The 52,485-nt window shown below is 51.4% G+C and overlaps 1 protein-coding gene, 1 long non-coding RNA gene and 1 pseudogene across 2 annotated transcripts; 2 read left to right on the top strand and 1 right to left on the bottom strand.

The window, feature by feature from the left end:
* Positions 1 to 12,300: 12,300 nt before the first annotated feature.
* LOC128801723 (hydroperoxide isomerase ALOXE3-like) lies at positions 12,301 to 16,826 on the top strand. The gene is made up of 13 exons (XM_053967781.1): positions 12,301 to 12,438; positions 12,808 to 13,006; positions 13,079 to 13,160; positions 13,255 to 13,377; positions 13,476 to 13,579; positions 13,690 to 14,012; positions 14,089 to 14,292; positions 14,423 to 14,509; positions 15,059 to 15,228; positions 15,305 to 15,426; positions 15,518 to 15,618; positions 16,043 to 16,213; positions 16,430 to 16,826. Exons 1-13 carry the CDS (start codon positions 12,301 to 12,303, stop codon positions 16,607 to 16,609), a joined length of 2,004 nt encoding a protein of 667 aa, XP_053823756.1. The 3' UTR covers positions 16,610 to 16,826.
* An 18,535-nt stretch (positions 16,827 to 35,361) lies between these two features.
* On the top strand, positions 35,362 to 51,881 carry LOC128801702 (zinc finger protein 436-like; annotated as a pseudogene).
* LOC128801804 (uncharacterized) lies at positions 42,765 to 46,318 on the bottom strand. Its single transcript, XR_008435250.1, has 2 exons — positions 46,009 to 46,318; positions 42,765 to 45,647 (listed from the first exon to the last, which is right to left on the bottom strand). It is a non-coding gene; the product is annotated as an uncharacterized LOC128801804 (long non-coding RNA).
* Positions 51,882 to 52,485: the final 604 nt, after the last annotated feature.

Below are 52,485 nucleotides of genomic sequence, written 5' to 3'. Positions count from 1 at the left end.
TCTATTAGAGGAGGGGCAGTTGTCTTCTGTTAATTGGGCAGTTTTTCCTCATCTCTTCCACAACCAATCCCCCCTCTGGCGAGATATCTTCTGTTAATGGGCCATTGAGTCTCACTGCATGACTGATAAAAATGACATCATCTCATTGTGAGAAGCTCCACCCAGAGGGAGGAGCCAAGCATTCCTACCTGGATATAATCTGAGATTTTGGAACACCAGATCAGCCTTTTCCCACTGGATTCCCAGAGGAGCAGATGTCTTCTACACTGGATTCCCAAGGAAGTCCAGGCCCATCTACACCACCACTGGACCTTCAGAGGAAGACTACACCCTTCTACAGGATCACTGCTTCAACAGAACCACACCTGTCACTGCAGGAGCACTGCAGCCACCATTTAATGGGACTGCTGCCACCACCCTGACCCACAGGCTGTCAGGTCATATTCTGACTCTGTCAGAGGGTTTTTTTTGTTTGTTTGTACTATTGCATTTATACTTTTAATTTTCCTAGTAAAGAACTGTTATTCCTATTCCCATATCTTTGCCCGAGAGGATCTTAATTTCAAAATTATAATAATTCAGAGGGAGGAGATTTACATTTTCCATTTCAAGGGAGGCTCCTGCCTTCCTTAGCAGAAACCTGTCTTTTCAAACCAGGACGGTGGACATACTGTACTTGTTGTTCTTTGCAAAGCAAATATAAGGAGCCTGTCACATCCTGCTGTTTAAAATAAATTGTCTGATTCCATTTAATGGATTTTGGTGGCTTGGAAACAGTTTAGTGACATTTTGTGAGCATTTTCTTTCTTGTGCACTTCAGTTCTATGTTTGACGAACTATCTCATGTGTTTTCCTGCAGAGAGCGGGCGTTCTTTATTTGGCTGGATGTGCGGGGTGTAACTCCACCAAGTACACACCGATTATAGAAAATGCTTCTGTTTCTATACTCTATTTTATGTACATATTCATTGATTTTCCTGGAGTAAACATACATATGATAATAATTTTCCCCCAAATCATTAACATATTTTCTCTTCCCTTTATGCACACATTCTTCTGTCCTGGGGGTCTCTTTGGTGGTCTCTGGTGGTTGGCAACCCCAAAGTTATACCTGAACTGGTAAAACGTGCCACAACTGGGCTGGTTGTTTTCCAGTTCTTTTTCCTACAGAGTAAGTATTGTGCGGTTCCATAGACCAATGGGTTTTTAAAAATTAGCAATGTATTTACCTGATGCCTTTTTCAGGGCTACCTAAAAATAGAGGCCAGACAAAAATTAGGGAATAAAAAGCGGTTGGATTTATTGAAGGGCCTTCAGGTACATTTTGGACAGATGAAGCACCCCGAGGGGCTACACCCAAAAAGGGGCAGTGGGTCACAGGTTTTCACACTTCTATAAGTTTGGTCCATTTGCATATTGGGGGTTAATCTTCCAATTACAGCTTCAGGTCATTTACCCCAAGTCATTTACCCCCAGTCAGGTCATTTACTGGAAGTCAGGTCATTTACCCCAGGTTTGCTCCCCCCCAGCTCACTTTTGTTTACATTTCTTGGGGCCTGAGACAGTGAGCTGTCCTTGATTCCCAGGCCTAGAGAGGAATTGTTTTGTCTGACCAAAATGGGAAGACAGCAGCTAACACTGTAGATGGAGTTCAGAGTTATACACTAAAGAATTGCAAGTTCACAAATACATGAAAAATATAAAAGCTAAAATCCTAAGGCATCAAACCCACAAGGTGCTAATGATTCTTCATCTGGTAACCTTCTGGGTGTTACTGGGAACACCGGTGTGAAGTCTAATGATTCTGATAAGAACTTACTCCTCCGCCTGAACTTGTTGCTGTTCCAGCCCCAGAATGACATTGGCTGTGATGTTTAACACATCAGAGCAGGAGGTGCTGCCTGGTGAAGGCTGAGTGTCCCCTTGTCCCTGGCACAAATTCGGGGCATGGAGACTTGAACCTTGCAGCAGATGCTGGGACTTTGCTCTCTCTGAGAGAGAGTAAAAAGATATTTTGTTGTGAATCCTGGGACTACATAGACCTGTGGGCGAGCAGCTGAATCTGTGGCCACCATGACCCATCACAAGCCACCACAGCACTGGGCTGTCCAGAATGGGAGCCTGGGACCCACCACACACAGATTCACTGCCAGCTGAGCTGTGGTCACCTGCTATGAGCACAGGGACTCTGGGTGCTGTCCTAAACCTCTGCTGACACAGTGAGGGAATGACTGGGGACACATTTGGGATCTTGTGTTGAGTTCCTCCTGCAGGGATATTTTGTGTCCTGAAATGAGTGGGTTTGCTCCTTTTGGAAGGCTATCATGGAGCCACAGGAAAGAACTGTCTGTCGGAATTGCTAAAGTTTTAAACATCACTCAGGCTGCTGCTTCTGAGAAAATGTGGCTCTTCAGGGACCTCAGGCTGCAGTCCCAGGGCTGCTCTTGGGACAGTGGAAGTCACCACTTCAGCACCACTGGCACAGCCTCGGCTGGGCACTTTGTCCCTTCCTTGGGACATTTCTGGGGATTTAGGTGACTCTAATGACCTGCTTCAGGGCTAAGCCAGCTGAAAATGAAAGCTGAGAACTTCCTGTTAGTTTTGAGCCTCATGAAATGGACTGCAGGCACTTCAGTCCATCAGAGTGGGACTGGCAGTGCTGAATTAGAACAGCCTAAACTGGGCTGGGACAGGGGGCTTCAGGCAGAGGGCAGGAATTGGTCTGGATTAGTGGAGTGGGATGAATGTGGCCTATTGGTGTGCTCTGGAGATTAAAATTTTTACATCTTCAGATGATAAATGCAACTCAGTGTCTAAAAAAGTGTCTAAACATCCAAATACCAACAGCCTTTTAGACAAAATATGGAACACACAGGCTGGAAATACTTGCTGTCTTCAGCACTCCGAACTTTTGCCATGTTGAACTTTCTCATTTAAAGCTGCAGCCCTTGAAAACAGCAAGATTTTCTGACAGTGGCTGATACTGATGGTATAGGAGACTGGAGAAATGGTTAATCGGTCAAAACAACTGAAGCGTGTGTTTGGGATGGGCAGAGCAAGTTCTGCAAAGGTGGGAGGATCTCCGCTCCACACCCACCCACCTCAGCTTCTGCTCCACCCCAAAGTGGCTGCACAGCCCTTGGCACAGTCACCAAAGTCCTCCCTGTGGGGACGGAGCAGAGCAGGGAAAAGGTGACATCTTTTTCCTATTTGAAAGACGGGGATGTTATTTGTGACACATCTGGATGAATTCTTAAGTCATAACACAGGGGTGGGAGAAAGGTGGGTTATTAATCACCCTGGAGAAATCTTTCCTGGAAACAAAGGAAAACTAGGAAAAGCCCAATCAATAAACACTGGTCAAGAAAATTCAGGGGGAGTCATGTGGACGTTTGAATTTGGGGGCATCCCATCAGAGTTGAGGGGCCACTGCAGGCACCTCTTCATCACCTCCAGGCCTGGAGGGTCTTGGTGTCTGTGCTCCCCACCTCCCCCTAGAGAGTCTGAAGGTCTTGGGGTGTCCTTGTGCCCCATCTCTGCGCTCCAGGTAATCTTGGGTTGTCTCCAGGTTGGGAATGGCCAAAGCAGCCATAGGATTTGGAGGTTGGGCTCTGCAGGAAGTTTTGTGTCTCCACTTTGGTGCCATGTCCAGGATTTTGGGTCCTTGGCACACATGATTTCCCAGAGTTGGTGGTAGGAAAAGTTGGGTTTAGGTGGGAAGAGCCGGGATTAGGTGTTGCCTGGGGACAGTGGGTGAAACATTGAGAATTTCGGTGCTGATAGGGGTTCTGCATCTTCCACAGAAATTCCCCTTTGCTCTGGCCTCAATGAATCCGAAAGAGCTGGAGTCAGTTTGGGGTGAGCCAAAGACACAAGAGAGATTGAAAAGATGTGGAGGGAGCCAGGGGATGACCCTGGAAGCACTGGAAGAGAACTGGGAGAGCTGAGGACAGTTTGGGAGTGACGTGGGGATGGCACTGGAAGCAGTAGGGTGAGACAAGGGGTGAGACTGGGATGGCGCTGCAGGGAGCAACACTGAGTCCACCAGGAGTGAACTGAGAGTCAGCTGGGAGCACTGGTTGGGACTGGGGGCAGGAAGGGGAACCAGGGAGTCCTACTGGGAGCTCTGAAGAGAGACAACTGGGACCACTGAGGCGAGGCACTGGGAGCACCAGGAGGGGCCATTGGAAGCAGTGGACACCTCATCACGTGTCCCAGTTGCTCGAGTCCAGCTCCCCCCTGTGTAGCATAAAGGCTTGCAAAAAGCTGGTGGCTGCTACTTTCTTGCCTGCTGAATTCATGTTACAGACTCAAGCAAGAATCTTAAGGACAGCTCTTCTTGCTGCTATCGATTTTTCTTTCAGCCCTCTGTGGAAACAATTGCACTTTCATCTAGGCTCCGAGATCCAGACAACACAATGGTAGTTGCAGTGGAGAAGGGAAGGACCCAGTGCACCAGTGAGTTTGATATGACTTACGTGTGGCAAGCAGATGGTGCAGCCCTGCACTTGTTTTTACTTACAGAGCTTTCTTCTGTAAGAGCATCTGCTGAAAGTTGGCAATGGAGCTGCGAGAGTGGAAAATGTGATGGCATATCTATCTGAGAAAGAAAGTACAGAGATGTAGTGTGTGGTGCGCAGTTTCAGGGCTGCTCGGAGAAGGGGTATGTAAAGAATGCCTTCTGTTTTGACATGTGCTTCTAGGTGGTCTATGGACTCAGTTATCATAGACTCTGAAACACTGAGAATGTAAAAAAGAGCTAATCTCCATGTTTTGTGATGAAGTCTAATGGCTTCATGTTGCTTTTCAAGCAATAAGAGCATTCTCAGTGGACTCAAATTGAGAATGAGCTCCTGCTGGACATTTGCAATTCCTTTCACTGTGCAAACAAGCCCGGTGCTCTGCCACTTCATTCTTTGCCTTATGTGATCTGGACAGGACTGAAGCCCTACCGATGGCATTGAGCTTTGCCGCTTTTCCCCATGTCTACTTCATGCATCCACAGTGTGCTATGCACGGTTTCTCCTCAGCTTTAGGTACACTCATATCCTTTTTGTTTCACCGAGGCCAAACTCTCCATGGATCTTTCATTCCGTGAAATGTGCTGGGAGAGAAGGACTCACTAGATTAGTTGTTCTATGTCCAAGACGTTTGACACAGCACCACAATCTGAGTGATAAGAAGGGGACATGAAGAATATGGTTGTGTCCCAGCACATTTTTCTGTGCGAGTTGTCTTTCTGGAGCTTTAGTCCTTGTCAGGCTGTAATGTGTGTGGTAGTCTTTCGAGGAAGGAAGGAAGGAAGGAAGGAAGGAAGGAAGGAAGGAAGGAAGGAAGGAAGGAAGGAAGGAAGGAAGGAAGGAAGGAAGGAAGGAAGGAAGGAAGGAAGGAAGGAAGGAAGGAAGGAAGGAAGGAAGGAAGGAAGGAAGGAAGGAAGGAAGGAAGGAAGGAAGGAAGGAAGGAAGGAAGGAAGGAAGGAAGGAAGGAAGGAAGGAAGGAAGGAAGGAAGGAAGGAAGGAAGGAAGGAAGGAAGGAAGGAAGGAAGGAAGGAAGGAAGGAAGGAAGGAAGGAAGGAAGGAAGGAAGGAAGGAAGGAAGGAAGGAAGGAAGGAAGGAAGGAAGGAAGGAAGGAAGGAAGGAAGGAAGGAAGGAAGGAAGGAAGGAAGGAAGGAAGGAAGGAAGGAAGGAAGGAAGGAAGGAAGGAAGGAAGGAAGGAAGGAAGGAAGGAAGGAAGGAAGGAAGGAAGGAAGGAAGGAAGGAAGGAAGGAAGGAAGGAAGGAAGGAAGGAAGGAAGGAAGGAAGGAAGGAAGGAAGGAAGGAAGGAAGGAAGGAAGGAAGGAAGGAAGGAAGGAAGGAAGGAAGGAAGGAAGGAAGGAAGGAAGGAAGGAAGGAAGGAAGGAAGGAAGGAAGGAAGGAAGGAAGGAAGGAAGGAAGGAAGGAAGGAAGGAAGGAAGGAAGGAAGGAAGGAAGGAAGGAAGGAAGGAAGGAAGGAAGGAAGGAAGGAAGGAAGGAAGGAAGGAAGGAAGGAAGGAAGGAAGGAAGGAAGGAAGGAAGGAAGGAAGGAAGGAAGGAAGGAAACTTATTTGTGAAGATTTCAACATCGCCTATACATATTCATAGCCTAACCCCACCTACCCCCTCTTCGTATGGTAATCAGCTTCTTATCGTTCTGTGCTTGCATACTATCTTCTGGTGGTCTTGGGCAGGGGTCGTCAGATGAAATTGATTTACTAAAATATGAACATCGATCTAATATCAATATCTGAGACGGACAAAAACTCTCTAACAGTTTAAAGTTAGAAAGTGTATGTTTATTGCAACAGCCGGGCTGCACGTGGGATAATTCCCTACTGTGCACTGCAAAAATCACAGGTATTATAAAGCCTTTTTATTTACAGAAGTCTTGAATACATAAAATATGAATGCATATTCATATCCCTGTCACTTCCTCTGCTCTGCTTCATGTGCTAATTGGCAAAAAGGCTATTAATCATGTGAAGTTTTGTTCCCTGAAATGAATCGGGGGTCCATTTTGGGGAGGGGTCTCCAAAATGAAGTAAAATAAGTCTTCTTCGTTCTGACTTTTCTACTTTTCTAATGCAAACGTGACAAATGAATCCTTGTAGTTTTCCTGTGGTCAATGGATTATTCAAATATGGGAAGTCTGTAACTGGTTTTGTGTCCTTGAAATTAAATGAACAGGGCTAATGCCTTTATTAAATGTTCAGCTCTTTATTAAAAAGATCACCTGGGCAGGGGGCTCGACACAGAGCTCGCCCCCGCAGTTGTAGCTTTCCCGTGCAGAGTTCTGTCAGTGAAGTCCAGAGTAGCAGCTGTCCCTTCTTTCCTTGTGGCACACTGGTGGCCAGAGGGTGAGGAGGCGTGGCGTGCAGAGTCTCTTGCTGAAATCCAGAAAAACAGCTGTCCCTGCTCCTTCCGTGGTGGCAGCACCAGGGCCCTCTCTCCTGTGTCTTCCTGCTTCTCACAGCCTAACATAGTCTATTCTTTCTTAGGTGATGGTGACAGGGAAAAGTCAATCAGGGGATGTGTTTCCCTCTTCCTCAGCTAGGGCATTTGTCTAGACTCCTCTACTGTGTTCAGTTTTTGATTTATAGTCCTTTTTATCTCCTAAAAATACTCCCATGATCCTAAGGGGTTTTTATTTGCATGTTAGTCCCAGAATGGCAGCGTGGAGGGGTGGGAGGCCAGTTATCTCCAGGTAATTTAGAGAAAACAAACAGAGCAATTAGCTAATTAGCATTTCAATATCGGTACTTAGCTAGAGTTAGTAGTTTTTTTAGTGTTGCCATGGGAACTAAGAAGGCCCTGCCCGCGTCTCTGGGGAACACGTGGAAACTGCTCATTACAGAAATCTGTTTATCAACTGTTTTTCATGATAAGCACATCTACCCAAACATAAAGCTGACAAGCAATGAGTTACTAGATCCTGGATATCTTCTTATCTAAGATACGGCTACTGTTAACTATGAGCAAAGCCTATTTATCTACTTCCGCTAACTCAGCAACATCTAATTTAACTATCATCTTAACTTTCCTAAAATTCTTAATTCTTCAAAATTAATGTCTCAAAGTAAAAGGGGTAAAAGCAGATTTCCTCGGGGTGAGCTTTGGATTAACCTGGTCTTTGCACATGCTCTCTGGGTAGCTGGCTGTTTTCCAAGGCTTCTGGCCATAGTCCAAAATACAGATCAATTTTTTTCCTGCTTATCAATTTTAAACAAATACACAAAGTCTTGTTTATGGTAGCAAAGAAGCAAAGTCCTCTTGTGGTGAAGCAAGAACTATCTGTTTTTAACATACTTGACTGTACAGCAAATTATAAATTTAATTATAAGTTCCTTATATCACTATGGTGCTAGGGTCTGTTCGAGTCTGGCAGCTTTTAGCCCTGGGGTTGTGATCTCCACCCTGAAGGTGTTAAGCTTGTGCTCTGTGAATGTCTCCAGCTCTGAGTTGTTACCTTAGCTTATCTTCATGAGTGAACTGCCACAGGGCTTAAGTCAGGAGGCCTATTCAGGGTGTGGTGGTCGTTTCTGCAGCTTTTGTAATAGTTTTGCTACAATAGGCAAAAGTCCTTCATGAAAATGTTTAAGTCATAAAAGTAATTTAAGTCATATTTCAGTCTCTGACAGGGGTCTGTGGGAATGGGATGGGATCTGTTGGGCTGTGATGAGGATCCATGGGGCAGGGATGGGATCTGTGGGGCTGAGCTGGCAATTCATGGGGCTTGAACAAGGATAGAAAACCTGAAGTGGGACCAGCATCTAAGGTGAGAGATCCTCAGAATGCTGCTGGTGCTGCCTTTCCAACCCAACTCGGGGTGTTACCAGGACACCAAATCCGATTAGGATGATGATGCTGGCAGTGATGACAGACACAGTGACTCAACACCACCTTGAAATTCCAGCCAGATTCTGGCTCTGGGAAGTACAGGATGGTGAGGAGGGGAAGGAGAAACCCCATCCTGGTGCTCTGCAGTTGTGATAAGTTGGAAAGGACTCTTTGTTCATCATTAAGGAAACTGCAAGACAGAAAGGAGAAGACTTGTGTAGATAACAGAAAACCTCAAGACAGAAAGGAAAAGACTTGTGTAGATAACAGAAAACCGCAAGACAGAAACTAGATAGTATGTTGATTATTTAAGCTGACTGTGCAACTAGAACTTAGGCGCATATAACATATAACCTTATATGGAAAAGATCATTACAGGGCCATGAACTTTCACCAAGGAGGAAGAGAGGAGGCTTCCTCAAACGACCATCAGAGAGTAAAAGAAGACCCCCTAGCAACAGAGGGCGCAAGCGCAGAGTACACCCAGAAATACCACGGACACGGGAGAAGAAAGAGTATAAAAAGACTGTGGGAAGGGGGAAACGGGGTGAGCCGTTGGCAGAGCGCTGACTCCCCGGCTGCACCCAGCGCTGTTTGCTTGCCATTGTTTGCTGTAACCAATAAATTTCTGATTGACTCTCGAAAGGTTGAACAAATTATTCACCTCAATTTATAACACAGTTCTGAATTCCTCTCCCAGATTCCCACTTCCCACATTCCACATTCCCAGCCTCACCCCAGGAAGTGCAGGGAGTGGGGAACTGGGGGAACACAGGGACTTAGGAGGTCTGGGGGCCCCAGAGCCAAGGAAAAGGGGGGCAGGGGATGGGAAACTGAGGGAACACAGGGACTTAGGAGGAGCCAAGGAAAGGGGGGGCTTGGGGTGGGGAGAGTTTGGATGGTCGGTGTCCTGGTTTTGGACAAATTAGGGGGAAACACCTCCAAAGGAGCCCCCTATAGGAAACCAAACCCTCCGCAACCTCCCCCCACCACCGGGTTCGGGAGGAATTCCTTCAGAGGGGAAAGTGGAAAAAACTTGTTTATTAAGGCACAACAAAAAAACATTCCCCAGCACAAGAGAAATAGCCCAAGATGACCACAGATGTTTTCACCAGTCCAAGAGGGTTGAGCTGTATCTCTCTTCGCCGCAGAGGGTACGCAGCTTCTTTCGCAGACCCCGGGGGAGCTCCTGCCCGGAGTAGGTCCGATGTCTTGGGGGGGGGGGGGGGGGAAGGGAACAACGGAAACCGGGAGAAAGGAAAAAAAAAAAAAAAAAGGCAAAAAAGCAAGCCAGCGAAAAGCAGAGAAAAAAGAGAGGAAAGCAGAGCCAGCAAAGCATGCAGCCAGCAGCAAGCCAAAGCAGCAAGCAAGCTAAGCGGCAAGCCAGCAGCCAGCCGGGGGGGGGGGGGGGGGAAGGAAGACAAAACAAACTGAGGACAGGGAACAAAAACCACGATTGGGATAATGAGCATGAAAATGTCCTGTCCCCACGACAGTCGGGAAAGAGGGTGCCGGGGGGGATTGGTGCAGGATAAGGGGGTGCACAGTGTACGCATTGCTGGGAAGACGGTTTCAAGGGTGTTATAGATGAGTAACACAATAGTTGGCTCTTGCAATTAAGAGATTAATATTATGTATATGTTATCAATGTATAATTATGTTATTGTGATTTGATATCTAGACCTCCTCTGTTCCCCCCATAGTCCCCTTCCCTGTTGTGAAAGACTTCACAACAGGTGAAGTCGGTTGTGAAAGACTTGTGGAGGGAGGGCATGTCGGTGCGCCCCTCGCATGGGCCAGTTGGGAATAGGGAAGGCTGTTGTTGGGGGGGCGTGCCATGACAACACCAGACCCTCCAATCAAGCTGCAAGAAAGCAGTCTCCACCAATGGGCGGCAAAGAACAGTTGACTGACAGACTGTGGGAGGGGCCAGGGTTGGCTGATGCAAACACACACACCACCCCTCCCCCCTGGGGGTATAAAACAGGGAGCAGCTACTTTATAAAGGAGCGCATGGGAGATAGTCATGTGCTCTTAGTGCTGTCCTTTTTCCTTATTCAGTCCTTTGTTCTGTTTTGTTAATATTTTAAATGTTAATAAACATTTAAAATTGTAAAAGTTAGCATTATTTTTCACAAGGGGGTGCAGGGTCTTGTACAGGGGATTCCAGGGTGTTCTTGTGCCCAGGAAAGGTTGTCCAGTGTTCCCTAGGAAAGGGGAGTCACAGGGTGAAGAGACCCAGGTTAGCCAGGAATGGATGACCTGGAGGTCCTCAGCGTGAAAGAACAGGGGGTCTGGAGGCTGGGAGAGGCAGGAACGAGGATCCAGGTCCCAGAGTCAAGGAAAAGGGGAAGGCTGGGGACTAGTGATGATGTGATGGCCAGGAAAGGGAGTGTAGGGGGGTATTAGTAGAGGATAAGGGTGCAGGATAGGCATCCTGATGCCATATAGAAGGGTTCAGGGGGACATGGTGTGGAGAAGTTGGTGCAGGAATTGTCAGTACCGGGGTTGGGGGTGCAGGGGGATGGGTCCAGTGCACAGGAATGAGGATTCAGAGCAGTCCCAAGGTCAAGGAAATAGGGTGTACAGGGACTGGGAGAAGTAGGATAGGAGGTTCAGGGGGTGTTGAGCAAAGGTGAGTCATGGGTTAGGGAGAGCTAGGACAGCTGGGAAGGGCGGCTAAGGGAGTCCCCAGTGTTAAGGAAAGGAGAAAGGCAGGAATGGGGTTGCAGGGGGTCCCAGAACAAAGAAAAAGGAGGGTCTGGAGGCTGGAGAGATGGGGTGGCCAGGAAAGGGGGTTCAGGGTTGTTCTGTGCATGGAGCGGTGTATCAGGCAATCTTGGTGCTCTTGAATTCTGGTTCAGGGTTCCTGGTGCTGGGAATTGCAATTCGGGGGGGGTCCCAGGGTAAGGAAAGGTGGGGATAAGGGTGGGGAGAGATGAGATCTTTGGGAAGGAGGGTTCAGGGCATTACTGGTGTTGAGGAAAGGAGGGTTTGGGGACAGGGTCACAGGGTGCCAGATTCAAGGGAAAGTGAGAGGCTGGGGGCTGGGAGAGGTGGGATGGCTGGGAAAGAGGATGGAGAGTGGTGCCAGGGCCAGGCAATGGGGTGCAGGAATGTTGGGCTCAGGGAGGTCACAGTTTTGGGCAATAGCTGTTCCGAGGTTCTGGTTCCCAGGAACGCTGGTTCAGGGGTGTTCTGGTGCCAGGGGTCCCACTCACCCCTCACCACCCCCCAGAAGTGCCCCCAGACACAGTGCTGGAACCACCAATGGTGCTGCTCCCCTGCGGCCTGGCCCCCAAAGCCACCTCCAGACCCATGATTGGCGCCGCTGTTTCCTGCCTGTCAATGACAGTTGGAGATGTTCGTGATGGAGGAGACCTGGGGTGGGGGCACATGAAGCTCCTGGCCCACAGTGAATACCCCTCCTTTGGCTCAGACCACCCCTGGGGCCATCGCTTGGGTCATGTTCCCATAGCCAGGAACATGGGACGGTTTCTTGGGTAATGTGCCCACGGTCACCCCTGGGGCCATCACTTGGGTAATGTCCCCACAGCCACCCACAGGGCCATCACTTGGGTAATGTCCTTGCAGCCATCCCCAGAGCCATTTCTTGGGTAATGTCCCCACAGCCACCCACAGGGCCATCACTTGGGTAATGTCCTTGCAGCCATCCCCAGAGCCATTTCTTGGGTAATGTCCCCACAGCCACCCACAGGGCCATCGCTTGGGTAATGTCCCCATGGCCACATAAGCTGAGATCAGATATACTCAACGCTGGCCAGTATCAGTGATCTGATAACACCTCCCTGAGAAGGAAGGACCCGTCACCCGCTCACACAACGGCCATGAGGATTGCAACACCCAAATCATCCAAAACAGCAGGCTTGCACCCCACAGCCCCTCACTCTTCTCTGAAGGCATCTCCAGGACATCACTGCAGCTTGTCATGGCCATCTACAAGGTGACAGTGGCAACAGGTGACATGGTGGAAGCTGGGACCAACAACTCTATTTCCATCACCTTGGTGGGCAGCAATGGTGAAAGCCGTCAGACCACCGTCTCCTTCTTGTTCCTGCCAGGGAAGGTGGGGATGGGGATAGGGACAAAAGGCACAAGGGGTAGTAGAGCTGTCCTGGGGACATGAGGGGCTGCATGGACTGTCCTGGGGATACAAGGGGATGGTGAGAAGGGATTTGAGGGAGATGGAGGAAAGGGGTTCCAGGGTCTAGAGGAAAAAAATCTGGGGAGGATGGTGGGTAGTAGTCCTAGGGGGATTGGAGGAATGGTGTTCTGGGAGGATGGAGGAAACGGACTTTGAGGGGATGATGGAGGATAAGGATCCTGAAGGCAATGGAAGCAAGTGTGGATGCTTTGAGCCCCTTCTCTGCTGATGTCCCCAGTGCCACCACAGGGCATCTGCCCATTCCCCCAGAAGCCATTTCCTCCTCTCCAGGAGAAGAGCCTGTCTGTGCACTGTGGGCAGGACTTGGGCCCCATTGTCCTCATCCGCCTGCATAAGTGGCGGCTCTTCCTGGAGGATGCCTGGTTCTGCAAGGATGTCCGGGTGACAGCTCCCAATGGCACCCTGTATCGCTTCCCCTGCTACCAGTGGCTGGAGGGGGTCACCACGGTGGAAGTGCGAGAGGGCTCAGGTAGGACCCATCCTGCCCCCATCCTCCTCTGATGGCCAGAGGTCCGACTTTTGACACCTCTCTTCTTTCTAGGGAAGAAGCTGGTGGACGACAAGCTGCAAATCCTCAAGGAACATCGTCATCGGGAGCTGGCAGCACGGCAGGAAGCTTACCGGTGACAGCAGGGACATGGGGACAAGATCTGCTTTGTTCAGGTGGGCTGGTCAGCAGTGATGCTGATGTCTGCTCCCATTTTCCCTCCCACTCAGGTGGAAGAACTTCGCCCAGGGCTGGCCACGTTGCCTCAACGTGGACTCCATCTTTGAGCTGGACTCCAACATCCAGTTCTCCCGCATCAGGGCCAACAACTTCACTGGTTTCCTCATCTTCCAGTAAGCAGTGCCCTGAGGCCATGGAGGACCTGGACGATGGCAGGGAAAGGGGCCAGACAAGGCAAGAAGTGTGCTGAGGTCCCCCCTCTGCCCTGTAGAGGGGCCTCCCACTTTCTGTCAGGGTTCCTACTGAGACGCAGCTCCTGGAACAGCCTGGATGAGATGCGCACCATCTTCTCCCGGACACAGGGCAGGGACATCGGTGGGTGCCTTGTGTGTTGTCCCCTGCCCTTCCCCTTGCATCACTCAAGGCTTCACAAGATGTGCCTGGAGGGTGGGTAAGTGGGTGCTGATGTCTGACCATCCCCTTAGTCCCTGAGTATGTGGCCAAGCACTGGCAAGAAGATGACTTCTTCGGTTCCCAGTTCCTCAATGGCAACAACCCTATCATCATCCGTTGCTGCACCACGCTGCCGCTCAAATTCCCAGTGACACCAGAGATGGTCGCTGGCTCACTGGGAGGTGGCACTGATCTGGGCAAGGAGCTGCAAGAAGGTCGGATTTTCATTGTGGACTACAAGGTGCTGGAGGACATCCCAACCGACACCATTTATGGGCGCCAGCAGTACATAGCAGCCCCGCTCTGCCTGCTTCACCAAGGCACCGATGGGCTCCTGCGCCCCATCGCCATCCAGGTAGGGGTGTCCCACCCTAAATTCTGCTATCAGGAGGGTGGCAAATGGTCCTAGACCACTATGTGGTGTCCAACAGCTCAGCCAAACACCAGGACCCTGCAGCCCCATCTTCCTGCCAAGTGATGATGAGTGGGACTGGCTGTTGGCCAAGACCTGGGTGCGCAACGCTGACTTCTACAGCCACCAGCTCCTCACCCACCTGCTGAGGACTCACCTGTTTGGGGAGGTCTTTGCCATCGCCACCCTGCGCCACCTGCCCACCTGTCACCCCTTCTTCAAGGTAAAGTCCCCTCTCAGGGCCACCTGCTGCTCTCCGCCCCCAGATCTGAGGGCAGTTACACCCCACCTGACAGCCCCCCAGCTCCATGAAGGGGTCCCTGGTCACTGCCAGGTGTTTGTTCCTCCCTCAGCTCCTCATGCCCCACTTCCACTTCACACTGCACATCAACACCTTGGCCCGCAGTGTCCTCATAAACCAGGGTGGCCTCATTGACAAGGTGAGCCCTGGGGACTGAGACCACTGGGCTCTGCTGGGGCACTGAATGCTCTGAGGTATTGGGAGGCACAGGGGTGTACTGGGGACACTGGGGGTCTACTGGAGTCCAGTGGGACACTGGAGGGCACTAGAGTCTTGGTGGTGCTGGGGTCTCCTGGTGGCACTGGAAGTACTGGATTCTACTGGGGGCACTGGGGTCTCCTGGGAGCCTTGGAAACACTGGGGGGTACTGGGGTGCTACTGGGACCAATGTGGAGTACAGGCGTGTACTGGCAACACTGGGTGTACAGGAAGTGCTGGGGAGCACTGTAGTGTACTGGGGGCACTAGGGGGCACTGGGAAGCATGAGAGACCTGGGAGACATTAGAGAACATGGTGTGGAGGACACTGGAGAGCACTGGGATATATGGGAGTACTGGGGGCACTGGGTGTGTACTTGGAGTACTTGTACCCTGGGAGCAGTATAGGGTACTGGGGTACTGGGAACACTGGGGAACACTGAAGCCTGGCACCTCCTGCCCTCCCAAACCATGGGTGGCCCTCCTCCCAGGGTTCTGGGGTGACCTATGAGGGGCTGCTGCTGGTGGTGCAGCGAGGCCTGGAGCAGGTGACCTACACGTCCCTGTGCCTCCCTGATGACATCCGCCACCGTGGCATGTCCCATGTCCCCAACTACCACTACCGAGATGATGGGATGAGTCTCTGGGAAGCCATTGAGAGGTGAGACCGGTTTTGGGGGGTAGAGGGTGGTCCTGGCATGCCCCAGGATCTCACAATCACCTCGTCCCTATGGCAGCTTTGTCACCGGCATTGTGACATTCTACTATGGTGGGGATGCAGCGGTGAGCGGGGACACCGAACTGCAGGCCTGGGTGATGGACATCTTCACCAATGGCTTCCTGGGCAGGACCTCCTCAGGTAGCACACCTGTGGCTGCCACAGGATGTCCCCAGGGGAGGCAAAGAACAGGCAGGTCCCTGAGACTCTTGGTTGTCCCATCCCCACCCAGGTATTCCCTCATCACTGCAGACAGTGCCGGAGCTCATCAAGTTCCTCACCATGGTGATGTTCACCTGCTCAGCGCAGCATGCAGCTGTAAACAATGGGCAGGTGGGACATGGGCCAGGGACCCAAAGGATATCCCCAGGTGTCCGTGAGCCATGCTGGGGACATGTCCCCCTCCCACTCCTCTGTGCGCAGGAAGGATGTCCCCATCCTGAACCAATGTCTATGTCACACCTCTCTACATAACAGAAGGATGTCCCCATCCATCCTATCTCCATGTTGGAAGGATGTCCTCACCCTATGTCCCCATCCAATGGGTCACCATGCCAGAATGATGTCTCTATCCATCCCCTCTTCATACTGGAGATGTCCCCATCCATCTTCTTGCCATGCTGAGATGTTCCCATCCACCCCCTCTCTGTGCCAAAGAATGTTCCCACCTGTCCCCTCACTATTTTGGGAGGATGTCCCTATCCAACCCATTGCTCTTTTGGGGGGATGCTCTCGGCAGTGATCTTTCCCCCTGCAGTATGATCTGGGGGCCTTCGTCCCCAACGCCCCGTCCTCCATGCGCCATCCACCACCCTGCGAGAAGGGCCGGGCCTTCCTCCAGCACTTCCTCGACACCATTCCTGAGGTGGCCACCACTGCTAACATCCTGGTGGCCCTCATTCTCCTCAGCTCCCAACTCAAGGACAGGGTGAGTCTGGTCCCACAGTCCCCATGTGCCTCCCCAAACAGCTGTGTGGGCCTGGAGAACTGAAAGAGGTGCCCACAAGGGTGGATGTCATCACCTTTGGTGTCACCAAGCTTGGGGGACAGCCACCATTGCTCCACACCTACCAGGGTGCCAGAGAACCCCTGAACAGCACCAAGGGGTTGAAGCTGAAGGGTCCATGTTGCTGTCTCCCTCCAGAGGCTCCTGGGACAGTATCCGGAGGAGTGGTTCACAGAGGCGGAACCCCGGCGGCTCATCCGGGCCTTCCAAGGGCGGCTGCAGGAGATCCGGGACCGGATTGAGGAGAGGAACCAACTGGCTGAGTTGAGATACAACTACCTGAACCCACTGGAGACAGAGAACAGCATCTCCATCTGAGCACAGGAGCTGCACCTGCTCAGCACCACCAGCACTCCCAGCACCCTGCACCTGGGCACCCCCATCAGACAGAACCACCAGCATCTGGATATCCAGTACACCCAGCACTCCCAGCACCCCTTACAGGGCCATCCCCAAAACCCTTGTCACCCAGCATCCTGCACTTGGACAACCCCAGCAACCCCACACCTGGAGATCTCCACCATCTACCCCCCCTCAGCACCCTCCACTCCATTTTCCTCTCTCAATAAATGCCAGCTGTCAATCAAACCCTTGCTGCTTGTAGGCATACCCTAAAACCACAGGGATCCACACAGCCCCTGCTCAAAGTGGGAAGCTGAACTGAGGCAACTGGGAGACATGACAGAGTTCCCAGTGCTCCCAGTGCTTCCTCCCAATGCCTCCTCCCATGCTCACAGTGTTCATCACTGGTCCCCAGTGACACGGTGCCCCCCTGCAGTGCTCCCCTCATTGTGGGCAGAGTGGGAGCTTCAAGCAAAGTTTATTAAAGAATCTTCTTTTGAGATACAAAGTGCAGAAAGGATCCCCAACACCTCCAAAACCTACCCAGGACCCCCTGGCTTTCTAAACTTCTCAGAAGGGAATGTGGGTGTGGCTGGATCTAATCCAAGTCCAGCTTCTGCAGCCTCCTCACAGGCAAGGTGCTCCAGCCCCACCTTGGAAGCCCTTCATTAAACCTGCTCAGGCTTACAGACATCTTTCCTGTGTTGAGAAACCAATACCAAGGGACAGTAACCTGGATAATCCACATCCTTAATCTCCTGGTCACACAGCCCAGGGTGCTCCTGGCCTTCCTTGCTGCCAGGGCATACGGCTGCCTCCAGCACCCTGTCCACCAAGTCCTTTCCCACAGGGATACTCCCAGCCAGGCAGCTCCAGCTGGTGCCACTGCAGAGGCTGACACTGGCATTTGTCCTTCTTTCATTAATTTCATGAGTGTGTGAACTGAATATGTGCAAGTAACCAAGACATCCAAAATACACAGCTGAAGTGTAAAGATTAGATTTATTCTATTGCCACACTAACAAAATGGGGACACATACAGTCCTAAGCTTATTCCATCTTAACAGGGGCAAAAAGCATGCCAAGCCTGTTCCCCTGCCATAACATACCACAGGGCCCATCAAAGGCACATTCCTTCACAAGGCTGTGCTTTTGCCATCTCCGAGCTTCTTATCTCTCTTCCCTCTCACCAGGAGGCCTAGGTCTGTGAAAAATGCATTTTAGGACTTTTTGACAACATCTTGTTATCTTCTTTAGAAATTCCACTTCTCAAAGCAGACAGAAAACAACCCAAAGCAATCACAATATGTGAAATTTCTCCCACTGAATATTAGCTTCTTTCAGCTGCAAGGTCATCTTTGAGTGAAAATATTACTTTTTCTTATTTTTTTCTTCCTTGACAAATCTTCTGCCTTTAACTTCTTCCCCCGCCCAGCGAGGTTCCTACCAATAAATGCTTTCCTCCTCCTTGAAGCCCTTCACTGAATGCAGAGACCTGAGAGACCTTTCCAGCAAAGACTCAGGCAAAGAAGCCATTTTATCCCTCAACATCAGTATCAGTGTTTGCTGGTATTAAATCCCCCTCCCTGTTCTGAAACAGCCCTGAACAGCACAAACAATGCACAGAAATTCCCTGTCTGTTGCTGGCCTTGCAGTTACCCAGTGTCTTCACGGCTCCGGTTTGTAACCTGTCCTGTGACACCGCCGCCCTGCTCCCTTCACATGTCCCCACAGCCCCTGTGCCAGCCCAGCCCAGGACAGAAGCATTGCGGCTGGGAACGGCCCCTGTGCTGTGGTGCCCACAGCAGCCTTGGGGCTCTGTGCCCCATGGCCTCCCTGCTGGGCAACCTCTGCCAGCTCCTGCCGAGCCCGTGGCACCTGTGGGACTGCACAAGACAGCCCTGCCCCGGGCTCTGCCGGCTTCTGGGCCAGCAGAGAGGCCGGCCAGGGCTGGCCATGGCTGGGAACAGGCCCTAAGCCCCGCAGGAGGATGGAGCTGGGCCACAGCCAAACTCAGCCCAGGGCAAACCTGGGCTCAGCAGCCAAGGTTGGCAAGGGCTGGAGATAGAGGCTGGTGGTGACAAATGTCCTGGGCCCCCTCCCTGCTCTGTCCATGCCCCCAAGGGCACAGAGCAGCCTCCTCTCTCGGGCACTTGCCTGTTTTCAATGCCTTGCACAGGCGCTGGCCCTGCCCCACAAGGCCTGGGCTGAGTCCTGCCCCTGCACGCTCAGCCAGGCTGAGATGGACACTGCTGGTGTCTGTGCCAGGCTCTCTGAGCCCAGCCCAGCTCCCTGCAAGCTCTGCCAGCTGCCCTGAGCTCTGTGCAGCACCAAGGGCCTCTCCCCAGCACAGCCCAGCCAGCTCTGGCCCCACAGCTCTGCTCAGGCCAGGCTGCTCTGGCCACTGGCCCCACGGCCTCAGCCCCTGCCAAGGGCACAGCAGCAGCTGCAGCTCAGCCAGGACTCAGCCCCAGCCATGGGGGAAGGGGCTTGGCCAAGGCAAAAGGAGGCTCTATGGCTGCCCTGCTCCCCTCTGGCTGAGGTGCTGAGAGCTCTGCAGCCCCTGCTGCCATCCCATCTGCCCAGGCCAGCACAAGAGCCCTGGCATTGGGGCCCTCAAGAGCTGCTCCTGCTCCAGGGCAAGGGCACGTTCCAAGGCTGGTGCAGCCAGAAAATTGTTCTCATTTCCCATTCATTCCTGCTCTGCTGAGGATGGATCTCAAGACCAAAAACAACAAATGCTGCAGGTTAATTTATTTCATTTAAATACAATGTGAGTATCCCTATTTACACAAAGTCTCTGGGTCACACAAGCTTGGTGTATGTTGAAGGAGAGGATGAGTAATGACATTTCTTCTTAAAGACAACAACATCACAAGTGGAGAAGAAAAATATGTAATATGTAATACTGAAATAAGGAAAGACAGACTTATCTGTCATGACATGCACTGGGAGTCACTGACAGTACAACAGGCAGGCTGTGGCTGCTCAAATGCATCCACTGCTAAGTTTCTTCAGGGCATCGTTGAGCTCCTGGTTCCTCAGGCTGTAGATGAGGGGGTTCAGTGCTGGAGGCACCACTGAGTACAGAACTGACACCACCAGATGTAACAATGGGGAGAAGGTGAAGGGGGGCTTCAGGTAAACAAACATGGAAGTGCTGATAAAGGGAGACCAGCCAGGTGAGGGAAGCACATGGCTTTGTGCTGTCCCTGCTCAGAGGAGATCCTCAGCATGGCCCTGAAGATCTGCACAGCATAGAAAAAAATTAGCACAAAACACTCAAATCCTAAACAGACACTAAACACAAGAATCCCAACTTTGACCAGTTATTTTCAGAGACACTCCAGTCTCCAGATTCTCAGAGACTTGAACCTTTGTTGTTGTTGTCTCAGAACCCTGCAAGGTCAAGCGTCTGTTGAAGATGAAGGCTGGAAGAGAGTAATTTCAGCTACCAGGAGGGAGGTTCCTTCTGAAAACCTGACAAGTAGGACAGGTACCTTCTACAACAAGTAAGAGGCCCTGGAACTAGGCGGCCAGACAACTGATGAGGTGGGTGAAGGTGCTTCTGGAATAGAGGAGCCTCCTAAAGCAACACCACCTGTACCTAGCATTACAATCTCCTCTGTTAAGAGGAAAAGAAGGGTAGTTTAACAGGAGACTATTCTCCCTTCTGAGGAGAATGGAGGGCCTGATTTGCAGACAGGACCCAACTCACAGGGAAGTCTGCAGTCTCCCAGGGGCTCGGGTAAGGGACATTACTGGAAAACTCTCCAGTCTGTTAAGGCCCTCTGATTACTATCTGCTATTGGTTTTCCAGGCTGGCAGTGACAAAGTAATAAAGAGAAGTCCGAGGGCAATCAAAAGAGATTTCAAAGCCTTGAGACAATTGGGTGGAGGATCAGGAGCACAGTGATTTCCTCAGTCCTTCTGGTAACAAGGAATAATAAGATCCATCATATCAATGTGTGGGTCCAAGGCTGATGCAAATGGAAAAAATTGGGTTATTTGACCATGAGATGATCTATTCAACACCTGGTCTACTGACATCTGTAGACATCAGTCCCATCTTTAAGAGGGAAAGGGACAAAACCAGGCTCACCAGTGAAGAGCAATGGGATGGAGTGCCAAAACTTGAGGAAAGGTGCACTGATAGGATGCCTCAATCCTGCTCCAATGTACCACACCTGAAATGTTTCTACACTAATGCATGCAGCATAAGTAACAAACAAGATGAGCTGGAAGCTCTGCCCCACTGCCAGAGATTTGACATCACTGGCATAAGTGACACCTGGTGGGATGAGACAACTCTGTTATAGGAGTGCCCCATTGGATAGTTAAAGGCTCTTTCAGAAGGATAACCAGGGCAGGAGAGGTGTGAGGTGGCATTGGATGTAGTGGAATGTCTGGAGCTCACAGCTGGCAACAGCACAGTTGAATGAGTGAGAATAAAGGGGCAAACAAATAATGCAGATGTCACTGTGGGAGTCTGCTATAGACCACCCAGCCAGACCCACATAGTGAAGAGTTATTCATTGAGGAACTAAGGGACACTTCCAATGAAAGATGCTCTCCTGGATCTGCTGCTTGTCAACAAGATCTTGTGAGCACAATGGAGATTGGTGGCCATCTTAGCCACAGAGACCACAGAGCAATCAAGTTTAAATCTCTGTTGACAGGAGGAAAAGTGACAGCAAAACTTCGACTCTGGCCATGAGAGCAGACCTCAGTCTGTTCAGGGAACAAATGAGTACCCTGGGAAAATGTTCCTGCAGGTACTGGAGCCCATCACTGTGCCTTCTAAGGGCACAGGAGTAGCAATTCCTAAATGCTGGAAGTCAAGCAGGCAAGGTAGAAAGCTGGCATGACTGAACAGGGATTTCTCCTTGGATATAAGGAAAAAAGGAAGGTGTGTGCCCAGTGGAAGAAAGGTTAGGTAACACAGGAAGATGCTGCTCAACACCGTAGAGGGAAAATCTGTGTGGCCAAAGCTCAGATGGAACTGAAGCTGCCAGAAACGTGGAGGGAAATGAAAAGTTTTTTTAAATATATTAATGGTAAAACAAAGGGTAGAAATAACATTGTCCCATTCCAGGATTAAGATGGTCACCTAACAAACAGGGACATGCACAAGGCAGATGTGTTTTAATACACTCTTTGCCACTGTCTTCAACACAGATGAAAGACCAAGGGAATCTCAGTGCAGGAGATCATGAATTGTCAACTCCTAGTTGACCCTGAACTTGTGTGGGATCTGCTGATCCAGCTGGATTCCTACAAATCTATAGGGTCTGATGGGATTCATACAAGAATACTCAAAACGCTGCTGATATCATTGCAAAGCCTCTCTTGATGACTTTTGAGTACTCTTGGGAAACCCGAGAGGTCCCAACTGACTGGAAGCTGCAAATGTCCCAGTTTTCAAGAAGGACAAGGAGGAGGACTCTGGAAACTATAGGTCTGTCAGTGTCACTTCAGTATCCAATGATAAAACAGAAAAGATTACTCTGGGAGGTATTGAAAAATACCTGGGACACCACAGTTATTGGTCACAGTAGGTACCAACCTCTCCATTCTTGTGATCAGTGGCAGGACTCAAGGAAACAGCTGGAGATGAGTCAGAGAGGTTTAGGTGAGGTATCGGGAAAAGGTTTTTACCCCAGAAGTTGGTCAGGCACTGGAACAGGCTGCCCAGGGAAGTAGTCACAGCTCCAAACCTGTCTCAGCTCAAGGAGCATTTGGACAATGCTGTCAGTCCATGGTGAGATTGTTGGAGTGTCCTGTGCAAGGCCCAGAGTTAGACTTGGTGATCCTGATGGGTCTCTTCCAGTTCAGCCTACTCTGTGATTCTATGAACTCCCTGCACTGCCCCAAGACTTGTGGTCAGCCCCTCTGTCTCACCCACTGGAGAAGGATGCCTGTGCCCACAGGAACAAAACCCACCAAAAGTCTGGTTTACACAAGAGGCTGCACCAGGTGAACTGGAGAAGGCAGTAGATCAGACCCCCTCACTCTTTTTTCTCTCTGTTTTCCCTGCCTCTCTTTATTCTCTCTCTCTCCCCTCTCTTTCTGTTTTTTCTCTGCCCAGCTCCGGCCCATCCACATGGCAGCACCAACACAGGATTGAAGCACTGAAATATTCTTTGTTTCCTTCCCTGGCTGTGCCTGGGCAAAGCACACTTCTCCCATTCTCCACATGAACTGTGATAGGATTGGGGACATTGTGCAGCTGTGCTGCACCTTGTAAGCCAGCACCTTAGAGGAGTTCGTGGTGGGAGCAGAGAACTCATGGAAATGTTTGAACAGCAAAACATAAGAGTTTCTCAGATGTGTCCGGGTCTTTGTTTAGCTTGATGGGAATTTATAACAAACCTCACTCCCCTACCAGTGGATCATGACAGGGGTCCTGGTGCTCCCCACTTTCCATGCTCCCCCCACCCCCTTCCAGGCGGCTGTGGGTCCCCCCCTCTATAGGCCCATTATTTCAGAATCCCAGAGCTCCCTGCTCTCTGGGCTGCTTGGGATCCCAGGGGTTCCCCCTCTCTGAGCTGTTAGTGGTTCTGAAGGTCTCACTGTCAGAGAATGGAATGTTCTGGGTTAATGGCTCAAACAATTGGCCACTTGTAAAAGCAGGGGGGCTTTGATGATTATGTGCAAGGGAACAGCCCAAGTGCAGAGAGTGTGAGTCCCAGAGGATGGCCATGACAAATCAGCCTTGGTTTAGCAAGAAGCTGGGCTTTGAGCCAAATAAGAGAAGAAACCTATAAGCAGCTGATCCAGTGAGGTGGGACAGTGCTTTTGATCAGGGCAATTTCATCCTTTACACAACTGGCTCAGTTGTAAAAACTCCCCCCTCCCTGAGGGACATACTGGGACATTCAGACATACTGGGACATTCAGAAAGAGGGCTGAAGGTTTTCATCCCTTCTGATGGGGTATAATTAGCTCAACTAGGATGACTGAGAGATAGTTGTCATGTCTTAACAGATGTCAAAAACCACCAAAGATCTCTGAAGTGCCCCAGCCTCATTTCCGGAGCCTTCCACCAGAGGACCGCATATGATCCAGTGTTGCAATAAATCTAGTGTTGTAACAGACAGTTCAAACTCCCCCCTCCAGGGAAGGACGTGGACCTTCCTGCATGAACCGAAGTGTATATTAACCCACTGAAGTCTGTGTTTCATGGACTTCACCCACCCCCAACAAATCAAGACTGTGACCATCACTTCAACCAACTGACATCAAAATTGCAACGATCAAGTCCCATGTCTGGATCCACAGATGGTTATACCTTTCTACTCTTATCCTTTCTTTCTCTTTCTTTCTTTTCTTTATACATTTTCTTACATGTGATTTTTATGCTTTTATATTGTTGCATTTCTGAAGATAATAATAACCAAAATGGTTGCCTACCTCCTTTCCATTGCATCCAAACTGGGGAGTTCTCAAAAAAAAAAAAAAAGTGCATAGATGATTAGATAGATAGACAGACAGACAGATAGACAGACAGATAAACACCAGTATAATCTTCAGAGGCCAGTCATAACCACCCCTCTCCAGGGTCCCCGCTCCCTAGGCCCCTGGGGATCCCCTGTCTTCAGAGTTCCCTTTTCAGCATCTCGGGGATCCAAGGGTTCCCCACCTCTCCAGGCTCCTTCCTTCTCTCTCAGGGCTACAGACCCTCTCCAAACTCCTGGGAGTCCACCCTCTCCATACTTCCCCCTTTCAGGCTCCTCCCTCCCCTCCAGGCTTCCAGGGGTTTCCCCTCTCCTGGTTCCCTATTTCAGGGTCCCAGGGCGTCCCGAGACTCCCCCCTTTTCAGGATCCCTCCTCACCGGGCCCCCTCCTCTCCATTCTTCCTCCGCTTCCAGGCTGCTACGGGTCCTCAAGCTTCAGTATGGCCCCTCTCCACTGTCCCCATTCTGGGGGTCCCAGAGCTCCCACACCCCATCCGGCTCTCCCGGGAGAGTCCTCAAAACCAGTGTCACACCTCCCCCCTACCCCGCCATGGCCAGCGGCGACCGCCACGCGGTTCTGGGCTGGCAGCGGAGGTGGCGGAGCCTGACCCCGGCAGGCGCAGCCCCACTGGGCGGAGTAATCCCCCGCCCACCGCCGGCAGGCGCCTGGGGCCATCTTCCAGTTATAGATGCTTATTATATGACTGGCTTTTCGCAAATATTAAAATGAATACTATATGTGTTATGTTAGAAAGTTATGGTGTATTAATCACGTTTAAGTAATGTGGCAAATATAGTTTTTAGGCTATAGCATAATATTAAAATAGAAACTATGTGATGTAAGATACTTTTTGTAATTAGCTCAATGAATGGAAAGATGACCAAGAAATTCTTTGCATACTGATAACAGTAACAAGACACCAAAAATCCTAAGAGAATTATGGACACCTTAATCGGGACTGTTCAGACTTCTTCCAGACTTCTAAGAGCCAAAAAATTGATTTACAAGATGAAGGGGGGGGGGGGGGGGCAGAAATTAAGCAGAAAAGAATTTTGAAAAGAATGTTTGCATCAGGTATGAGATATATGAATATGCATCAGGCTTTTGCTTTTAAGGGGTGATCCTTTGTTAGCAAGGTGTGCTTTTGTGGCTTAGTGCCCAAGAGCATCTGGACGTCCGTAATTCTTTGTTTTTTATTGTCCTTTATTGTCCTAATTCTGATTGCCCAAATTCTTATTGCTCTAATTTTTTATTACTATTTTTATAACTATTTTATTACTATTAAACTTTTAAAATTTTAAAACAAATGACTGGCATTTTTCACACTCCCAAGAAAACACCTCCTGGGGACCCCGCAGGATCCCCCCAGGGGGCATTTGCTGTTCAGCTTCAGAATCCTGCAAGGACGAAATATTCCCGCATCCCCCGAAAAAAACAAGAGACCCACCGCAAGATATTTGAGGTGAACTTGAAATATTTCCCCTCCCCCCAAAAAAAGGTCCCAGGGACACCCTCTCTTCCCCCCCCCGGCAAGATATTTGGGGCCAGCTCCCCTTCCCAAGTCACCTGCAGGATGTAGGGGTGGAAACAATGCTCCCGAGGGGAGGGACTGCGGATACACTGAGCAGTGGCCCCGTGACCTTCCTCCTTTTCCACTTCCTGCTCCAACTTCTACCTTCGCTTCTCCTCCTCCTCCTCATCCTCGGTACTCCCACCTCCTTCTCCTCTTACCTACGTCCCTTATCCTGCTCTTTCTTCATCCTTCCTCCTCCATTCCTTCTCCTCCTCCCTGTTATGGTTTGACACTGGCGCAATGCCAGCATCTCTATGAAAATGCACCTTCCCTAAATAAATGCTGTGAGATGTTATTAGGGACAGAGTAGAGCAGGCCTAAGCTTAATAACAAAGGAAAAAAAAACTTTATTAAACTACTCCTAATACAGAAAACACATAAACTAAATCTAGGATGAAGACTTTTTAAAACCACCCCTCCTCCTCCTAATTTCAAAAACACCCAGCTATGAAACATCACCCGGGATTCTTGATCAAATTACCACCCTTCAGGTAATCTATGCTTAAACTATTAAGGGAGAGAGAAGTCTCTCTTGCACCACAGGCCCCCCAGGAAACACAGCTGCTACCCTGTGTTTCCCTGTCACACATGGCAACCGCTCAGAGAAAATCTGCCAGTGTGACGCTTTCTTTTCTATGTTACAGTGCTCTCACTACCGTGCATGGACAGACTGCTCATAGGGCTCCTTTAAGGATGCTTTGCCACGGACCTAAAGATATAACAGTTCAGTTTCTCATCTTGGGACTACAGTCCCCCCCATTTTCCCCTGGGGCCGAGGGGTCTAAAAACAGGACTTATCTTCTTCCTGAAGACAGAGGGTATCACCATTCCTTCTTCAGCTTTCTTCGTTTCTCGCTATTCTTGTGCTGTTTGAAGCTGAAACAGGTCTCCCCGGGTCACCACTGCATCCCCCTAAAATGCAGTCTCTATTGCAGGAGATTTTGGTTCAGTCCATGGCTAACAAGAAGAGTCTAGCTAAAAGCTACTTCATCATCTCTTCCCACCTAAATATTTCTTCTTCTAACATCTCAGGTCCCGGACTATCTCTCTTCCACTACAAATCAAGGAGGAGTGATACTTTTAAAAAGCCTTCATTTCTTGGAAAGGGTTAAAAGTTCAGACTCCCTCGACGGCCGATATCTCAGTCCGGCGTTCCGCCTCCCACGCTGGGCATTCCCCCCCTTCTCTTTCTCCTCTGCCGGCAGATTTCTAGGTGCCGCCAGGCTCTCTGTCTCTTTCCCTCTTGGGGGGGGGGGGGGGGCAAAGGCATCGCCGCTTCTCTCCACCCATCCGTCCACAGGTGCTGGCTGGGTTCCAGACCCTCAGCCCCCTCGGCCTACCTGGACAAGGCCGCGTGGCTTCCCCTCCCCCACCCAGCCTAAGGCTGGGCAGGGGGGGAGTCTGCACTCTCTGACGACTGGAACCAAAGAGAGAGTTCTCCTGGGAGTTCTTGCTTTTAACCCCCTGTGTTCTCAGAGGCGTGTCTATACTTTCAGTGGTCACTCCAGGTGCCAATATCCAAACCTGACCACTGATTGGTTTGACCCAACTTCCTGGAAAAAAAAATTCACTTCCATGTCAAACCACGACACTCCCACAACCAGTTCCCATCCTTTCCCCCAAACCCCTTCTGTCCTGCAAGAGGAGCAGGGATGGAGCTGGGGCAGGTCTGAATGGGCAGCGCTGGGGTCTTGGCTGCTCCTACCCGCTGTGGCGGAACACGGGAAGGGGAAAAGCAGAGGAAAACAGAAAATTGGTTAATGGAGATAAAATTTTAGGGTTTATGGCCTCCCTAGTCGGGGACTTCCACTCCTTTGTGCTCATCTCAGGAGCCCGGAGATCTTGGAGGGGGGAATGCAGAGATGGATGGGAGATCCCAAGAGGTTTTGGAGGCAGGATGAGAGGCTGTGTGAGCCCCTTCCTGGGGCTCAGCAGAGTCTAGCTGGAAACCTTCAGGTGCTCCCGGGGCCCTGGGCTTAAGGCTTGTCACCACTTTCTACTTCAGGTGCTAGTTCTGGCAGGACCTTGACTCCTTTTGCCTCTTGCTGCAGCGAGAGAACTTGTAGAGACCTCCTCCAGATGGGTCCTAGAGGTGTTCCAGGAACTTTGGGTTCACAGTGAAGCCCTTCTCATAGTTTTGGCATCTAGAGGGTCTCCCCAGTATGGATCAACTGGTGCTTGATGAGGTTGGAGCTTCCTCCAAAGCTTTTCCTGCAGTCCTGGACCATGTAGGATCTGGTGGTGGGTTGACCCTGGCTGGATGCTGGGTGCCATCAAAACTACTCTGTCCTTGCTATCCACATCTGGACACAGGAGAGAAAATATAAGGAAAGGCCCAGGAGTTGAGATAAGCACCAGAAGAGATCCCTCACTGACCACAGTTACGGTCAAAACAGACAGCCTGGAAGTAGGAACTGAATTTATTACCAACCAAATTAGAGCAGGATAATGAGAAATAAAATAAATCCTAAAAACACCACCTCCCTATCCCACTCTCCTTCCTGGGCTCTCCCTCCTCCCTCCAGCAGTGCAGGGAGATGGGAATGGGGGTCATGGTCAGTTCATCACACCTTGTTCCTGCTGCTGTTTAGGGAAAGGAGTCAGAGTCCTTCCCCTGCCCCAGCATGGGTCCCCCATAGGGCCTCAAGTCCTTCCAGCAAAGCTGTCCCAGCATGGGCTTTTCTTTCTGCAGGTTTGCAGGTCCTTGCAGTGTGTCTGCTCCAGCATGGTCTTCCCAAGTCATCACATCCTTTTTAAGCATCCACCTGCTCCAGTATAGACTTCCCATGGGTTCACAGCCCTTTTTTGGGCATCCAATCTCAAGGGAATCTCTGTTCTAGCACCTGGAGCACCTCCTGACCCTCCTTCTCCACTGACCTTGGTGTCTGCAGAGCTGTTCCTCTCACATACTCTCATTCTGCTCTTCTCTGCACCCAATTCCATTTGAACAAGAAGTTGTTTTTTTTTTCCTTCTTAAATATATTTATATTACCACTACCATCTCTGATGGGGTCAGCCTTGGCCAGCGGGAGGTCCATCCTGGAGCTGGCTGGCATTGTCTCTCCTGGATGTGGGAGAAGATTCTGGCAGCTTCTCACATTAGCCACTCCTGTAGCCACCCCAACCCCACTACCAAAAGCTGGCCATGAAAACCCAATACAGTTCCCTTGTTTCCATGATGCCCTACAGTGTCACAATGTTCCCTGGGCACCAGGAAACCCTGCAGGGTTGTGAGCACACCTGATGCAGGTGGCTCGGGGGCAGCTGCAGTGGAGCTGCAGGTTGAACTCTGGGGAGCGTCTAGAGAGACAAGAGGCCATGAACTGTTGACTCTGCACAATAAAGGGCTCAGAGGCCTGTGGTGCAGCCCAGGGAGGGACATTGAGAGACACTGCAGGAGCGAGGACTCTGGAGCAAGAGCTGAGACTTGAGACTGGTGCATACTTGGACTGTGAGGGGATAAAGCCAAGGGGTTCCTTTGTTGGGAGTCCCTCCTGGGAGGCACCAGCTGGCGCTGTTTGTGTGTTACTGCACTGTGAATCAACTGCTTTATGGAATGAAACATCTGAGACTGCCATGGGAAACCTGGAGTGGAACCAGTGAGGAAACCTGGTCTGACAGAGAGTGGGGGTTATGGGAGGGTCCTGCAGGGACACTTCAGCCACCAGTGTGAAGGGGCTCTGGTCCCAGCAGTGAAAGTCTCTGGAAGTGGGAGTACAATGGCCAGAGTTGCTAAGAATGAGGAAGACCCATTTCCCAGACCTTGAAGTTTCCTTAATACATGGATGATGCAGAGAAAGTTGTAGTCATCCAGTGATAAGCCCTACACTGCATGACACCAACACTGTCCTTTCTCATGTATCTTCTGTGAAGACGAAAGGGTTTGTCTTCAAAATTAGTAACACTTTAAATGACCTGTTTATTCATTGACAGCAAAATCACATAGAAGCAACTTCTGGTTGGTGTGGTACTACAGAAACGTGAGTCCTATCCTTACATTCAAGCTGGCTAATGAATGGCCTGGCTGGAGAATGGCCAAGGCAGTTTAATATAAGTATTAAAAAGGAAAAAGAAAAGCCCTCTAAACACAGAACTGAAGCTGAGCTCACTCCACTAGTGAGTGAGATTTCCCCCATTAAGACATAATGATGTCTCCTCCTGCCAGTTGTTGTAACTGGGTTCTCTCTTACAAGACAGCCACTTCTAGAGAAACTTAATCTTTGGTGTGTGTTGCAAATGTGCCTTCATTAGATGTCACACTGTACAAATCTTGTCCCTTGTTTTTTCTGACTGGAAATGATGGGGCTGTTTATTGAGAAGGGTTTTTTTGATGCTGATTACGGCACAGCGGGAGGCTTCAGCTCCCTTGGGCTACTCAAATTCTTCTCAAATGATCATTAAAATACTAGTTATCACCTGAACATTGCTGGAGCACTTATTCTGAGTAATCACCTTTTTCTTCTCCACCCTGACATGCTGGCTGCATTATCAGTTTGTCTGATCCATTGTATACAATAATAAATATCTTATAAATTCTCCAGTCTGGATTAAATCCCTGTTTAACAGTTCTATGTCCCAATTAGTCCATGGGATGGAGGGAAACGAAGGAATACAGGATCACTGTATCTACTGATTAGTGATTCATAGACACTAACATGAACAAACAGGAGAGATTCATGAATTTCACAGGCCACTGTGTTTTAGCCATCCATGTCACTCTGTTATTTTTAATTTTATTCTTCTTATAACTTCCAGCTATATCATGGTGCTCACCAGTGGGACACAAGTGAGTAAGATGCAAATTATGAAGGAAAATTCCTTCTCATCTCCAGCTATAGGAGTTTGATCTCAGGAAAGAGAAATGATACATTTATGCAAATGCTCTAAAGCATTATCACTGCTTAGAGTCCTGCAAACCATGGGCCTTTGCAAGGGTGTCACTTGCCAAAATATGTAGACTGGATTCTCCACCTGCCTGGAAGGTGATGGCTGGCACTGCTCTTCACTTCTCATTTTTTTCTTATTCAGAAGGAATGATCTCTGAAGTCCATCCCAAACAGATATTTGCTATCTATTACTTAACACTTGTAGTATTTCTCAGTAAAAAACCACCTTGGACAGTGTTGTGATTTAACCCCATCCAGCTCCCAAACTCCTCACAGTTGCTTGCTCAGGCTTCCCCCAGCAGGACTGGGGAGAGAATTGGAAGGGTAAAAGATGGAAAACTTGTCAGCTGAGATTAAGACAGTTTAATACAGTAAGCAAAAAACATCACACAAGCAAATCAAAACAAATAATTCATTCACTGCTTACCAAGGGCAGGCAGGTGCTCAGCACCTCCAGGACAGCACAGCCCCATCCCATGGAATGGTAGCTTGAGAAGGCAAATGCCACCACTGCAAACATCCCCCCTTCCTTCCCCTTCCCCCTACTTTCTATCCTGAGCATGATGCCATAAGGTCTGGAATATCCCTTGGGGGATATTCAGCTGGGGTCACCTTTCCTGGCTATGACCCCTCCCAACTTCCCATGCACACCCAATCCCTCTCCACTGTGGCCGTATGAGGGGCAGGAAAGGCTTCGGCTCTGGCCAAGCTCCGCAAGGACAAACTCATGTCTGTGTTCTCAGCCCTGTGTTCAGCACAGCCCCAAACACAGCTCCACCACTACCCATGCAAAGGAGACTGATGCCACCCCAGACAGAAGCAGCACAGGTGCTCTGACATCTCCGCACGACCTTGCCTTCTCTAGGCTGAACAGCCCCAGCTCTCTCAGCCTGTCTCCATAGAGAAGGTGCTGCAGTCCTCTTATCAACTTCATGACCTCTTCTGTACTTTCTCTGACAGTTCTAAGTCCTTCTCATGTTGGGAACACTAGACCTGTGCTCAGGACTCCAGGTGGGGTCTCACAAGGGGAGAGTGGAGGGGCAGAGTCACCTCTCTTGATCTGCTGGCCACAGTCCTTGGGATGCAGCCCAAGACCCCATTGGTTTCTGGGCTGGGAGTGCTCACTGCCAGCACCTGCTGACTTTTGCATCTACCATCACCATGAAGTCTTTCTCCACAGGGCCACTCTTGGTCATTTCTCCACACAACCTGTTGGTGTGTTTGGGAGTGCCATGACTCTGGTGTAGGGCCTTGCACTTTGCTTTGTTGAACTTCATGAGGTTTTCATTGACCCCACCTCTCAAGCCTGTCAAGGTCCCTCAGGATGGCCCATCCCTTCCCTCCAGTGTGTGATGCACCACACATCTCAGTGTCATCAGCAAACATGCTGCAGGTGCTTCAGTCTCTCTGTCCACATCACCAACATAGATGCTGAATAGTATTGGACCCAGTATGGACTGCACTTGTCACTGCTCTCCACGTGGACAATGAGCCATTGACCACAACACTTTGCATGCAGCCATCCAGACAGTTCTTTATCGATCAAGTGCTTCATTCATCAAATCCACGTCTCTCCGCTTTGGAGACAATGATGTTGTGAGGGGCAGTGTCAAATGCTTTGCATAAGTTTAGACAGAAAACATCAGTTGCTCTGCCCCATCCACCAATGCTGTAGGCCTGCCATAGAAGGTCACCAGATTTGTCAGGCATGATTGCCCCTTTGCAAAGACATGTTGGATGTCACCAATCACCTCTTTGCTTCCCATTTCTTGGGAGCTGGGGCTGTACATGGTACTGGTGGTACTGGGAGCACATCCAGGTGTGGGTGAGGAACTCTTAGGTGAGCTTAGACCCACAGTGTGGGGAATGGGAGGGGAATAGGACCTCAAATGGAGTTCAGGGGGCAGCTGGGGATTGGAAGTAATATGGAAAAGGCATAGGAGAAGGTGGAAAAGAGGGAATGAGATGGTGTGAAGGGGGATCCCATGACATCCTCCCTTACCTCTACCAACAGTTCCCTGGGGTGCTTAAGGTGCAGCTGAAGTCAGATGGCAACAAGGGTGGGGGGATTAATGTGTAGGTTCATCATCCTTCCTCTACCTGCACAAGGTGAGCAGGAGGCAGGGGGGTAATGAGGGGCATTCCTGGAGTGTCTCCTGTGCATGGGGACTGCCCCAGCTTTGAGGCTGACCACAGAGCTGGGCTCCTAATTTTGATGGTGATTTATTGAGGTTGCTCTTACCTTCTCTTGAGCCCACCTCCAAAAATTGAGTAAGCCCGGGGATTGCTCCCACACAAAAGGTGCCAGGACAGAAGGCTGTTGTTGGCCTTTCCCTCCCCTGGGCAGCCTCACCTGCACAGCAGCAATGGGCCCAGGTGGTATACTTCCCAAGGAAAGGCACTGACATTCACTTCAGAAGCCCACCAGCAGAACTTACTGCCACCAGGTTCCCATCTGTGCAAACAGCAGAGTCTGCACTAACCACGGATACCCCTCTCTATTTCTCTGTCTCTCTTGCCATCCTGGTGCATTTCCCCATCCCTCAATTGTTCCCAGGACCCCATTTTCTGGCTCTTTCTCTACCTCGTTCTCTCCTACCTCCTGCTTTTCTCTTCTCTTTTTTCTTTCTGTCCTGCTGGACAAATGGGGCAGGCCAGGTGGGACCTGTGACATGAGGGGTGGCCTGCCCAATAGTTCCCAAAGTAAAAGCAAGGGGCTTCCAGGGTTCTTTCATTAGTGCCTGTGTTGGGTTTGTGTGGCCAGGTTTTGGTGGCAGGGGGGCTACAGGGGTGGCTTCTGTGAGAAGTTGCCAGAAGCTTCCCCATGTCCAGCAGAACCAACACCAGGTGACTCCAGAACAGACACACCACTGCCAAGGGTGCACCAAACAGAGGTGACAATGACACCTGAGGGATAATGGATTCAAAAAGGGAAAAGTTATTGTGCAGATGGAATTGGGTCCAGAGAAGAGCAGAGTGGGAACATGTGAAAGGAACAGCTCTGCAGACACCCGGGGCAGTGCAGAAGGAGGTGCAGGAGGTGCTCCATGTGCCAGGCTGAGATTCTCCTGCAGCCCCTGGAGGAGCCTGCGCTGGAACAGGGTGATGCCCGAAAAGAAGGATGTGAGCCCTTGGGATGCCCGTGCTGGAGTAGCCTCCATGCAGGACCCTGTGGATCCCTGGGCAGAGGAGCCCACGCTGGAGCAGCTTTGCTGGAAGGACCTGAGGCCCTGTGGGGACCCACCCTGGGGCAGGGGAAGGGCTCCCAACTTTTCTCCCTGGGCAGCAGCAGGAACAAGGTGCTATAAACTCACTGTGACTCCCATTCCCATCTCCCTGTGCTGCTGGAAGGAGGAGGGAGAGCCCAGGAAGGAGGGAGTGAAATGAACAGGGCTAATGCCTTTATTAAATGTTCAGCTCTTTATTAAAAAGATCACCTGGGCAGAGGGCTCTTTATTAAAAAGATCACCTGGGCAGGGGGGACACAGAGCTCGCCCCCCGCAGTTGTAGCTTTCCCAGGAAGGAGACGTGCAGAGTCTGTCACTGAAGTCCAGAGTAGCAGCTGTCCCTTCCTCTTTCCTTGTGGCACACCGGTGGCCAAAGAGTGAGGAGGCGTGGCGTGCAGAGTCTACTGCTGAAGTCCAGAAAAACAGCTGTCCCTGCTCCTTCCGTGGTGGCAGCACCAGGGCTCTCTTTCTGTCGTCCTGCTTCTCACAGCCTAACATAGTCTATTCTTTCTTAGGTGATGGTGACAGGGAAAAGTCAATCAGGGGATGTGTTTCCCTCTTCCTCAGCTAGGGCATTTGTCTAGACTCCTCTACTGTGTTCAGTTTTTGATTTATAGTCCTTTTTATCTCCTAAAAATACTCCCATGATCCTAAGGGGTTTTTATTTGCATGTTAGTCCCAGAATGGCAGCGTGGAGGGGTGGGAGGCCAGTTATCTCCAGGTGATTTAGAGAAAACAAACAGAGCAATTAGCTAATTAGCATTTCAATATCGGTACTTAGCTAGAGTTAGTAGTTTTTTTAGTGTTGTCATGGGAACTAAGAAGGCCCTGCCCGCGTCTCTGGGGAACACGTGGAAACTGCTCATTACAGGGAGGGGTCGGGGAAGGTGTTTATAGAATCTATTTTGATTTTCATTATCCTGCTGCTTTTTTGTTAGGTAATTAATTCAATTCCTGTCCGCGCCAGTATGTTTTGTCTGTGAGTGCCGTCCCTGGCCCGGCCGGTGATGCTGGGCCTGATGCACCCAGCACACAGATAGCCCTCCCGGCTGCGAGGGCACTGCTGACTCAGATCCACATGGGCATCGATCAGGATCTCCAGGTCCCTTCCTGCAGCTGCTCTCCAGCCTCTGTTTCCCCAGTCTATACACACAGCCAGGGCTCCTGGAGGACGAGGAGGAGGAAGAGGAGGAGAAGAAGGGATGAACAAGGAGAAGCCGGGGGAGGACGCATGAAGGACGACGAGGAAGAGTAAGGATTCAGCAGCAAAAGAAGTAGCTGGAGGAGGAGGAGGCAGAGGAGAGGAGAGGAGAGGAGAGGAGAGGAGAGGAGAGGAGAGGAGAGGAGAGGAGAGGAGAGGAGAGGAGAAGAGAAGAGAAGAGAAGCAGGAGGAGGGGCAGGAAAAGGAGGAGCCAAAGCCTCCTTTGTAAATCGTTGTAAGCTCGTTGTAACTGCAGCACCCCCGCCCTGGGAGCATCGGTCCTCCCCTCCGCATCCCGCAGGTGACGGGGGAGGGGGAGCTCGCCGCAAATATCATGGGGGGTTCCTGGTAGAGTTTTTCTGGGAGGGGGATCTTTGGATCTTCCGGAATCCAGAGCTGAGCCGGAAATGGCCCTTGCGAGGGTAGTGGAGGGTCCCCAGGAGGTGGGTTTTTTTGGGGTGGTCCCGGTGGCGGCTGGCCGCAGAGCCCCGGCGGGGGGCGGGGGGATGCCGGGTTCCCGGAGCCGCCGTGGGGGTTGGTCTGTCTGGTCAGGGCCGCCTCCATTGTTAGCCCGCCCTCGTGGCGGTCGCCCGGTACTGCCGGGGGGATGGGACACCGGTTTTGGGGGCCCTTCGAAAGAGCCGAGGTGTGGCTGGGGAAGCCCCGGAGAGAGGCGATACCGGAGCTGGGGGATCCCCAGCCGCCTGGGGGGGGGGGGGGGTGGAGCACGGAGAGGGAGAAGCCCGGAGAGGGGGTACCCTCGGGAGCCAGAAACGGAGGACCCAGAGGCGGGACCGCCGGCAACCAGGGGAAGGGGATAGGATGGAGAGGGCTCCCCCAAGGAACGCCAAAGTGGGAAACGCAGGGTGGGGGGGAACTCTGGAATGCCCAGCATCTTGAAGCAGATAGTGAGAGGAGAAAACACCCACAGGACTTCCAAAATCTTTGGTGTCCCTAAACAGGGGGATCACGGAGAAGGGGGGGGGGGTACACAACCCACTGGACCTCCAGCAGCCCAGAGAAGAGCGACCACCAGAGCCTCAAAGTGGGGAGACCTCTGGGATTCTCGGGACCCCTGGCATCCTGGAGTGAGGAACCCCAATATATGGAGGAACCCCAGCAGCCTGGAGAAGGGGGACCACTGAAATACCGAAGTGGAGAGACCAGAGAGGGGGACCTCCAGGGAGATTTTTCTCTTGCAGAATCTTGATCTTTTTAAGTTCTTGGGGGATTAATCTTGGTATTTTTATTGGTTTTTGGGCTAAATCTTGGCCATTTTAAGTTTTGCGGGCTCAATTTTCTATTTTAGAAGGGTTTTTGGCTGAATCTTGGGGTTTTGGGGGCTGTGTCTTAGTGTTTTGAGAGCTTTTATAGAGACAAGATGCCCAGTGACTTCTAGAGATGGACTTGGGCAGGAGGAATCTCCAATCCAGCACACTCACATCTTGTTTTTTTCCACCAAAACCAGGATTTATCATTCACAAACTTTGGTCAGATGGAAGAGGAGACTGCAAGGAAGAGGAAGATGATCTGGGACACCCAGGCAGGTAAGGAGGAAATCATTGCCCCTTTCCCTCCCTCTTCTGCCTCATCTCCCAGCCCAGCATCACCCCTGGCTGCAGGACAACCCCGCTACCAATGCTGTCCTGCTGGGTATGAATTTGAGGGGGATGTCCTTCCCCTTCCCTCTGGCACAGAAGCAAATTTCCTTCCACTCCTTCTTTCTTCCTCCTTCCTTCTCCCTTCTCCTTGTTTCTCCCTCTCTTTTCTTCTGCTTTTTCCTTCCTCTCCTTGTTTCTTCTTCCTTCTTTTCCTCATTCTTTCCTGTCTTTCCTTCCTCCTTTTTCTTCATGCTCCTTCCTCTTACTTCCTTTTTCTCATTCTTCCTCTCCTTTCTCATTCTTCCCCTTCTTTGTTCCTTCTTCTTCTTCCTCCTCTTTTTTCATTCCTCCCCTTCTTCCTTCTTCTGCCTTCCTCACTTCTTTCCCCTCCCTGTTCCTGCTCCTTCTTCCTTCCTATCCCTCCTCAATCCCTCTTTTCCTTGTTCCTTTGACTCACTCATTCCTTCTTCTGTCTCCTTCTTCCTTCCTCTCCTTCTTCCCTCCTCCCCCAGGGAATGACCTGCACACAGAGACCAGAGAAGACAAATCCCCATGTCAGAACCTTGTGGAAGAGGCTGTTTTAAGCAGCTCCACAGCACAGGAAGCCAACAAGGAGGAAAAGCCCCAGAGATCCCCCATGAGGCGCAGCTTCAAACCCAGCCCAGGGAGCTCTGAGGAGGAAAGACCCACCCTGTGCCAGGAAGACAGCCAGAGCTTCAGCCAGAGCTCAGAGCTAGTGATCCATGAGCAGCTTCATGACAGGGAGAAGCCCCACAAGTGCTTGGAATGTGGAAAAAGCTTCAGCTGGAGCTCCCACCTGATCCGCCACCAGAAGATCCACACTGGGGAACGGCCCTACACATGTGGGGAATGTGGTAAGAGTTTCAGACAGAGCTCTGACCTGGTGGTCCACCAGCGCCTTCACACAGGGGAACGCCCCTACAGGTGCTTGGAATGTAAAAAGAGTTTCAGCAAGAGGTCCAGCCTCACATACCACCAGCGCTTCCACACTGGAGAACGGCCACACGTTTGCTTGGAATGTGGGAAGGGCTTTATCCAGAGCTCCCATCTCATCAGCCACCGCCGGCTGCACACTGGGGAACGGCCATACAACTGCTTGGAATGTGGGAAGAGCTTCAACCGCAGCTTCAGCCTTGTCATCCACCAGCGTGTCCACACTGGGGAACGGCCCTACGAGTGTCACGAATGTGGGAAGAGGTTTCAGACCAGCTCCGATCTCCTCATGCATCAGCGGATGCACACAGAGGAGAGGCCCTTCCGCTGCACTGATTGTAGGAAGGGCTTCATCCGTAGCTCTGACCTAGTCAAGCACTGGCGCGTCCACACTGGGGAGAGGCCCTACAGGTGCTTGAAGTGTGGGAAGAGCTTCACCCAGAGTTCTGCCTTGACCTCGCACCAGCGGACCCACTGGTAAGAGAAGCCCTGCAAGTGCTCCAACTGTGGGAAGAGCATTGGAGGATCCATGTTGGGCAGAGGCCTGGTGACCCATGTTCCTGGCGATCCACATTGGAAGACGTCTGGCTTGTGGTCTCCACACCCTCCTGGTATCCTCATAGGCACCTGGATGAACACAGGGGTAGAAACATTCATTGGGACACAGACTGATGTTGGAAATTCATTGGGAAGAGTGGATTTGTTGACTTTAGACCCCAAAAATTCTTATCTGCTCCATCCAATAATTTCTTACTCTGGTGTCAAGCAACACTGAATGATCTTTATGGTCTTTTCCAACCTAAATAATTCCACTATTCTAATTCTCTCTGGCCTATGGGTGTCTTGCACAGCCAAATGGTGATGGACTGGGGCAAAGACCAAAATTTTGAATGCAATGAAGTAGAGACCCCCTCTAAAAAAGGTTTTTCTACCAACCCAAGCCAACTCTATGGACACTCACATGATGCTGACATGTAAATCTTTTTATTTTGGCCTTGATTTTCTTTCAATTTCTGTTTATCCCTTAAAAACACCTAAGGTTGGGGTAAAAAAATTAATAAAACCTCTAAACTGCCACCATTATACTGAGGTTTTGGGGTTCTGGGGGATATTTGGAGAAATGTGGGAGAGTTTTCTCCATAGTTTTGTAGTCCAAATCCAAGAGGGATCAATCTGTTACATCAAAATGACTCAATCCCACTGAAAATGGCTCAGTCCCACTCCTTAAAGGCATGATTCCACCTCAAAATGGCTCCCCAGATATGTGATCGCACAGCACCCTCAAAACCCCCAGGAGGAGTGGGATGGGGATTGAGAAAGGTGGGATGTGAATTGGGAGGGTTTGGATGGGGTTTGGGGTGGAGTGGGATGTGGATTGGGAAGGGTGGGATTGGGAGTGGTGGGATGCAGGTTAGGGGCTGGAATGAATTTTGGGATGGGTGGGAAGGCATCTGGAATAAGAAAGCAAAAGACAGGGGATGTTAAGGATGGGGGTACCATGTCTCCAAGGGTATCCCCCAAATCTGTGGAGGTTTTGGGGTATCTGCCATTGCTGAAGAGATTTTGGGATATTCCCCATTCCTGAGGGGATTTTTGGACAACCCCATCCTGAGCAAGTTTTTGGGGTACCCAGAATCCTCAGTGGGGGGTGGTGGCAGAGGTGGGAGACATGTGGCTCTGGCAGTTGGAAGGGGGGCTCCATAGGGAACTGTACAGGGAACCCATTTCGGGGAGGACCCTGCTGCTTTGTGCTAATTTTGGGGCATTACGAACGGCTTTTGGGAATATACTGCTGATTTTCAGGGGCTGAGGTGACTCTCTGCTATTCTCAGGGGCTGCGGTGATGCTCCCTCATTATGGGAGGATGAGGTGACCCCATTTTGGAGAGGATCTTGCTGCTTTCTGCCAATTTTCAGGGTTATAAATGGCTTGTGGAGGCCCCCTGCCTTCATTTTGGGGGGTTGGGGTGACCCCATGGTTCCTCCGACGGCTGAGGGGTTTTAACCGCCTTGTGGGGGCCACCCGATTGCGGGATATCCCCCCTGGAGCACGGCGTGTCCCCCACCTGCAGCCCCCCTCGGCCCCAGCGCCCTCCGCCAGGGTAATTTGGAGAGGGGGGAGGTGGGGGACGCCCAGGCCGGGCCCCCCCCCGCGCTGTTCCCGCGGGGCCCGGCCCTGCCCGGGCACGGCCGATGCCGTCCGCCCGCGCTGGTCCGGACTGGTGCTCCCGGGGCCGCTTTGGGGACCTCCCCAGTGCACAGCACGGCACCTCCCGGCACTGGCGATGGGACAGCTGGGGCCGTACTGGTAGCGCTGGGAGCACCCCCAGCTGCCGGCGTGGAGCTCTCGGGTGAGCGGGAGGTGGAATGGGGAGGGGGAAGGTGGGGGGGGGGGGGGGGACGGGAAAAGGGTGGGGTAGGACCTCCCCACACCCAGAGCGGGGAATGGTGGCCTGGGGATCTGAGGGCGATGGGAAAGAGGTGGAAAGTTTGGTCTGGGACCCATAAACGGAGTGGGAGGGATATGGAATCCACAAAACTCACTGAAAGGGGCACATCAAACCCCCAGATTTAGTGGGAGGTAGGTGGCAGCCCCAAACCAAGTTCTGGGGAAACCTGGAGGTTAGCGGTATGATAGCAAGGGTGTGTGAGAGGGTGGAGAAGAGGATCTTTTGACTTCCGAACCGAGTGTGAAGGGGCTGAGTTCCCAGTACTGAACGGGGGTGGGGGGTGGTTAGGAACACCCTGAAACTAAGCTGTAGGGGGAGCTGAGGATTGAAGGGACTATGGGAAATTACTGGGAGAATGAGGAAAATTGGAGGTGGGACAGTGGGCGGGGACTTCCCGTGGGAGTCTTGTGCCCGGATGCTCTGCCGGAATGGGGTCAAACAACTGGAACAATGCCCTGTTTGCAAACATGCCAGAGGTAAATGAAGAAGGGGGTTTCCACTGTTTTTGGCGTTGAATGACAATGACATAAGATACAGGAGATCTGTTAAAATACCGGAATAAAGGAACAACCAAATGATAATTTATCCAAAGCTGCTGAGCTGGCACAGTGGCCTGGGCACGTCTGCCGGATGCTCTGCCGGAATGGGGTCAAACAACTGGAACAATGCCCTGTTTGCAAACATGCCAGAGGTAAATGAAGAAGGGGGTTTCCACTGTTTTTGGCGTTGAATGACAATGACATAAGATACAGGAGATCTGTTAAAATACCGGAATAAAGGAACAACCAAATGATAATTTATCCAAAGCTGCTGAGCTGGCACAGTGGCCTGGGCACGTCTGCCTGACAGTTCAGGCCTTCAGACTGTAACAGCCCCATCCCAAATTTTAGCTGCAGAGTTTCCTGACATATCCAGTTCGTAGGGAGAGAGGGATGTGGAGATTCTTCCCTGGAATAAGGATACCCCTCAAGGAGCGGAGCTCCCAGTGCTGTGCGAGGTGGGGATATGAACCCCCCACCACTGCACAGCCCGGCTGCTTTTGGAGTGCCAGCACCTGTTTCGAGCTGGGGATTGTGTGTGGGGGTGGGGCTGGGTAACAAGAAAATGTCACTGAAAACAGGAACTAAACTCTTTAACTCTGTAATGTCACTATTAGAAAGCAGCTTTATTTCAGTGCCAAGTGTGTGCAGGGTATGTCTCCCCCTATCACACACACTCAGCTATCTCTCATATTTGTTTGTATTTATATAGCTAATACATATTAATACATTTCCCAAACTCATACATATATGCTAAACATTCCCCTCAAATTCTTTTACATATTTAAATCACTTATTGGAACTCATTTACATTAGAGTAAGGGTCATTTAAGGGTCTCTGGTGGTCACTTGGGGAACATCTAATTCCTCAAATCATCCCTGTTCATCACAGGCATCAAAAAAACAACGGCTTATTGAGTGCATCCCGGCTCTGCATATGGATCGTCAAGTCTCTGCACAATGTGGGTCACTGTGGATCATCCAGTGTGTGCCCTCCAATGGTTGAAGAAGTTGGAGCACTAAACAAAGCTCTTCTCCCCACCCCGCTGGGGCACTCACAGGTCTTCCTTTATTGGTGGGTGCAGTGTGAGGTCAAGGCAGAGCTGCAGAAGCTCCTCCCACACTCCCAACACTTACAGGGTTTCACCCAGCTGTGGATGTCTTGATGGGTGATGAGATTGGAGCTACAGTTGAAGCTCTTCCTACAGCTGGTACAGCGGAAGGGTCTCTACTCTGTGTGCATCCCCTGATGCCTGATGAGGCTATTCTGAAACCTCTTCCCACACTCGGGACACTCGTAAGGCTGTTGCCCAGTGTGGATCTTCTGATGGCAGATCAGGTAGTAGGTGATGCTAAGGCTCTTCCCACATTCCTGACACTTGTAGGGCCATTCCCCAGTGACATCAGTGAGACTCTTCCCATATTCTTCACACTGGTAGGGCAGTTCTCCTGTGTTGGGAAGGCAGCTGAGCACTGACTTGGTGGTTGACCAGCAGCTTCACAATGGGGAGAAACCCTACAAGTGCTTCTTGGAATGTGGGAAGAGCTTCAGCAACAGCTCCAACCTGAATTGCCACCAGAAGATCCACATGGGGAACAGCCCTAAAAGTGTTTGGAATGTGAGAAGAGCTTTATCCAGAGCTTTAACCTGATGTGCCACCAGAAGATCCACACTGGGGAACAGCCCTACATGTGCTTGGAATGCAGGAAGAGTTTCAGGTGAAGCACCTGCCTGGTCTGCCACCAGAGTATCCACACTGGGGAATAGCCCTACATGTGCAGGGAATTTGGAAAGAAGTTTAGTGACTGTTCCAACCTGATCTGCCACCAGAACATCCACACCAGGAGGAGGCTCTCAGAGTGTCCCAAGTGTGGAAGGAGCATCTCCTGCAGCTCTGCCTTGACCCAACACCAACAGTCCCACAGGTAAGGGAAGTCCTGCGAGTGCCCTGCCTGCAGGAAGAGCTTTGTTCACTGTTCCAACTTCACCCATTAGAGGACCCACATTGTGTTATCTATGGTGACCATGTTGGGACTTGAATCAACCTGGTGATTCAAGTTGGTCACAGATGTGATAATCCAGCACTGGTAGTGACCAAGATTTTGGAGACAATTTTGTGGGAACCCCTCCTGTCCTGGTTTAGGGCAAATTTGGGAGAAAACCTCCAGGAGGAGCCCCCCCAGACAGCAAACCCCCACGGCCCCTTCTCCCCCACCTGGTTTGGGAAAAATTTCCTTGGAGACAAGTGGAAAAAACCCTGTTTATTTAACAGACAGAAACACTCCCTGGCACAAAACAACAACACCAGATGACAAAAACTCTTTCACCGCTCTGAAGAGATGACAAATTCAGAAAGTCTCTCCTGGGAGTGGTCACCCAGTTCTCGGTCTCCGGCACTGGGGATGGCTGCTGCAGGTCACAAAATGCAGGCTCTCGGTGTTTCTCAGTGTTTCCCAGGTCCCAGTCCGGAGCAGGTTCGAATGGTATTCAGGAAACGGAAAGAAAAACAGTCCAGAAAGAAATTGGACTGCCTAGCTAAACTAACTAATGAGCAAAAGCAAAAGCAAGAAGCAGGAGCGAGACCAAAGTGAAAGCAAGCCAGCAAGCAAGCAAGCCCTATCCTCTCTCCTAGACACAGACTGTGGGGGGAGGTAAGCCGGCTGATAACAAGACAAAACAAACCTTCACTTTTTGGAGCCAGTCCTGAAGGCACAGAACATAATATCAGGCATAAACAGAACACACAACTGGGGATACAAGCACCATAGTGTCACCCTAGGACACCTCCAAAAAAGGCTCTTTCACCCACCCAACTCAATCCAACCCAACCCAACTCCATGGATACTCAAACAATGCTGACACATAAATTCTTTAATTTTGGCCTTTATTTTCTTGTGATCCATCCTTTAAAAACACCCAAAATTGGGTAAAAATAAAGAACCTCATCCAAGATGTTTAAAACCTCACCATTTTACAGGGACGGGGGAGGACTTTGTAGTCTGGGGGATATTCAGGAGGATTTGGGGTTTTTGAGGAAATTTGGAGTAGTTTCCTCCATTATTTTGCATCCCAAAAGGTGAGGGGTTCTATCCATCACTTCAAAACCACTCAAGGAAGGTGGCCACTGAAAGTGTCTCCATCCCAGCCCAAAATGTCTCGATCCCACCTCAAAATGACTGAATATTACCCCAAAAGTATTCAATCCCACAGCGCTCCAAACCCTGGAGGGGAAGGAAGGAAGGGAGGGAGGGGTGGGATGTGAATCGAGAGAGGTGGGATATGGACTGGGGCAGATGGGATAGGAATTGGGAGGGGTGGGATGGGGATTGGGAGGGGTGAGGTGGGGTCTGAAATGAGACAGCTGAAGGTTGGGGATGATGAATGAGGACCCCATTCCTGAAGGGGTTGTGGGGTATGCCCCAGTTCTGCAGGGGTTTGACTGATGACTCACCAGTTGCCAGGCAGACCTGCAGTGCCCAACATTCCCCATGTGGACCCCACCTGCACCGCCCCTCACCTTCAGTGCCCCCCAGGAGGGGAATTTGGGGAGGGGGAAGATGGAGGCCATCCAGCTGGGCCTGCCATGCTGTCCTGGCAGTGGCAGCTGTGGTGGGGGCCGAGTGTGGGCAGGAGCAGCTAAGAGCCCAGCGCTGCCCCAGTCCGACCTGCCCCAGCTCCATCCCTGCCCCTCTGGTGGGATGCTGTGGGTTTGGGAGGCACAGGAGACCAAGGGTGGGTGCTGGTCCTGGGGAGAAGAGGAGAAGGGATGGAGGAGGAGGAAAAGGAGGGATAGAGGAGGAAGAGATTACTTGGTTAAAGCACACCAAGAAAAAGGAAACAAAAATCCAAAATCAATAAATCTAAAATGAAATAAGCCCTAAACTATTTATGTAGCTCAGGAATTTCTGAAGGAGAGAGGAGTGAGGGAAAAAAAAAAAACAGAAAAGGGTAAGGATGAAAAGGAATATGGAAGACCCCACTGTTGAGTCACAAGGGTCAGAGTAGACCCCTGTACAGAACTGAGCCTGGATTTGAACAGTTTATGCTTAAAGGCCCAATAGCACTTAACAGCACTTAACTGAAACTTAATCAGTAACTTCACATAGAATTTATTACACCACAACAGGAACATACCCACAGGCCCAACTGACTTACACATCTTACGTACTTCCCACTCCAGGAGAGCAGCATTCCTAGGACATTTGCTATGGCATATTCAGTGTCACACACACACGGACAGGAGGAGTCTGTATGAGGTCCCTGTGGAAAATTCCCCTGGAATCCAGTGGAATTCTCCCTTCAGATGCCTTTGCATCTTCCCACCAGGTGCAGGGCAGAGCCTCGAGGAGTGGGGGGGGGGGGGGCGCTCAGCCCAGGACCATTTGGGGATGCCCCGAGTGCAGCAAAACAGGAGAGTTCCTGGCTGCTGTCAGAGGTGCTGCAGCCCAGGAGAGTTCCAAGGGTCTCACTCAGGGCTGCTGTTTATAGGGTCCAAGGGATGGGCTTTAGTCACAGACATTTTCCATCCTAGCCCCAGCTCAGGTTGGTGACTTTCTAGGATGTTTTCCATCCTAGCCCCAGCTCAGGTTGGTAACTTTATGGGAAAGGTTGAGAACTAAAATATGATCCCATTTGGGATGTTATTCAGGGGAAAAAAAAAAAAAAAAGTTTCCAAGGCTGTTGGAGCTCGTTGGACAGCACCAGTTCCTGGAACAATGTTGGTGATAAACTCAAGAAGAGTTGAGCCCAAGGGCTGTTTGTCAAGGCCGAGGCCTAAACAAGTATTTCTCAGATCATGGTGTAGCCTGACAGGAGCAGGGGGCTGGGAAGAGATTTTCCCGAGAGCATCCACTGATGTTTCATGAGATCCGAGATGCTCTGAACCCTCTTCCCACATTCCTCACACTTGTAAGGCTATTCCTCGTGCCGGTGCTGGTGAGTGATGAATGCAGACAGAATAAGAGAATTTCCACAGCCTGGAGCTGGGTGAGAGGTAGACGAGAATCACCATAGGATGATGCAGAACGGCTTCCCAACGGAGTGTGCGAGCTGTTCCTGTCCAACTCCACTGCAGAATGCCATTCTGGAAGTGGCAACTTGGCCTTTCCCGTCTGCTGGAACACCCCTATGTGGGCAGGGACACAGGTCATGGCATGCCTCCCGCCACCGCTACTTCCAGCACCCCACGGCTAGTTGGAAGCTCAGGGGGCCGTGCCGGACCCCCCTTTCCCACTCCCCTCTGCTCCACGGCCACCGCAGCACCGGCTGCTGGGTGGGGGGAACCCCTCATGAGCCCCCCAGTGACGATCCGCCTCCCCCAGAGCTGCAGGGAACCTCTCCAGGGATTACGTAAGGGAGACACGAAGGGACCCCCTTTGGAAAGCACCTTCCCGCTGTGCCACCTCCCTTCATCTTCCCTCTCCCATTCCTTACCCATCGTCCCCCCAAATCCCAGCTCCCCCCATCTCGGTTCGGGGCTGACCCACCTTCTCTGCCACTCCGTCTGGGGGTCCGCCCCGTCTTCTCCCTTCTTCCCCGTTCACGCAGTGTCCCAGAGCCCCCGGCCCGCAGCCGGGGATGGGAGCGGGGGGAGCTGACGGCAGTGGAACGGGAGAGGAAGGGGAGGTGCAGGAGCCGGAAAAGGAGGAGAAGCCGGAAGACGACGAGGGAGGGCGGCCTTCATATTTGTTCTTGCCTTGCGTTTATCTCTCCCATGGCTTCCACTGTACCGGGGCCAGGAGGCCAGCTTCTGTAGCTGTCTGATCTTCCGCAAAGGAGAAGAAAAGCAGAAGAAAGCGGAAGAGGAAGAAGAGGAAATTCGCGCACCCTGTGTCCGCAGCCCTCCCGGCCCGTGGAGCATCTGCCCCGCCGCATCCCACAGGTGACTGGGGAGGGAGAGCTTGCCCCAGATATCTTGGGCGTCCCCGGGAGGTGTTTTTTTTTTCGGGGGGGATCCCGGCCGTGCCTGTCGGCAGAGCCCAAGATACGGCGTGGAGGATGGGAGATCCCGCACGCCACATGGAGATGGCCCGGCGGGGGTAAGGGGACATCAGTTCTGGCTGCCCCTGGCGTGGGAGAGCGGAGAGGAGTGATACCGGTTTGGAATACCCCCGGCGGACTGGAAAAGAGGAAGCACGGAGTTAACAGGGAGGGCAGATTGCCCTCGACCCTGAAACGGGATACTGGGAGGGGAGACATCCCCGGCATCCTGGAGTGAGGTGAGCCTGAAGAGTGGGAACCCTGGGACCCCCAGCAGCCGAAACAGTGACTGAGAGGAGAAGGGACCCCTAGGACCTCTAAAACTTCCAGCAACCCTAAGTGGGACCCAGGAGAGGGAAGACCTCCAGGACCCCAAAAGGGAGAGACCAGAGAGGGGGGAATCTTGGAGGGCTCCTTTGCTGAATCTTAATATTTTGGAGGGGTGTTTATTCTGCTTCGTGGTGTTTTGGAGGTTTTCATGGACACAAGATGCCTGGTGACTTCTAGAAATGGACTTGGGCAGGAGGAACCTCCAACTCAGCACATGCTGCTTTCCCCCAAAACCAGGATTTGTCATTCCTAAAGCTTGGCTGAATGGAGGAGGAGGCTGCAAGGAAAAGGAAGATGCTCTGGGACATGCAGGCAGGTGAGGAGGAAGTCACTGCCCCTTTCCCCCTCACTTCTGCTCCATCTCCCAGCCCAGCACAGGCTGCAGGACAACCCCACTGCCAATGCTGTCCTGCTGGGGATGGACTGGGGGGATCTCCTTCCCCTTCCCTCTGGCACGGAGGCAAATCCCATCCTCTCCTTGTCCTTCCTCCCCCAGGCAATGACCTGGAGACAGAGATCAAGGAGGAGAAATCCCCCTGGCGGAACATTGCGGAAGAGGCCGTTTTGAGTGCTTCCACGGCACAGGAATCCAATGGGGAAGAGAAGCCCCAAAGATCCCGCACGAGGAGGGGCTGCAAACCCAGCCCAGGGTGCTTCAAGGAGGAAAGAGACCCCCTGTGCCAGGAAGGTGGTCAGAGCTTCAGCTGGAACTCAGAGCTGGTGAAGAAGCCTCATAATGAGAAGTCCCACAAATGCTTGGAATGTGGGAAGAGCTTCAGCCGGAGCTTCCACCTCCTCCGCCACCAGATGATCCACACAGGGGAACGCCCCTATGAGTGCTTGGAATGCGGGAAGAGCTTTAGCCGGAGTTCCTGTCTGATCCGCCATCAGGTAATTCACACGGGGGAACGGCCCTACAAGTGCAAGGAATGTGGGAAAGGCTTCAGTGACCGCTCCAACCTCCTCACCCACCAGCGCCTGCACGCCAGGGAACGGCCCTTTGTGTGTGGGGAGTGTGGGAAGAGCTTCAGCATCAGCTCTGACCTGATCCAGCACCAGAAGATCCACAGTGGAGAACGGCCCTACGAGTGTCCTGAGTGTGCAAAGAGCTTTCGGACCAGCTCCCATCTCCTCCTGCATCAGCGCATTCACACAGAGGAGAGGCCCTTCCGCTGCCCTGACTGCAGGAAGGGCTTCAAACGCAATTCCCACCTCACCCTGCACCAGCGCATCCATACTGGGGAGAGGCCTTACAAGTGTGGGGAGTGTGGGAAGAGCTTCTCCTCCAGCTCTGGCTTGACCCAACACCAACAGTCCCACTTGTAAGGGAAGCCCTGGTGTGGAGGCCCAGGGGCCTACCATTGGAGCTGTAATACCTTGGCCCTGGAAGGGCAGAGGTGACCAGGATCAAAGATACCTCTTCGAATACAACAGTCTCACCCATAGGCATTTGCAGGCTCATGTTAATGCAACAGGTTTTATTGGTATCACCCAGTTCAGCTGCTGTTTTTTTCCTTATAGGTACTCCCCCTAGAATGTTCTCCCCTCTCTTGTTCCCTATTGGTCCCAGTTTACTGCAGTGCTCTGCCTCTGTTACCTCATTGGTTCCCCAATTGGCTGCCCCTACCTCTGCGTCACTTGTACTTAGTTCCCATTGGCCCTCGACCCTCGGCTCCACCTCTTTTCCCCCCATATGAAACCTTGTGTTCTCAGCCCCATTTTGTCTCTGTCCCTGGACCCTCTTCATCACAATAAACCACGTTTGGAGTTCCACACAAAGACCTGTCTCTGGCCTTATTCGTCAGCAGGTTAAGCAAGCCTGCTCTGGGAATGCAGGTCGCTCACAGAGGCTCATTGTGGACACGCTGCAACACCCTGCAAATGCCCCGACTTTGGGAAGAGCTTTGTCTGCTTCTCCAACTTCATCACCCATCAGAGGACCCACATTGGATGATTCACAGTGACCCTCACTGGGCCAAGACCCGGTGATCCATGTTCCAGGTGGCCCGTGTACTGGGTTTGTGTGGCCAGGTTTTGGAAGTAGGGGGCTACAGGGGTGGCTTTTCTGAGAAGCTGTCAAAAATTTCCCCGTGTCCAGCAAAGCCAGCACCAGTTCCTGGACGGACCCACAACTCGCCAACACCAAGCCCATTGGAGATCGCAGTGACACCTCAGGGATAATGGATTCAAGAAAGGAAAAGTTCCTGTGCAGAGTGGAAACATGTGAAAGGAACAGCTCTGCAGACACCCAGGGCAGTGCAGGAGGGGCAGGAGTGCTCCAAGTGCCAGAGCTGAGATTCTCCTGCAGGAGGAGCCCACACTGGAACAGGGTGATGCCCGAAAAGAAGGATGTGAGCCCTTGGGAAGCCCGTGCAGGAGTAGCCTCCATGCAGGACCCTGTGGATCCCTGGGCAGAGGAGCCCACGCTGGAGCAGCTTTGCTGGAAGGACCTGAGGCCCTGTGGGGACCCACCCTGGGGCAGGGGAAGGGCTCCCAACTTTTCTCCCTGGGCAGCAGCAACAGGAACAAGGTGCTATGAACTGACTGTGACCCCAATTCCCAGCTCCCTGTGCTGCTGGAGGGAGGAGGGAGCGCCTGGGAAAGGGGAAAGGCTGGGGGAAGGAGTTTTTAAGTTTTATTTTCCTTCTCATTATCCTGCTCTGATTTGGTTGGTAATAAATTGAGGTCCTTTCCCCAGGGTGAGTTTGTTTTGCCTGTGACAATGTTTGGGGAGCAATCCCTCCTGGTCCTTGTCTCAATTCCTGGGCCTTTCGTTTTATTTTCTCTCCCCTGTCTAGGTGCAGAGTGCAGTGACAGAGCGGTTTTGGTGGCACCTTGCATCCAGACAGGGTCAGCCCGCCAGAGGGGGTTAGAAGTGACCTGTGAGGGTTCCCCGTTTGCTGGACATCCCCCCTGGAGCAAGGTATCCCCCCTTGCTGCAGCCCAGTCCCTCGGGCAGTGCTCAGCCGAGCAAAGCACTTGCTGCTGGTGATTTGGCAGTGTCCAGGTAGACTCACAGCACTCAGCCTCCTCACCTGGACTCCAGCTGTGACCCCCACCCCCAGTGCGCCCCGCCAGGGGAATTTGGGAAGGGAATATGTGGAGGGCGCCAAGGGCGGGCCCCCCCTGCCCGGGCATGGCTGATGCCACCCGCCCACGCTCTGAACTGCTCCAGACTGGTGCTCGCAGCGCCACACGGCTGCTCTGGGGCCATCAGCACCTGCTGCCGACATGCTGGCCATGGGGCGTGTGGCGGCAGCTGGGGCTGGACTGGTGGCACTGGTGTTGCTGGGAGCGCCCCTGGATCTCGGTTGAGCAGGGAAGCAGGGGAGGGAACTGAGACGTGTGTCCTGGCTTGTAAGATAAGCATATATTCTATTTGCCATCTGTCGGAGGTGGGGCAGGTATCTTCTGTTGGGCAGTTTTCTTATCTCTTTCAAGAACAATGTCTCCCTCCGGGGAGATATCTTCTGTTAATGGGCCATTGAATGGCTCACTGCATGACTGATAAAGTTATATCATCCCATTGTGAGATGCTCCACCCAGAAGGAGGAGCCAAGCATCCCTACCGGCATAAAATCAGCATTTCTTGAGACAGCAGCTCAGCCTCTTCACTGGATTCCCAGAGGAAGACCAGGCCCATCTACTCTATCACCAGACCTTCACAGAAAATTACACCCTTCTATTGGACCATCACTTCAGCAGCATTTCATCTGCCACTCCAGGAGCAGGAGGAGCAGCCACCATTTAAATGGACTATCACTAACACCCTGACTCCTCAGGGTGTCAGGTTTCTGACTCTATCAGTAGTTTTGTTTGTACTAATTACAAGTTTTTTTAAATTTAGTTTTTTCCTAGTAAAGAACTGTTATTCCCATTCCCATACCTTTGCCTGAGAGCCTTTTTATTTTGAAATTGTGGTCATTTGGAGGGAGGGGATGGACTTGGGGGATGTCCTTCCCCTTCCTTCTTGCATGGAGCCAAATCCCCTCCCTCCCTCCCTCCTTCCCCAGGCACTGACAGAGACCAGGGAAGACAAATCCCTACATCACAACCTCATGGAAGAGACCGTTTTGAGTGACTCCACAGCACAGGAATACAATGGGAAGGAAAAGCTACAAAGGTATCCTGTGAGGAGGGTCTCCAAACACAGCCCACGGTGCTCCGAGGAGGAAAGACATACACTGTGTCAGGAAGACAGCCAAAGCTTCATCCAGAGCTCTGACCCTTGAGGTGGTCCTTGAGTGGTTTCACATTGAGGAGATGTGCTACAGGTGCTTGGAATGTGGGAAGAGCTTCAGATGGAGCTGCTACCTGATCCGGCACCAGAAGATTCACACAGGGGAACGGCCCTAGAAGTGCTTGGAATGTGGGAAGAGCTTTAGCCGGAGCTCCTGTCTGATCCACCATCAGGTAATTCACACGGGAGAACGGTCTTACAGGTATAGGGAATGTGTGAGGAGCTTCAGTGACCACTCTAACCTCATCAGCCACCAGCGCCTGCACTTCAGGGAATGGGTCTACAAGTGTGGGAAGTGCAGGAAGAACTTCAGCCAGAGCTCCCACCTGATTCACCACCAGAATATCCACACTGGGGAAGAGCCCTTGGAGTGTCCTGACTGTGGGAAAAGCTTCACTCAGAGCTCTACCTTGACCTTACACCAATGGATTCACTGCAAAGGGAACCCCTGTGAGTGCCCCAAGTGTGGTAAGGGCTTCAAACGCTGTTCCAACTCCATTACCCATTGGAGGACCAAAGTTGGATGATCCATAGTGAGCCCCATCGGGCAGAGACTTAGAGACCCGTGTTCCTGGTAACCCATGTTGGGCAGTGTATTGCATTTGTGTGATCAGGTTTTAGAAACAGGGGTGCTCCAGGGGTGGCTTCTGTGAGGAGCTTCCAGAAGCTTCCCCCCACATTCAGCTCCTGTTCTGATGCATGCCTGAAGGCGAGGGTAACCCAGGTTATGGTTCTTGGATCCCCTGGCACCGATTAAAGTGAAACAACAGTGACTGATCTATGTTTATAAATATATCTCTGTTGGGTTTATTTTGAACAATTTCTTTGCCATGTAAAGCAGGTTTGGAACCCTTTTGGTTACCATCTCTAGCAATATAGAAGCATTAAAATAACACTTAGGAAAACTTATAAGGGAAAAGAAAGTAAGAGTAGAAAGATACACAGGCACCAGTCCTGGATCCAGCAACAAAAATAGATTGTTGCAATGTCCTTGTCCTTGTTCTAAGTGATGGTCCCAGTTTGGATTCCTTGGGGGCTGGGAAAGCTCCAGAAACACCAAGTTCTGTGGGTCAATATGGATTCAGGTGTGAATGCCCAGATACCTCCCCTGGAAAGAGTTCTACACTATTTCATGTCACACTGTGGATCCCGGGGCACTTTGGGGGGCTCTGATGGTTTATGGCCCCTTCTAAGATGTGGCCCCGCCTCTCCCAGCAGAGCAGCTGAGCCAGGTATGGCCCATGTAAAGGGATGAAAACCTCCAGCCCTCTGTGTGAATGCCCTGGGCCTTCCGCAGGGGAGTTTCCAGAGCCGAGCCAGTTGTGTAAGGGAGAGCATTGCCCTGGTCTAAAGCCCTGTCCCACCTGGCAGCTTTTCTTCCTGATCAGCCTCTTCCCTTCCCTGGCTCCCTGCC

The sequence above is a fragment of the Vidua chalybeata genome, chromosome 31 (assembly GCF_026979565.1).
Source record: "Vidua chalybeata isolate OUT-0048 chromosome 31, bVidCha1 merged haplotype, whole genome shotgun sequence".
Taxonomy (NCBI): domain Eukaryota; kingdom Metazoa; phylum Chordata; class Aves; order Passeriformes; family Viduidae; genus Vidua; species Vidua chalybeata.
Note: the sequence above shows the minus strand (reverse complement) of the source record. Positions and strands in the feature narration are given on the sequence as shown.

Bases quoted from the DNA above. Each gene is read 5' to 3' on its own strand.
- LOC128801723 (XM_053967781.1), top strand. From the start codon at position 12,301: ATGGCCATCTACAAGGTGACAGTGGCAACAGGTGACATGGTGGAAGCT. The intron at 14,013-14,088 runs GTAGGGGTGTCC...GGTGTCCAACAG, and splicing joins TGCGCCCCATCGCCATCCAG to CTCAGCCAAACACCAGGACC. The intron at 15,619-16,042 runs GTGGGACATGGG...TTCCCCCTGCAG, and splicing joins CAGCTGTAAACAATGGGCAG to TATGATCTGGGGGCCTTCGT.